This window comes from Euwallacea fornicatus, chromosome 27, assembly GCF_040115645.1.
Source record: "Euwallacea fornicatus isolate EFF26 chromosome 27, ASM4011564v1, whole genome shotgun sequence".
In the NCBI taxonomy this organism is placed as follows: Eukaryota; Metazoa; Arthropoda; class Insecta; order Coleoptera; family Curculionidae; genus Euwallacea; species Euwallacea fornicatus.
In genome coordinates, this window is record NC_089567.1 from 1804565 (window position 1) to 1863960 (window position 59396).

General features: G+C 36.7%; 3 protein-coding genes across 5 annotated transcripts; 2 read left to right on the plus strand and 1 right to left on the minus strand.

Annotated features, from left to right (window-relative positions):
• Positions 1–19704: 19704 nt before the first annotated feature.
• On the plus strand, positions 19705–20983 carry LOC136347188 (uncharacterized). Of its 2 annotated transcripts, XM_066296947.1 has the most exons (4): positions 19707–19974; positions 20075–20246; positions 20297–20635; positions 20690–20983. In XM_066296947.1, the coding sequence occupies exons 1-4, from the start codon at positions 19870–19872 to the stop codon at positions 20872–20874; spliced, it is 801 nt and encodes a 266-aa protein (XP_066153044.1). In that variant the 5' UTR covers positions 19707–19869; the 3' UTR covers positions 20875–20983. The 2 variants fall into 2 exon arrangements, with proteins under 2 accessions (XP_066153043.1, XP_066153044.1); XM_066296946.1 differs by having other exon boundaries at positions 19705–19974; positions 20297–20983.
• Positions 20984–22151: 1168 nt separating this feature from the next.
• Positions 22152–23409, minus strand: LOC136347185 (uncharacterized). 2 transcript variants are annotated; one of them, XM_066296944.1, is made up of 4 exons: positions 23156–23409; positions 22952–23057; positions 22490–22831; positions 22152–22419 (listed from the first exon to the last, which is right to left on the minus strand). In XM_066296944.1, the coding sequence occupies exons 1-4, from the start codon at positions 23258–23260 to the stop codon at positions 22250–22252; spliced, it is 723 nt and encodes a 240-aa protein (XP_066153041.1). In that variant the 5' UTR covers positions 23261–23409; the 3' UTR covers positions 22152–22249. The 2 variants fall into 2 exon arrangements, with proteins under 2 accessions (XP_066153041.1, XP_066153040.1); XM_066296943.1 differs by having other exon boundaries at positions 22883–23057; positions 23156–23406.
• Positions 23410–34152: 10743 nt separating this feature from the next.
• On the plus strand, positions 34153–58918 carry dsf (dissatisfaction). Its single transcript, XM_066296945.1, has 8 exons — positions 34153–34364; positions 36734–36814; positions 39712–39873; positions 51911–52260; positions 54287–54445; positions 55044–55283; positions 58428–58509; positions 58570–58918. Exons 1-8 carry the CDS (start codon positions 34355–34357, stop codon positions 58830–58832), a joined length of 1347 nt encoding a protein of 448 aa, XP_066153042.1. The 5' UTR covers positions 34153–34354; the 3' UTR covers positions 58833–58918.
• The last annotated feature ends 478 nt before the right edge of the window (positions 58919–59396 follow it).

Consider the following 59396-nt stretch of genomic DNA (forward strand, 5'->3'; position numbering starts at 1 on the left):
ATCTAATTTAATAAAAATTAATGTACTCTCACAAAATATAGAATATGTTATTTTTTTATGATGTATAAAAATAATAAAGGATTTTACTTCAAAAACTTAATAGCGTTCGAACACTTTCATGATTAACTGTATGTATATATGTATATAACAATAGGCTGTGAATCAGGCTTAACTCTTACGATGAAAATTATAAAAAAATCAAAGGGAACATGAAAGAGAATTTTCCTTGGCGTGACCGGGCACAGTAGCAAACCTGGAATCCAAAGGCTACTGACAAGTTTATTATTAATGCATGAGCGGAGCGGCAGATCTGGACCAGATTCATCAAGGTTAATAAATAAAAAACAAATAGGATAAATTTCAATGCAAAAACGATGAAAGGGTGCTAAAGAAGCACGCAAAATACTGCAGCCGGATCTTTTAGGTCGGCCTGTGAATATTTCTCTCTCATCAGTTGAAAATTGTAATAAAGCCAACAATTTTATACGATTACTCCGTAGCTATACGATAAATATCAAATACTGCATTAGGGATCCCCTAATGAAGAAGTCGTAAATTTTATCAGGTGAGTGAGCAATATCTAGAATTTTAATAGATTACACCGAAAAAGATACTTAGTGGATACTCTGGAGTAAAGAGGTTTAAACAACCAAAATACATCCGTAAAATTTTGCGTAGTATTTCTGGAGTAATCGTTTTGAACGCCTTTTTTAAAATATATTTTGAATAATTTTTCTTCATTTTCAAAATTTTGAATGCACACTTTGTGATTTTATTAGGAAAAAATTCAATGGAGTTATACTCGAAAGGCCATAAAACATCATTGTGAGTTCCAGTACATCTTCCTGGGGTCTACCCAGTAAAATATTCCTTTACGATCCTCATATTAAGCTCCGGAGCCCTATCGTTCTGAAACTACTGGTCATGAATTTCTCCTAATCGTGAATAATCGAACTCATTTTCGAAATTACGTTGCAGTATGTTGACATACCGTTCTGAAGTAAGAGAGTTGTAATAGAAAATGGGTCCTATGATTCTATTTCCCAATACTCCACACCACATGCTCAACCCAAAGCGATGTTGGTATATAATGTGTTCATTTAAAAACTTTACGTTCCAAATACCGTACAATGAGTACACGTGGAAGCCTTCCAGATTACGAAGGGGAACATTTTTGACTTCTTTTTGTAAACCTAATTGTCATCCCTTTCCATTCCGCTACTTCCACTTGAAAATATTAAATTAGAAATGGTACCTTGCGCCGAATTGCACCTCATATTAAAGGTACTGGAAAATATAAAATGTCAGTGCGTTAAAAAATTCTATTTGGTGGAACATTTTCAGAAAATTAAAGAAAAACTGATACCACTATTTCAAATACATGCAAGAAATTTTCGAATTTTTTTAGATTTTTTACCATTCCTTTTTTTTCAACAAGTAAATAAATTAAGTGTTTTTTTTAATCAGATGGAACACATTTCGTTCATCATTATCGGATAGAAACTCATTTTTCAAAGATCCTGCCACTTAGTATTTGTTAAACGGTGTGCGATAGCGTAACATTAATATCTGAATTAACATGGTATATTTTGTAGAAGAAAGAGAGGAAATCGATTCAATGTATGGTGTGAATAATCATTTTTCCCTCAACGCACTGCTAGGGTTTTTGATGAGAACTATCCTCAAAAAAAAATTTTTCTCAGGTCTACTTGAAGCAACTTCCAAAAAACTTTAAAAAGAAATAAAGTTAAAGTATTGAATGAAGTTGCCATAACTGCAGCATTGGGTCAATTTGTGACTAAACTGTCTACATCAAGTAGAAAAGTGTCTCGTCAATCTAAAATTTCAATTGGTTCGATTGCAGAAGTAACAGAAAAACACAAGTTTCACCTGGACAAAATGCAAATTCGTCAGACGATGGTTGAGGATGATCCAGATCGCTGAATCGAATTTTGTGAAAGCATGAGAGCACTCATTGTCATTACCCTAAGTTTTGTGACAAACATCTGTTTTTGTGACGAGTATATTATTTTCTCTAAATGGTTGTGTTAACAAGCAAAATTGTCGTTATTAGAGCGATGAGAATCGCAAAGTGTTTCGAGGACACTATACTCAGTGGCTTCAAAAAATTAATATATGGCTGGAATATTAGGAGATCATGTAATTGAACCATTATGCATTGGTGGTAACCTTGATGATGAAGTAAAATCAATATGTTAGAAGAGTCGATTGACCATCTTGTAACAGAGACCATAGCAACGCAAGTAAATCGCAGTGGCCATTATCTACTGAACGAAAATATTTAGCATTATCAACAAGACGGGACACCGACATATTATATCAGGTCGGTGCGACAATGGTTTAATGGCCAATTGGATGGATTGGCAGAAGAGAGACAATTGAGCGGCCTTCAGAGTCTCCTGATTTAAAGCCTCTAGACTTTTTTCTTGGGGGTCATCTTAAATTAGTTACTTATAAATTATATCCTGATAATGTTAATTAACTAAAAAATTGCAGCCTGACGAAATATCGAAAGCAGATTGTATTTGTGTTTAGCAGAAAATGGAAATTATTTTGAATACGTAGTGACTTAAATATGATATAATCCCAAGTCTAAAAATGTTATTCCGACACAGTTGCTACAAGGAAGTTGGTGTTTTTAGCCCTGTTGATAAATAATATTAAATAGATTTTTCAGTTATTTTTCTTTAATTTTTCGAAAACGCCTTGATCGATCGAGTTTCTTAAGTCACTGGTATTTTGTACCTTTAATTGTTTTTAATATGAGGTGCAACTCGGTGGGGGTGCCATTTAAAATTTTCAAGTTGTGGTGAGGGGGTGGCATGGGTTGACAACTAGGCTTGCGCAGATAGTGTCAAGAGTGTTCCCCTCGCAACTTGGAAGACCACTTTACTCAGTACTTTCATATGTATTTCAGTTGTTACTATATTGAGGGTGGTGAGTTTTGAAATGAACACATTGTAGAAATAAGCGCAAGAGAGATCTGACTTGGTCGATGGGAAGGGCTGAAATCTTTTAAAAATCCACATTTTCCCGCTTGAAAATATGAAAATATTTTTCCTCCTTCTCCCTATATACTTCATTATCGTACATTTTCAGTTAAGAAGTGTACTGGACACTACGACTCGAAGAAATCCCATTTGATTACGGTATTATGACACCCCAAATTCTTTTTTCTCACATTCGAAAAATGAGTTATTCAAGTAATGTTTTTTACAAAGTAAATAGGGCAATCTAAAACAGAAGTTATTTTGCAACAAGACAATTATATTTCCATGGGGATGATATCTTAGGAGATCGAGTTGAAATAATTATATAAAAATTTTAAAAGAAATTTGCTGCATGATCTGACCATTTCGATATCTGGCACGAGACTGAAATCATCCTGCATTAAATTTAACTACATTTCTTTTACCATAATGATATTTCTAATTGCATTAACAATACTCAAATAGTTGTCCTTGTGGTTCAATTGTCCGGTTGTTTCCTTTATTTCCACTGTTTCTGTTGTTTCAGATCTTCCCGCTGGCACTGTTGTTCTATTTTAATGAAGCGGCAAACCACACCGTACTCAAACCATCACCCTGAAGTATCTCTCTAATAAAAGTGGAATCCCTTGGTCGTTGAAGTTAAAGATGATATCCAAAATTGAAATCGCGTTCTTTAAAGAAAAAATCATGACCGTTTGTAGCTCTTGGAAAGACGCTGTAGTAAATTCGTCTTAGTTTTTTGTATCTTAAAAAAATTGAGTCGAAAAAAATTTTGAAATCTCTGTCTCTTTCGGTTCCTGAGATGTTGGAAGTCGAGTTTGACGTACCTTATTGAATCGAAAGTTCTCGAACTGGTTAAACTAAAATTTTCTTTTCAGTGGCGCTGTACCAAAAGCAATTCCAGCCCAGACTTTAGTTCTTTAATTTAGGACTAATTTGCGCGATTAATTCTCAATATCAGTAAAATTTGTTGCATTGTCAAATCTAGCAGGTTTGCATGTATTTAAGAGGCACTAGATCACCCGAAAGAAATACTTATTCCTGAATTGTCTATATTTACTAGGTTAAGAGGTGTAAACGTTACATACCGAATAACGATGCTAGAAAAACTGAACCTCTGGGATTGTTAAAGTTTTCATGATCTAAAATTATTTTCAGTAAACGCCGACTTCGAATTTCAAGTTGTGGGAATCAAAACGTGCCCGAAAGTCCTGAAGGGTAGCTTTTCAGTGTTTGCTCGGGGTGTTTTGATAAATCTAACGTACTTACCCCTTTTTGATTGCTCTGATGACCCTTTTTTATTTTCGAAATTGATGAGATGGGAAAATTCTCGCACAAAAACCCATAAATATTGATTCAACATAGATTTTATTAATTATTTTCTACCAAGGGATCTGTTGCTACTTGGGCTCCATCTATCACTCGAGGGTAAATCAAAGGAACATTAGAAATCCAAGGTGTGGAATATCTATTGGTATTTCGTGATGGAAAATTGCGATTCACCCCTCCGGCAAACATATGTCTGTATAGGCATGCGGAAAGATCTTGCGAGGCGCTTTCCCATTTTCATGTTTTACTTTTTGTGCTTTTTCAACCTGGCTGGCTCTGCAGTACACAAAGTAAAAATAACAGCGATAACAACGCACGAGATGGTTTTTCTATGCCCTAAGGCGCTCTTTTCGTATAATTGTTTGCACAAGATAATTCGAGCCAGACTCAAGCAGTGGCGGATGAAGACCTCTCTCAAGGTATGAATGTCACAATCATTATAAAAAAAAAGAGTGTTCGAGAAAATGTCCATTTAAGAAAGGACAAGTTGGTGAGTTTTGTCTATTCAGACACGGCAGTGAAAGATCTGATAAAAGAACAAAAACTGACGTGTCAATGTAAATTAAACAGCGTATCGAGATGGAGCGTTGAGATAGGGGTTGTGTCTCGTTAACCCCGTCTATGGTTTGAAGTCGTTTTATTTTTTCGTTTTATTGCCATGGTTTATTATTGCTTTTTCATTAGCGACGATCCACCTTTTATATCCGCCGTTTACCTAGGGCGCCGTCCCGAAATTAAAATCTCTACTGGAAATGTAGGAAAAGCGAGCCATACAGACACAAAAAGAGCGTTTTTCCTCTTTTTAGCGAGGACGCAACTGGTTAAATTCGTTTCATGGACGTGTATAAACAATACACTTGTTACTTCTCATCGTTTCACTTTCCTGAATTAATTAGGGAAGCAACCCAATGGAAATTAAATATTAATTTCTGAGCGGTAAGTGGCCTAATCTCTGTGTAAACGCACCCTCGCGAAGTGACGCTACGCAACCCTTTTGCCTCGCTCGCGGCTTTTCGGGATTAATAACTTATTGCAAACGGCTTTAAGTTATTATACGAAAGGGTTGCTGAAGGGCTGAATGATAATTTTAGGCCTCTTTGCTCTAGTTGTACTTCGAGGCTCAATCATTTGGCAGTCGAAGTGAAAGATAGCAAAAAAAAAAAGAAGACGTAGTATTAAAAATATATTAAGATTGAGCGGTGCTATTTTTGTCTTTACTGAGGAATTACAAATATCTGGTGCATTTCGAGTCCCTTGCGATATTACCGTACCGAAGATAATTGCTGATTACACCTTATTTTTGAAAGTTCTCAACATGGAGTTTCTTCGGGTGGTCACTTGGAAAATTAAATCAATAAGAGTGTGCCCTTGATCATAAAATGAGCGATATTAGTGAGGGTCCGGTGCGTAAATTTACTCGTCTATGAAAATAAATATTTTTCTGGAAGTGACAATTTCACATGAATTTCGTTTAGAAGGAAAATTGAGATATGAGCCGAAAATTTCTCCCTATTAATGTCGAAGCAACTTTTTCGACGTTGGAACGTTGGAAAACGATGAGAGAGGGCTAACTTTTTGAATAAATATTTAGATGAATATGGGCGCTTTTTCCACCATTAAAGAGGAGTCTCAGAGTTGTAGGAATAAAGACAAGTTTTATTTCAAATATAGTAGACTACTATCATATTCAAAATAAATGAACTACTTTCACTGCTTTAAATCTACATTCATTTTCGCTGCGTAGCGAAGAACTCTGCTCGATCCTCAATGAACAGTGACTCGATCCCGACTTAGAGGATTCGCCTTTGATTAAAGCTAGCAATTTGGCTCCTGTCTTACGGCCATGTAACTCATTTTACATGTAACTTTTGTCTTCCACGTGCCTCCAGACCATCAGTTTTAGCAAAAAAAATCCCACCGGTTCAAACCTCTAATCAAAGTATTGGAGAATTATACGTAAAGGAGCTACGAGGATTGACCCAGAAATTCCCGACTTAACACTTAAAGAAAAAGAAATTGGAAAATATTGCATTGCTTCTCAACCTAGTCTCCTTTGAAACTGATGTACTTTTCCCAGAGATGTTCTATGGATTCTATGTCCTCTTATAGTAAGGAGCTTCCAATGTTTCAAAACAGGCATCAACCTCGGATTCCACCTCATCATTATTGGCAAATCTCTTGCCACCAAGCCATTTTTTCTATTGTGGAAATAAAAAATACTGTAATGGGGGCCAAATCTGGTGAATTCAATGGGTGAGGAAAAAATTCTAAACCACTTTTAATTTTAGCCATCGCGATGACGAAAGGATGGACTGGTGCGTCGTCTTGATGGAACAAGACTTCTTTTTCATCGAATGCAGTCGCTTTTTCCAAATTTCTTTGCTTAAATGTTGCAACGAATTTGTATCATATTCTTCGTTTATTGTTTTTCTTTCAAGGAGATTGTCAAAAAAATTTTACCACGGGCACCTCAAAAAACTGACGTCACCATCTTTCCTGCAGATGGAACGGTTTTCGACTTCTTTGGAGCCAATTCTTCCATTTGAGTCTATTGGTTTGACTGTTCTTTCATCTCAGGCGTGAAATCATGGAGCCATGCTTCTTCCATGGTTATGAATCGACGTAAAAATTCTGCTCTATTTTTTCGAAACTTTGTCAAGTGCTCCCTTAAAATATCGACAAAGCGCTGTTTTTGTTCAGTTGTAAGTAAGCGGTCAGCATCTTGCGCACAGCTTTCTTATATCTAATTATTCGGTCAAAATACTATGTACAGTACTTTTTGAAAGGCCTACTTTCCAGTAAAGTCTTGTGGGTTCCCGCAGCAATTTCTACAGTGGTCACATCTGGAGTATCATTCGGTCAACCACCACGGAGTTTGTCTTGACGGCTTGTACGAGGGCGTTTAAACTCTATCGCTCAATATTTTACAGTTGTTAAGGATGGACCAGAGTCAACCAGAGTAGAATCTAAGTCCCCTTTGATGTTGGATAGACTAAGATATTTCAAATGAAAGTATTGGATTATGTAACGATAACCAATTTTTTCCATGTTCTCCATATCTCTAATATGGTTCATAAACAAACCCAAATTCACTTGGCACCCTGAAAGTTTAGAAATAAGTTTTTTAAGGTCGGGTCTTTCAAATATTGACACATTTTTAACAAAAAAATCGTCATCCATAGGTTAGGTCGGATATTTCAGGGACTATCCACGTACGCTCAATGTCGTATTCCCACGTATGATACCTAAACTTTCACTTTACGATTCTAAATTCGACCCCACGTGACTATAATTAATTAATTGTATTGATTGTCTGTGACCAGGCGATAGAAGTAAATTTTTCTTGAAAGGGAGTGTAGATTTTACGTTGCGTTGCTTCCCATTGTGACGATAGGCTTTTTCGTAATGATGTATTTGAGACACCAGAGAGGTCGTCAACAACGGTCTACCATAACGATAAATTTTGCAAATGCTGCAAAATGGAAAATTTTGCCCCCCCTGCTTCTTGCTGCACGTTAATGTTGCTGGTAATCTGAAGAAGAGACCGTGCAAATATACCACTGGATGAGTGCGGTAAAATCATGGAGATGTTCCTGAAGGAACTGATGTATGAGTGCATTCTCCTACAGTCATGTAGGCAGGAAGGATTATTCCGACAGCTTCATTCGTGATATGTAGACCTCCATCCTTCCATTAAAATTTGTCCCGCGGAGCTCTCAGAAGGTTGAGAATTAGGCTAGCGATGTATAAAATAAAATAATTGAAAATTTTAGATCTCGTAATTAAAGGAAAATACTCTCTTTCACGAAAAATCCCCAATAACATTGTTAATCGACCGTGCAAATTTGTCTCCAGCCAACAAAAATATAAGCCGCCCGTACTAACATAACAACGCAATGTAAATTTTCGACTATATCGACAATGTTTATCATAGATTATCGCGGGACGGGTCAATTTTTCAGCCCCAGGGACAGATCAGGAGATAATCCCGTGTACGTGTCACAGCCGATGACCTGGGCCCCATTGGGCGGCTGCTTTGTCACGTGGTCCCCTAGTCTAGTAAACAACTCGGGATCACGCGTGTGATTTTCCGGGTAGTTGAACCGGGAAAACATCATTTCCTGCTTTGTTGAGTTGTTGCATGTTTGCTTTTTGCTGCTACGGGCAATTCATTGTGTCTATAGGGTGGGTTAATATACAACGCTGGTAAAAAGTATTGCAACAAGTTTACAACTTTCATAAACCTGATATTTTTAAATATGCTTAAACGCGTATAATTTTATTTTAAAAAAGGCGTTTAATGCACTATTTTCGATGTTCAAATTTTCCACCTCTATCCAGCTACCTCTATTAATTTTTAAATTTCAAACAGGAAAGTACCTATTCCAACTTATTAAATGAAAGGTGATTCAATGTGGAATACAACGTATATTCAGAACTCAAATTGGATCTCCAGTTTCCTTAGGAAAATAGGACAAAATCCATGCCTTAAAGAGATTAAGAGTTTTAATCGCTGCCACCTACATAGAGAATCTATTTTCATTTAACTTTCAAAGAGAGTAAGAAAATGACAATAAGAAGTAGAAATTCCAAATTGTCTTCATTGTAAATAATTGTTTACATGATACAAAATATTTTGGTTTTTAGAGAATTCATTAGTAGTTGAATTCAGTTCTTTGGAATCTACCACAGCTAGAATATTAAAAAAATTAGTAGTTTATTTGAGAAGGAAAAAATTGAAATTTTATTCTTTTTGGGATGTGGAGGTCGCAATGGAACTTATGAAGTGTTAGGTGTGTTAATAATATGAGACACTCATAAGTATGATACTTATGAGTGTTTGATATTTAATGAGGAATATCCAGACTGACCTATTAATAAAAACGTGGTTTGTCAGATTAATAAAGAACTCTAACAAAGTGAAAGTGAAACCTATTCTAAATTGTGGAAGACGTCAAGTACCAATTTGGGGCGATAAAGCACTAAACATTCTTTACCGGTTGATGAAGACCCCATATAAGTTACCAGTAAGTTTCTCGTTGAATTTAATTTATATAAAAAAACAGTAAATAATTTTTTTAAACGAGAAAAATTTCATCCATTCATAATTTTCCTTATCCAAGAGTTGACGCTTGAAGATTTTGATCGCAGGACAAAATTTTGTGAACTATTACAAAAGAAAGATATTTAGGATAATAGATTCTTTGACAGAATGATACTTTCACATGAAGCAACATTTTGCTTAAATGGATCTATTAATCGACATAATTGTCGCTATTCATCTGCAGACAATTTTCATTCAATGTAAACTTCGCATACACAACATATGCAAAAACTCAATATATGGATCGGTATAAGCGGTCACCAATTGATCGGTCCATTTTTCATAGAGGGATACCTAAATAGCGGATCATTTTCGCACGTAATGGAAAAAGATATAGTTCAATTAATAGCCGTAATTTTTCCTGGACAAAATGGGGAACAAGTAGCCAATAATTCAACAAGATGGTGTACCAATGGCTGTGAAAGAGCGTCTTGATGAGATTTTCCCTAGGAGATGGATCGGTAGAAAAGATACAATAGAATGGCCGCCGCGATCTTCAGATTCTACGCCCCTCGATTTTTTTGTGGAATCCCATAAAAGATTCCGTTTACAAAAATAGACGACAAAATTTGGATGGTTTACGTCTTAGAATTCAAATAAAATTAAAATAAACAACAGAAGCAACACTGGATAATTATATAAAAGAGTTCGGGTTACGATTTAATTATGTCCAAATTATTGCTGGAACTTAATTTGAGCATTTATTCTAGGAACTTAAATTTTATTTAATGTAACACAAAGCTACATCATTTTGTATCTAATAATTTTATTATACAAAAAAAACTGTAGATGCAATTTTAATTTTGGCTCTACCGTGGTACCCCTTATCGAGTTAACTTTCAATTGAAATACTACAAAAGGTACCTTTCTGTTTGAATATGACAAGTAATAGGGGTTGGATAGTATTTTTTGTAAGCACCGTGTGTATTTGCTATATGGGACCTGTGAATTAAAACAGAATTCAGCGCATTCGATTTCTGAAGGAAGCTTTTCACAGTAACTTCAACTAGGTCAGGGGTAAGCTCGAGAATAATACGCTGCGTAACATAGAAAAGAGAACGCCCCGTAACAATAGTTTTATTAAATAATTTTTGTTATGCATATTTCTAACGCTAAAACAAATACTTCACTAAAAAATTGAACAATTTTAATTATTAAGAACCATAAAAAAATTAATAATTTGTCGGTCGGCTATGGTTTACACATTCCTGCATACGTCTAGGCATAGACCTAATAAGGTGATCAACGTCCTTTTGGTGCATGTTATGCCTAACTTGACAGCATAACATAACTCCGCTTGGATTTGTGGGGGATGGGGTCAATTATGCAACCTTCTACCTGCAATATCTTACACATCTTCAATCTGTGACATGTCTGGATGTCGAGATGGTAAAGGTAGCAAATTGATTCCATATTGTTGGAAAAAATCCATAGTCACTCTAGCCACATGTGGTCGTACATTTTCTTGCTAGAAAACTGGATTAACAAGAGTTTCCAGATAAGGCACAAGATGAGGTTTCAGAACTTTTTGAATATATCGTTGGGCTGTCATACTGCCTCCAATGAAAAGTAAAGGTGAAATGCTACTATATGCAATAACACCTCAAACTATTACCCCAAAAGTATGATGGTCCTGTGTGGCTGTATTATAAACTGAGGATTCCGTCCTTCACCCCGTCGTTTTCTTACCCTTGCCCGACCGTCATGCATATCGAAACAGACAGATACTAGACTAACTGGATACTGGATAAACACGATATTATCCCAGTCCCGATGCTAATGTATTCGTTCTCTGTACCAATGCAATGGATTTTGACGATTATTTAAGGTAAGGGGTAACATTAGATGGGGATAATAGGAAATTAGTCTCAACTCCTTAATCGGCGATAAATGGTTCAAATCTCAATGGGCTTCTCATACTCAGCAAACCGCTGATCCCCCAACGTCTTTATCGAGACACATCTATGTCTTAGGGCCATAATTACAAGACCGGGATCTTGGCGTTCTGTAGTTCTTGGGGATCGTCCAGTACTTACCCTTTTGGTCTACTTGGAACCTTGCCTGGCCACATTTGACTATAATGTTTACACTACCGTTCAATGTAGTGGCGATTTCCTTAAACGACCGACGAGTCTCTCATCGACCTACTATCCGTCCTCTTTCAAACTCGCTGAGTTAATGAATTTTTGTTGCATTCTGCATATAGGCAAATTTGATTAATTTAAGGGCCCTTTCTAAACACACTATACACCGATAAATGGTATTTTGCAGTCATATTGTTGATGTTTTATTGCTATTCTTGTAGCAAAGAAAACCTAAAATTCCTGATAACTTGTCAGCACATTGGCAAATATGGCTGAAAATTGAATCGTTTTTCGTGTTCCCGTATGCAACCATGCATAACAAAAATAATTAAAATTAAACCATTTTTACGGGCCCTGCTCTTTTCTATGTCACGCAGTACATAAAAGTAATTAATTTTTATAGGGTTATACAGGGTGTTTCCTAACTACGTGTAAAAAATGTAAAGGCGTAATCCTCGACTGATTTTGAGTCAAAAATGTCTAATAACATATGTCCGCAAATGCCTTGTTTCCAAGATACAGGGTGTTGACTGAAAGACGTTGAAAAAGGTTTTAAAGGTTTCTAAAGGTTTGGTGGTATGTACTAACTTGTTTATTGTTAGTTTTTCTTCTACTTTTGGGGTGATCTGAAGAGATTTGTCTATGCTGTCCCAATAAACACTCTGGATCACCTTCAGGAACGTATAATTACCGGATGTGAAACGATACGCAACACACCAGGAGTTTTCGAGAGAGTGCGACAATCATTAACAAGAAGGACGGAAGCGTGCATTATGAGTAATGGTGGTCATTTTCAGCAATTCTTATGATTAATCATTAAAGCATTCTCCCAAAAAATTGTCTTTTCTAAAATTCAAACACCCAAATTGAGTCATTTTGGAAATAAAATCTCTTTTTCTTGTCACATTTCAACACCCTGTATCTTGGAAACAAGGCATTTGCGGACATATGTTTATTAGACATTTTTGATTCAAAATCAGTCGAGGATTACGTCTTTAAATTTTTTACACGTAGTTAGGAAACACCCTGTATAGCTGTTAAGACTTGAGGGGCCAAAACTTGATACATTGGTAGTTGATGTAAACCCCAAAGCTACGCCCCTGCACATCTTGTATTTGCTTGCGTCCCAGATGACACGACCCGTCATAGTTAACACAAATGGTTTATTCGTCAAAATTCCTCGGTTTTGTGTTCTTCCAAAGAAACTATATTGCGAGGTAAACAAGTTATAAATGTGCATCGGACGTGGTTCTGGGCATAACGGGCCTTCCTCAAGGGAATGTCATCCCGAGCAATAGTACGCCTATGTCGGTTGGCCATCATCTCCCAGTACTTAAGGACTGGGAGAGGATGGGATTTATCATTCATTTCTTCTCGTTGTCATAGTCACTACTCTGACCACGGTTAAACACCTCGAATACCCCACAAAATCACAACTCGTACCAATACTCGGCCACGCAATCAATCAATCTCGCGTTTACCCCAATTAAGTTTAGTAATAACTATTTACGAATCAGTCAATAAATAGTGCAATAATTTGACGGGTTGTCCTAATTTCATGGTTCTCGGGAGATCCCACGTGTTTACCTTGCTGAGCAGGTATCTAGTCCGTCCTGGACTCTCGTAACTAGAAGTGCAACGTCGGTACTTTGAACCGACAAGTACTACAAGTAGTGCTCGCGTGTAAGCGCTCTCGTATAATAATTCGCGGGTGGTATCTCCAACCTCCAAGGAAGGAACCCCTGCATATCGCTCAACAATATCCAAAAGCAAAATGTATGGGGGAGGGGGAGGGGGAGGGGGAAGGGTGGGGGTGGGGGTCAGTTTTGAAACCAAAGTTTATCAACTTTCCCAGCAAAACAAATTAGGAGTGAAATCTTCATCGTCGGGAACTGAGATGAACCAGATTAATAGTGGGATAGTGTGAAGGATCGAAAAAACGCCACGTCGGGCAGTGGGATCCCTCATTTAGCCCTCCAATACCGTCTCATCATAAGAGAAAGCGATAAATTTAATAGCCGAAGAAGTTTAATAGAACTTTATCGGAATGATTGAAAAGCGTACTATTTGTTAGAAATTCTTTCGTATGAAATAACGAATCGCCGCAACGAAAAAGGGGCTTATCATATTCCCTTCTGACAAAGGCGGCTCCGCATTTAAATAATGACGTCTCGTCGTGTAAAGTGTCACTTTTCTGTCGCTTAATGGAACGCCCGCAGATCCAGGAGGAAAGGCTGCGACTAAGTGCCGCATTTGCCTCTGCCAACGACGCACTAAATGGAGGAGCGCGATTTTTGGGAAGAGAGTATTTATGCCATTCTCACGAGAGCTATTTTTATTTATTTACCAGGTCTGTAAATATGAAACCGGAATCTTTTAATAAAAAGTATAACTCAGCTGCGCAATAATTATAAAAAATATTTCATTCGAAATATTTCCCATCGTTACATATACATTTTTCCCATATCTCTGGCAATTTGTGGATGCCACGCCAAAAGAACTGTCGTTCTTTTGAGGCAAACCGTTCATCGAGCCATTTTTGAACTGTTTCGTAAGAGGTGAAGTGGTGTTCCGCAAGAGCGTGTCACATCGATGCAAATAAGTGATAATCGGATGGTGCTAAGTCGGGTGAATAAGCCGCATGCGATGGTACTTCCCAATGAAACGTCCCGATCGTTTCCTTCACCAGTTTTGCAGTGTGTGATGGTGCATTATCATGGAGCAATATCACCTTGTGTTGCCGTTCTTGATATTCTGGTCGTCTTTCACGCAAAGCTCGATTCAAGTCCATCATTTGTTGTCGGTAACGTTCAGTATTAACTGTTTCTCCAGGTTTTAGCAGCTCATCATAAATTACGCCTTTTTGATCCCAGAGCATTGTTTTCCGTCTTTAACGATTTGGTCTTGCTGACGATGCTGATGGTTCGCCTGGAGTTACCCATGATTTTTTACCTTTGGGATTCTCAAAGTAGATCCATTTTTCGTCACCAGTCACGATTCGATGAAGAAATAACTTTCTGTTATACCTGGTAAGCAACAATTGGCAAGTGGTTTTTCGATTTTCTTGCTGTCTTTCATCGAGTTCATGTGGAACCCATTTTCCTATCTTCTGAATTTTTCCCGTAGCTTTCAACCGAATGGAAATGGCTTCTCGTGTCACATTTAATTGGTTCGCTGATTGTTGTTGCGTTTGAGCATCGTCTTCATCTAACAAAGCTTGCAACTCGCCGTCTTCAAACTTTTTCGGTGGTTTTCCACGCTCTTCGTTACTGCGGTCAAAATTGCCACTTTTGAATTTTTTAAATCGCTCATAGCACTGTGATTTTTCAAGGGCATGTTCACCGTAAGCTTCAACAAGCATGCGATGTGAATCTGCAGCCGCTTTTTTTCAAGTGGTAACAGAAAATCAATGCCGTCCGCAAATCGTAATTTGTGGACACAAAATTCGACATACTCAAAGCTGTTGCAAACTGTACTGCAGTATTGAACCTGTATTGTTATGATTTGAAAATCATTCTCAGATGTATATAAGAGATGTAGTACCTATATTGACCACTAGGGATATTTGGAGGCAAATTCCGGTTTCATATTTACAGACCTGGTATATGTTACTTCGTGCACTTCCCGGTGGATGAGTCAAGGCGAATCGTGAGGACAACAAATTTCCTCTGTATAACTACAATGGACGGTAGCATTGGTCAAAGTGGACAAATGACTGAAGTTAGATATTGTCCAAATGTCACACTTAAGTAGGGTTCAAAAGCAGGTTATTTATGTTAACCGACACCCCACCTGGCGAGAACATTTGAAACTAATCTAAAGTTTACAAGTTACTTACATCTCCAATTTTCATTAGAATTCGCTTCTCTACTTGTTATCTAAAAAGTTGGAGTATTTTTCTTCATATTTCTTTAAATTTAGTTGGCTATAAATTAATTTTCATCTGTGGGTTATGAGTAATTGGTGGAGTTCAATTTTAGAGAAGATCGGGGCAAAAGACAGAAATCAGTTGCCGTTTCGGTTACGCAGCTCCCTTTAAAAAACAAGGACCTAAAACCGACCCTTACTGTCCAGGTCTGAAAGACGTTGCTGTTTTTCCCATTTATTTCGTATATTTATTTTGCCACACACTTCAAAACCAAATTCTGATAGTTTCCTTAATTTGTCAATACTTAACTGTGTAAGCATTTATGTTCGAATTCATGCAACCAATGGAATTGCCGCGAACCAGACTTGCTTGAAAGTTTCCATTTACTAATTTTGTCACTTGATATTTATTACACCTATTACCTCATGAAGGCTGAAAACTCGAAAAATTAAACGGACTCTGACCGATATTTTCCGGAAACTATTTTATCTCTGCTAACGCCAATTCTCCAACCACAACCGAAGCCATGAAGGTTTCGCAAATACCACTCGTCGGGGTGTTTTCTGCTAAAAATTGGATAAAATCGTCCACAGTTCGTATGCAATTTAACCAAGACAACCGGAAAATTCTTCAAATTTTACTTAAATTGAATTTAATTCGTTATTTTCGTAATTGAAAATTATGAAAATCAAAAAATTGGAGATGCCCGCTAAATTGCTTTCGAGATTCTCCACCACGAATCCTATAAAAACACGAATTGATTTCTTTCCGGTGGTATTAAGTTACTGTGAGGGGTGAAGAAATTCCAATGCGATGGGTCCTGGGACAATTCTTTCAGTAAGTCAAAGGTAGGTTGGTATTTGCTCTTATTTCGGGTTTATTGAAATTTCAACTTTAATTTTTATATGTAGACCAATGTTTGAGCGGTGGTGCCTCAGCACTAAGATGGTCGAGAAGATGCGATTTTCCATTTGTCTGGAACTCTCAAAAGGGTTGAGCAAAATAACTTCAAGAGTGTTTTGCTGTTCTGTGGACTGTTGAGAAATCAGGTTGTTATTACAAACTTTCTACGTTTTATTATTTAATTTCTAGTGGTGTGTTTACGCTCTCCCTTTTTGTTGGGAAAATTGAGATCCGATGTATTTTTTTAACATTATATTTGTTTTTCAGGCAGATTTATTATGACATTTTTCACAAAATCCCAATTAATTATTTTATTATTACCATTAGGAAGATATGGGCTAATTAAGGTGTACAAATTACTGTGTTGTAATGTATGCGAATTTTACATGTAAAATATCCGGGATTATACCGACACTTAAGTGAAAACTACACCTTTCGCACCTTTAACAAGAAGTGTTGGTAGTTAGTCTAAATGTAGGTCCATGTGTACCTAACAAGTATAACATCGATGGGAGTGTTCATTGTGCTAGAAAGAGCAATTTAACGATGTCTCCCGGATTACTCCGGACCATACACCAAGCAATATAGGTATAAGAGGTTCGCATCTCACTTCAGGTGACAAATGAACACTCCTAACTTTTCAATGGAAAGCAGGCTTTTCTCGGATGAGTTATTTTCCCTGGAAATGCTGACTAATGTACCTTAATTTAGTCGTTATTGTGTCTTTCTCTTCCGCTAATGATTGTATTATTTTATCGTCCTGACAAGACGGATGAGTAATGAGTTGTGGTGTAATTGCTCGAGCTAAAATTATTAATAACATGTAGGGCTGTACTGTAATTATTTATCACCTATCGCGCAAGGTAAAAATAGAATTTTGAAGTAAAACGAAATGCAAAAATAAATATTTCATTTCGACTGGCAATTATTCGGTGCATCACTCAAACCATCGGACACAAGTGCTTGTAAGCCGTGGGGCTTTAACAGCGTTAAGGCCTTTAGGCAATTTTGCGACACATTCATCGGCCACGTTCTGTTTGATCTACATAGAAACATACATGGAGCCGTGCATTCAAATAGGGGATTTCAATGTAGATTCACCGACTAAAAAATGAATAAAAAATTTTAAAAGATCTCTATATCAAATCGCTATTTAGCAGGAAACTAACATGCTGGAACTTTAGTCATTCACACCTCTCCACGTTTACGGTTCAGTTGTATAATCGGAATTTCTGAAGTTGGTTCCCTCCACAAAATTTTGCTAATCGAGTTTTAAAACGGAAATTGCATTTTTTTATTACGCAACATAATCGGGGTTTGACGTGATGTACTGGGTGTACAAACAAAAAAGGACGTTGGTTATACAGGGTGTTTCTTAACTACGTGTAAAAAATGTAAAGGCGTAATCCTCGACTGATTTTGAGTCAAAAATGTCTAACAAACATATGTCCGCAAATGCCTTGTTTCCAAGATACAGGGTGTTGACTGAAAGACGTTGAAAGAGGTTTTTAAAGGTTTAGTGGTTGGGAGCTTGGTGGTTTAGAAACCTTTCCATGTAAATGCGCCTCGCTGCCAAACACTTACCATCAGCGAGGCCGTAAACAAAAACCATATTGGCCATTTCTTGATTAGTGTAATTAGGCATTTGAAAAATTTTCAAAACTGAGGTATAATCTGATTTTTGGGACACAGAACTAAATTCTTTCACTTTAGAGAGTAAAACACCAAAATAACACTGACTATCGTGTTTATAGTAGTGGAAGTAGCAAAAAAACTAACAATAAACAAGTTAGTAAATACCACCAAACCTTTAGAAACCTTTAAAACCTTTTTCAACGTCTTTCAGTCAACACTCTGTATCTTGGAAACAAGGCATTTGCGGACATATGTTTATTAGACATTTTTAACTCAAAATCAGTCGAGGATTACGCCTTTAAATTTTTTACACGTAGTTAGGAAACACCCTGTATATAGTAAACTACTTATTGCGGGACCTTGAAAAAAAAATTATGACTAAATCAGCAATGAAAGATTGCTGGAAAATATTTTCAAGTTCGTAACTATACTGCAGGGGATGCTTTTACATGATCAACTAATAAAATGGGATTTTTAGTAAAATTGATCCGGAAAAAGCATATTTTAAGTACAAAGTATTGATATTTGAGTTGCAATTTTAATAGGAAGAATTTTAAAAAATTTTGGAACTAGAGGGTGGCAAAAGCTTTTAATTTCAGTTCCAAAAATCCAGTTTTCACGACACTAGCTAAACACAAAACTATACTGTAATACCTTGTTCGAAAGGTCTTTTTGTAAACTATGACGCGGCGATTGTGTCACTTCATGTTAATCCGACATACATTTTTTTGAGGCCTTTGCGTAAAAGGGGTCACCTGCAAAAATGCATAAATGACTGTTCAATCGCATGCTCAATTAGATTGCATATTTTGCTAAATCGTTTTTTACCAGACGTGTTTAATGAGTAATGAATTTTTTCTGCTACTAAATTTTACTGAATTATATGAAACCAGAATAAATGCGTCTTGAATCGTCACTTCATTCGATATTTGCTCCCAGGACAACTTCCAGAAGATGGCAACGGGGATGATGACGCTGTAGCTGAAGAGCTGGCTAAGTATATAACACCCCATGTACGATATATTACTAACCTGTTATTAATATTTGTATGTTACTTGAGATGATGACGTTGCATTTAGTGAAAATGGTTTTTTTTTTTTTAAATAAACATAAGTTTTACAACACAACATAATACCAATTCTTAACCGTTTTTGATTTATTTTGATTTTTATGACCTTTTCGACACTTGTAGTGCTTTAGTACAACTCAGCTATTATTTGACATATATTCACAAGGTGAATTTTAAATTGCTGAAAAAAAAATCAACACATTTTTATGAACAATTACAGGATTAAGAAAATTATTTGGAAAAAATTTTGGAAAAAGTTATTGAAATTTAGAATTTTTAAATGCAAAAAAGTCATTTTTTTCAAATAGCGTCCAACAACTATTTTTGCACCGTTCACATGATCGGAAAAAAATGAATAAATATGCTTCACATCGCAAGTATAAAAAATTTATACTTTTCGAGTAAATCGAGAAGTACTCTAGACTCATGTTTATTTTCAACAAAAATCAATTTTCGTTACAAAGAACTGCCAAGGCCCGTTTAAAAAAATTGATTAAGGGTGAGTTTCCGGTATAACCGGGTCATATCAAGTTGAAAATATTTTTTCAATGTAAGGGTTTTTCCGTAAAATAAAAAAACAAACTTCAAAACTATATTAAACTTGTAGTTTTCCATATACCGATTGTGCCAACTGCCGAAGGCAAACCCTGTATATGAACGATACAACAATGCTTTTCAACACCGAGTAGGCAGGTCTTTGGTTGTTAAACAACATTTTATTTACATTAGAGACACAAATCTTTCATGACACTAGTTTTGCTATCAAAATTTAAATTATTACTGCACGTAAATTCCTTGCTCAGCTCATGAAGTCCTCCCAGACTCTTCGGTTGTAAAATTGAACTGGTCTCTGGGGATTCTTTAACATGAAGCGAAAAGCCGAAGAACCTCCATTGTTGCCCAATGTGATGGAGGCCATTGCAAGTATGAAAAAGCGTACTGGATCCACTCAAAAGCACATTATCGGGCACGTAAGTTTGACCAAAATCCAGGTTTAGGCTAGGGATTCACCAGATATAGCAATCGTTAAGAAACATGTTGGAACGAACCTCTCTTATCACAATCCAATAGATATCGCAACAGCTGAGCAGCACAAATACCTACAGGAATATGGATTTGGAAGTGCGTAGAGCGTTGGAGTACGGTCTGCGGATGAGGTTGATCAAACAGATACCTGGCAAATACTTTTTGGTCCTCAATAAGAGTAACGACGCGGTTTGTAGGAAATTCAGCGGTCCCAATGGTAAACTTCATCTATTTTCATTAAATACGGCTATTGGAAATCTATTTCAGACTGCAGCACTTCTAGCAAACGAGAAAGACCCAGGAAAAGGAGGAGCCACAGTAAAAGACGTAAAAGCAAAATAATATCTCACCATTCTAGTCGAAAACGTCTATCTAATGAAAATGGTATAATTGACGATGCTGAGCCTAACAGAGGCATGACGGTAACTCCAGAGCCTCTGAATAAGAGTAAGAGGAGAAGAGGCAAGAAAACGGCTGAATGCGATACGAAAGGAAGGAGTGGTATCGCTGCTGACGACTCCAATAGTCGCACATCTGAGGTTGATTACAAGAACTCAAAAACCGCATTCTTTCCGGACAACAAATGCTTAGACCAGGAAAAACCTGGTAACGACCTGACTTATAAATCCGCAACATCAAATTCAGGACATTATTCTGCAGAATGTGAATCCAAAAAAGATGATAATAACAGGGAAAGGGACAACCAAGAAAGCGATCAGAACCAGGATGATGTTGGATACTGTGGAGATCCTCGTTGTCTTTGTAGTATTAAACAGGAAGACGGGTGTTCAAGAAGCGTGTCCAAGGAGAACGGTACATCCTGCAACGATTCATCCCTAAATTGACCAATCTAAGGGCACCCCTTACCTTGACAAAATTTTCATTTATAATATATTATAATGTATTGTGTATCTTTTTGTAATGTACCGAGATGAATATACATTTGATGCTTGGCGATGATCCTGTGTAGAATTGAATTTACAATTTCCAAAATCTTGAAAGCTTCACACCAAATGGGTATCACAGTAGAGTTTCCGCATCAGGGCATAGAATGAATATGCTGATTCCAGCATTTAAAATTTTTTGTTAATTGACTTACAATTACTGCTTTTAAGTGCTGCACAAAGACATGGCTCTTAGTCCGGCCTATTTTGTAGAAGGCTTCTTCAAAATCATAATTCTCTAGAATTTCAAATTTAATTAGGTTATATACACAGAGTGTTTGGTAATTCAGAGCATTTCTTTAGAAGGATTACAGGAGATGAGATAAGGAACAAATTTGGCTCTTCTCTGGATGTTGACATAGTTGAGAATTCAATAGTATTTGAATTATTTTGATTAATTTTTTTTTTAATATTGGCTCTTAATGATTCGGAGTGATTAAAGAAAAATCTTCTTCGGATTTTTCTACACTCGTCACTCTGTTACTTAGTCAACACTATAATCTTACATATGAAATGAAAGGTGTCTGGGAAAATTTGGATTATGTGAAGATTTTAAGCAAATAATTTTTGAAAATCAGCTACCTCGACTTTTCTCAAGTTTTTTTCCAAAAATCTTCAAGGTAACCTACAGGGAAATTACTTTAAAAACTTACTCCTTCCAATAAATGTTTAATGAGATATTACAGGTTCAATAAATCAAAGGGGGTACCAATACAGGGTGTTCCAGTTTATAATAGCAGAACTTTAACAGTTGATAGAAGACTTTTTCTTAAGATGAAAATGTAATATAAATATATATTGAAAACGGTTCAGTTTTTGAGATACAGGATAAAAAACTTGATTTTTTTTTTTAACAATTTATCCCTTATGAGAAGATGCTCACCATCATCGAGGAACGCAGTAAAAGGACTCTTCGTGTGAGGGCCTAAAAGTCTTCTTTTTAACCTCATACACCTCAGTATGATTTTATACATTACACCTTCTACCTACTCACTTAACACAACTTTCAGGTCCTGCGATCAGCATAGGTCACTACAGAATGGGTAGAATGATCGCAGCATATCACTCTTTCTGGGCCTTAATTCAAAGACTCTGCAGTTATACCGGTTTAATTTGAAATTTTCAGGAAATTGAATGGGGATTATGGGGAATTATAAGGAATTATATTATACGCAGGATCATTATCAAGCAAAAAGTATATTCACATTGGTACGTTATACAATTCATTATAATTTCAAAAAAACAATGGGTGACCTCAAAGTTGTCCTTAAATTGGTCAATTTAAGTATGAATCGTTGTAATATGTCATATTTTCACTGGACATGCATCTTGGACATCCGTCTTCTAGTTTTACATTGCAAAAGCAATGAGAATTTCCGTGTTCTCCATCATCGTCCTGATCGTGAGCCCTCTCTTGATCGTTTCTTTTCCAGTTGTTGCCGTCTTCTTTGGATTCGTATTCCATAGAAGAAAGTTCCATGAGGTTGCTGTTATATATTGTATATTTGTTAGTTACCAGCAATCGCCTGGTCTGAGTATTTCATCTTTGGAGAAAATGCAGTTTTCAATCCCTTGTAATCAACATCAGATGTGCCGCTGTCAACGTCATTAATCGTTATCCAACCCTCCCTTCTCCCATAGGGCCTGGTTCGTCTCTTGCCTCTCCTCTTCCTATTTTTATCCAGAGGCTCCGGTATGTCCGTTATGCTTTTATTAGACTCTGTATTCTCAGCTACACCAATTTCAGTGGATGGGCGACAATACCGAGACCTTATTTTGCTTCTACGTCTTTTGCTGCGACTTCTTCTTCTTCTTCTTCTTCTTCCACGTCTCCTTCGCCTTTTAGAACCGTTGTTGTCTGAAAGAGATTTTCACTAAACGCATTCGACTGAAAATCGCAGAGTTTTACCTGAATTGGGATCGGTGAATTTTCTACAAATCGCGAAATCATGCTTTTTGAGACCCAAAGAATATTTGCCTCCTATGTGTTTGATCAACCCCGACTGTAGACCATACTCCAACGCTCTACGCACTTTTAGAACCATATTTTTGGATGTATTGGTGCTGGGCAGTTGTTGTAATATCTGTTGGGATTTGATATGAGAGGCTCGTTTGAGCAGTCCTTAACGATTGCGAAATTTGTTGAATTCTTAGCTTAATCTTTGATTTCGATGAAACTTACACGCTCAACAATCTTCTTCTGAGTGGATCCAGTACGCTCTTTCATATCTGCGATGACCTCCATCACATTCAGTAGTAATTGGGGTTCGTTGCGTGTTCGCTTCATGTTGGAGCATCCCAGGGGTAATCTCCGTTCTACAATCCAAGAATCTGGGAAGATTTCATTCGTCGAATGCGAAATTTTCGTCCAGCTAAATTAGAAATTTTGATGTCACACCTACTGGTATGAATGATTTGAGTAACTAACGTCAATAAAAGTTTGTTTGCCAACCAGAGATCTGCCTACTCAATGTTAAGTAGCATTGTCCCATTGTTCATATACAGGTATACAGGGTGGCGAATTCACAACCTACACAGAGCATATATCTATAATCGATTAGTGGCCTTTATACGAGAAGGATTGCCCGTGCGAATTCACAAATGCCTGTTCAATCGCACGCTACATTAAATATGCACGTTCTGCTAAATCGTATTTCTTTTTAAGACAGGATTGAGCGTTTTATAAAATTACAATAAATTTATCTAAACTGAACATAATTTGAACATGAAACGCAAAGAAGACATTAAGGCCTGTGGCAAGGACTACGCCATGGCCTTTTTCATTGTGACAAATGAGTCCTTCGATCGTTCTGTTTTTGATACCACCTAAGCTATAATAAGTTCTAATTATATATTACCTCAAACACTTCCTTGATAATGTTCTCAAGTGTTCTTCTACCTCATCTATTATTTGAATTTTTTTACTCCTATACCAGTAAAACGTAAATCTAATAATCTATTATGGAAAATCATAAATGACCGATAAGTACGCGTAATAATGCTTTACACCGTGAGTTATGATATCTTGGATAATGAAGGAAAAAGAGTGGTTAAAAAAGCACAGCACAGGTTGTTAATAGAAGCAGGAGTACTATTTTATTTTGTATTGCATGGACAAAATCTATGCAAAGACTAACTAATGATCCCTTTCCTATGTGGTGCCGTATCTCCCATTTCCCCTTTTTTGTTTACTTCATCTAGTCATATGCATTCTTAATGAGTCCAGACGTTTACTTCATAAAATGAAACCTAATATTATTATTTATTCTTTTTTGGATATGGACCAGCGAGATATATGTATAAATCCAATACAATACGACATTAGCTAACTGAAACTACGGGTATAACGTTATTTAGGACTGGAAAACATAATTTATAGTTGTATGACACTCATTTCGTTATCAGCCCATGGGCTCCTCGCCAAAAGTCTCTAAGAATCAGTTTGTATCAGAGATTTTAGCGAAAAAGGATGTATATTGAAGATCTCATTCCACTGGCTTCAAGCCAACTAGTCTGTCCTTAAGGCCACCGATACGTAGCCAAACTTGCCAAATCCGTATTTGCAGATAACCGTGAAATGAAGCTGTTTTCTAAAGAAGTAAGAATACACATAGATTGCATTTTTTGCTTAAAGTTCATAATTTTCTAAAATTCCTTCATCTTCTGGAAAAAAGTAAGTATTTGAATGAGCTAACAATGTATCCTCCGACTACTACCACCAACTCACAATTTTCCACGACACGTATCGAATGAAGGCTTAAAAAATGATCAATATTTTTCAACTGTGCGTTAAAGAACCTAAACATGCTAATTTTCGAACAGTCAGAAAGTGGCGAATTCCACAATATGCCACTGATGAAAACGAACGTTCGGCGAAAGGTTAAATGAAGAAGCGTTTAATGGCTTCAATATTAGGCATTTGATGCAATGAGATGGTTTTAAATTCTCTTTTTAGTTGTTTTTTTACTTTTCTTATTGGTCGTGGTAAAAACATTGCGCTACTTCTAGTTAGACACAAAACCCTCTTTTTGATATCCCACCGTTAAAATTTAAGAAAATCGATATGGCCATGTAGCATATTCCTAGTGGTAGAAAGAGCTATTCTGGTATGACCAGCGCAATTTCAATAGTTTAGTTATACTATTGTATTAAAAAAATGTATGTCACCACAACTTCAGTAGTGTAGATATTCTAGTTTCGTGTTAGTTTGTTCATAGTATACTTATCCCTAGATTTACACGGCACTTATTTTACACAATTTCGCTTATACACGTAAATTAACGGATTTCAAAAAACTGGTAAAAGTATATGTTTAACTGCATATAATCATACATATACAGTGTGGTATATTTGACTTAAAACGGGCAAATATCTGCGCACCTTTCAATTTTAGGGAAAAATGTATCATAGAGATCAAAATTGGTCGACATGGAAGGGGAAATCATATACCGACACTCCTACTAACATATAACGTCATCAAGGTCACTTCACGGTCAACTTAGTTTTTTCAAATGGAAATCTATAATTTCTATTAATGGACATTAAACACTACTTAAGAGTAAGCATCTTTTGTGGGAAACATTTTTTTCCATACATCAAATTAACTTAAAAACGCAATAACAATATTATTTTAATAAATGTTCAAAATGGTGGCTCAATACACATCTCAATACGCATTAAAAATTAATTATAAGTCCTAATTAAATTAAAGTATCACTGTCTGTGCTTTGACGTGCATTTCTAATCGGTTACTTCATATCTTCGAGGGTAGTAGGGACATTTACGTGCACCTTTTCCTTTAAAGCTTCCCAGAGAAAAAAGTTAAAGTGTTAAGTCTGGTGATTTAGCTGGCCACGACACTGCATTTCCTTTCCCGATCCACCAATCAGTATATTTTTAATTCAAAACATCTCGGACAGTTTGTGAAAAATGTGCTGGATATCCGTCATGTTGCATCCACATAGACAATCTCTCACTAAGTGTGAGATTTTCCAACAATAGTGACAAAGCTTGCAAGGAAACTCTTGGTATTTTTTTACTGTTAAGGTACCATCAATAAAATATGGTCCCAAAAAATGGTTTTAATTTTTATTTATTAAAGGTAATGCCCCATTTGCCTATTTGCCCTCTGATTTGATATTTAAAATTCAATTAACGTAATGGGAGTTACTACATCAATTTGGCGTATGGAAAAAAAGACTACAAAAGTTCCTTATTTTTAAGTAGTGCTTAATATCCATTAATAAAATGTATAGGTTTCCATTTGGAAAAGCAAAGTTGACTTTGAAATGACCTTGATTTCGTCGTATAAGTTGGTAAAGATTTCGGCATCTTCTTTCCCCTTTGATGTCGTGCAACTTTTGTTTGAAACTCTTTTTTTCTAAAATTGATAGTTGCCCAGATATTTGTCTGCCTTAAGTTAAATGGCCCACCCGATATATTTGCAGACCTTTTCGAATTTCATTCCGTCGATAACACTGTTGACAACAACAGGGGATTCCCCGCGTTGTAAAATATATACATTTAGAGGGGTCGTCGTAGCATCTACATCTTTATTTCACAACAGTGAAACTATCTGATTCATATGAACTACTGCAAAGTAATTTTAGCAGTAAAGCTTATGCAGACTCTTAGAGGAATAATTTTCATAAATTTAATCAATGATAAAAAACGTCATTTTGAACAAAACACTTCATTACAACAGAGGTCCTAAAAACAACTATTTCCCAGGGAAGGACAAGAACATTGAGAACTGGCAACGTCGCATTGTGTTTATTTCATTTCCATATCTCCCTAGGGAATTGCATGAACTAGCACGTTAACCGCCACGAAGCCCAAACCATGGGTCTCCCTTTTTCTGTCAAATCGGCTCCAAAACCCATACGCTGGGTTTCATGTTACACCGGCAGTTTAGACGCCGGGAATCAGTGGATGATGGGTTTCAGAAAGCACTGCTGCTTATGGGGCGAAATTAGAAGGGGCCCCGTGGACCAAAATGTCAATGGAGCCTTCGAATTTTGTATTCGCTTTTGCGGATACACATAGGTATAAAAATGTTTGCAATGGTAAATGCTTTGAAATGCTTATGCAACAACTGCTTTGTTATTACATAAATATAAGTATAACAAATTTCCAACGAGTTATTTGAAATAAAATAATGAATTTTCAATTTAAAATCTTTGTGTGTTTCGAAAAAATATGATAAACAGGTAAAACGTTCAAACTATTGAAACATACAGGGGATCAAAAAATTTTTGGCACATCCCGGATTTTTCAAATATAACAAAAATTCTAACATATTTTTCAAAAAACTACTTTAAATATTTTCAATTATTTATTTCGCAATGAAAATGAATAAGGTTTTCTCATTGTAGGACTGCATCAGTTGAAAAATATACAGTATGGCACATTGAAAACGAAACGGAGGCATTTTCGAGTATTTGAAAATTTATTTTTGAAAAATGCTCGGACACCTAAACTTTATATTCGAGAGGGACACATTATGCACGTTTATTCGCTCCCTTCACGTAAGATCCCTAGCCGGGGTGAGTTAAACTCCCAAAATCTTAAACGGAAAGTAGGGTCAGGCAGTACCTTGTTTGAAAGGTCTTTCGATTCTCGTCATCAAGATCCCCAATTTGACTAACTTTGATTTAGCAATTTTCGAAAAATTTGATCAAAAAATCATCCGATATGTATTAATAATGCGAAATTGACAACTCAGATAAAAATAACATAAAGCGGGTAATTTTGACTCGCTTATATTCTGATAAAAAGATAATGCATCTTTTTCATGTTTTGACTATTTTTACAAAAAAAGAAGAAAATAAACCTGTTTGGCACACACATACAAAATAAATGAGTCTTAGACTACATGCACAATTCCGTTTACTTTTTCCAAATTAAAAATTGTCCATTCGATTGTAAGGAGAGTAGAAATCATTCATTTATTTTTGAAAATCATCGGTGTGCCAACCGGACCACCCAACTGGTCAACCAGAATCGTGAAGATAATCAAGTGCAACGGGAGTTCGTTTTGAAATTAGTTGATAAATTTCCTCAGACCGGCTCTGTGACTAATAGGAAAAGAAGTGATGCAAACGCTCCCAGAAATAAAGAAATCGATAGTTCATTTGGATGCTACATTAACGACTCAACTGGATACTCTAACTGGAGTCAATTGACACACTAGTCAAAGAATATCGAAAATCCATCATTTTCATCCGTATAAGATTCACTTATCGCAAGAATGGAACGAGGATGACTGTGGCCCCCGTCAGCAATTTTGCGAACTTATAAGTGAACGGGCAATTGGGAATAATAATTATCTAGTTAATATCTGTTTTCTGATGAATGTTCGTTTTTTTTATAAACGATACGATCAATCGACATAACGGTCGATATTGGTCTGATGAAAATCTCAGAATTTTTCACGAGGGGTACACCCAGTATTCACAAAAATCAAATGTTGGCATCTTTTTTCTTACCTGGAAATCCCGCTAGTGCCGTGTACTTAGAATTATTACGAAATGCAATTGATCCGGCAGTAACAGAATTATGTGAAAATAATGAAAATTACGTTGAGAACCAGTTGATATTTCAGCAGGATGGTGCCCCCCTCCATTACGCATTACGTATTCGAGAGTATTTAAATGAACGATTTCCAGGTCCTCGAATTGGAAGGAGAGGCGCTATTGAGTGGCCTCCGTGATCATCAGATTTATCGGCTTTGGATTTTTTTCTGTGGGCTCGCTTAAAAAGCAAAATCTGTGCAACTTAGCCGAACTCTTTGGAAGAAATTCGCCAAAGAATAATAAATGAATTTCGTTAAATAAATCCTCTAATGCTCCGAAATGTGCGACAACAATTTGAGCAAAATTTCTATTACAGTTTATTAAAAATTGGTGGTCGCCACTTACACTTACTTAATTAATCAATATGTAAGTAAATATTGGATGTGCGCTTTTAAAGATTGTCTTACATTATTTATGAATTACAACTGAATAATCTATCACTAACTAAATAATTCGGTACTCGAAATTCATTTCTTTTGGGGATGAGTTTGACGGTCTCAAGTCATTGAAATTGTCAAAATTCTTAAGAAAAACCAGTCAAAAAGGCCTGCTTTATGTTATTTTTACCTCAGTTGCTGCAAATTTTACATTATTAGTTCATATCAGATGATATATGTTTTGATCAAATTTCTCGAAAACTGCTGAATCAAAGTTAGTCAAATTGGGGATTATTATAACTAGAATCGAAAGACCTTTCAAACAAGGTACTACTCCACAAAGCAAATTATGCAATCACAACAATCGTCGAAAAGGGCCTTCTCCAATGGTAATGCAGGCCTCCAACCTACGTGTCAGCGCCTGCCGTATCCGTTTGAAAATGCCCGGAGTGTTGCGGATCGTATTGCAGGATACAATAATGCGATTCCTCAATTCTCCAACATTATTAGCTGGTGTACTGTAAACTAAACTTTTTAAGTAACTCCACAAAAAAAAATCGAAAACATTTAAATCTGGGGGTCGAGGAGGCCAAACATGTGATCCAATTGTTGTGATTTTAAATGATAATTTTCCCTGTGGCGTCAAAATTAGGGCCAAAAAATTTCACGCAAGCCTCTAATTTCCGCCTTTCTACATACTAATATGAAAAAAAAATCGAAGTAGCGCTTAAAACGTAACTAATATTAATAATAATAAGTTTACAAAATCTGAATTCTTTATCTCAAACGATTCGTAAGATATCGTCAAAAAACTAAAAAAAAAAAAAACAGGGTGCCAAAAACGGTTTTATGGCACCCTGTACCTCAAAACCGGTACGTTTTCAGCCCCATGTTAATAAGGACTTTTTTCTTGTAACCAGCTAAAGTATCAGACCCTTTATTTTCCGACAAATGTTTTGAAACACCTAGTATGTGCCGATAATATAACTAACAGATTATTTTTAAGCTAAGTTTTGTTTCTGGGCTGTATAGTGGGCGGTTAACGTGGTGGGCATGCATTTTTGTAAAGGTTTTTGGGTCCGATATCTGTTAATAGCCTTTCACTCCTTTATCGCTTCATCCCCCAAATTAACCTGGATGACCTTTTAAACGATCGGGTTTCTAAATTGCCGTACGGCGTTGCCACTTTATTTTATTTTTCCCGGTTACCTTGTATTATTACTTATTAGGTTTTAAATTGCTTTTAAACATTATTTTCGAATAATTTTGACTTTTTTGTTACACGTCAAATAATCAACTTCGGTCAAGTTCGTTTTTAAACTTTTTATTAAAATTTCAAGCTTATCATAGTTTTTCGATTATTAACTTTAACATTTTTTTTCTTATTTTTTTTTAAACTATAAGACTTTCGACCCCTGTTGAAACGAACTTTTTTATTCGAACTCATATTCTTAATCATTGGTTAAATTTACGAAAGTTATTTCCTCCATACCCTGTATATATTATTTTGCGGTTATTATTTGAACGGTATCTTTTCAGCATTTATGGTTTTCCCGGCGTTTTTATGATTAGCGTAAATTTTTCGAGGTTTTTAAGTGCCAAAAGATTTGAAAAAAAAATAAATGAAAAGAAAAGTTATTTCTTTAGACACAAAAATTAAAATATTAAATTGTCTCTGTAATAGAGAAAGAGTAACGGATGTTGCTAAATTTTACTCCATGAATAATGCCGCAATAAAGGCCATAAGAAAAAATGAAGACTCCATTAGGAAAAGTGTAGTAGGTGGAACTTGCAGCAGCATGAGCAACTTAATATGAAAGAAATGCTACCATGGAAAATATGGAAAAATCATCAGTGATATTGGTAGAAAACCAAATTCAAAAAGGGATCCCAATTGATACCAGTGCTATTGAAAATAAGGCTTTAAAGATTTATGAAACATTTCAGAATCAATCACCGTCCACTTTGTCAGATGAAAAGGAGGTATCTCTCACCGCCAGCCATGGTTGGTTCGAGATATTTAAACAAAGACATTCTATGCATAATCTGAGAATGAAAGGTGAAAGTGCATCTGCTGACTCAGATCCAGCTCAACAATATCTCGCAAAATCGACTAAACTCAATGTCGCTAACTCTTATACTCCTGATCAAGTCTTCAATGCTGGCGAGTTCGGGTTATTCTGCAAAAAAATATCTGAAAGAACTCATTTATATGGCAATAAAATAGCGAAAAGTCGTGTAACTGTTCTTTTCTATTGCAGTGCTTCAGGTTAGTTCAGGTTCGTTGTTATATTGGGTTCTTAAGATAAGTCGAGGGTGAAGAGGGGAAATTTTTACTAGGTGGGCGCTTCAGGGACGAATCCCACATAACCCGACCGACAGGTTACCAGTTCGGGTACCGATGAAGGTATTCCTCCGCTACAAAAAAAAAATGAAAATAATGTTATTTCAGATTAGTTCAACCGATTATATGATGAAACCATTGGTTATTAAGAAATCAAAAACGTCATGCTCATGCACCTATCTTCCGTATAAATTAAGGGGTAGGATATAGTGTTCAGACATGCGTATGCTGTCCTATGTATATAAAGGGTGATTTCAATGGAGATTTCACACTACATTATAAATTATTTTTGAAACATCAATGTATTTGCCAACGGCAACGTGAAATTTCTTAACTAAACAAAAATAGTCATTGAGCAATATATCATGGAACAACATGTTAAAATTATTAAAGCTTATTATGTGCCTGACCAATCAAGGAAAAGTGCATTTGGTGATTTACATAAGTTTTTTGGCGCGCAAAATCGACCTCCTGGAAGGACAAGTTGAAACGTGTTTCAAAAATTCGAGGAAACTGCATCAGTTGGACGTTGCAATCGTGTGATTTAACTCTCGCTGATTTTGTCCTTTGGCGACACCTTAAGAGTACTGTACATCTAAACTGTCCACCATTGCAGAGCTGAAACAGGAGGTTCGACGCGCAATAGTCAACACTGAACCTGACTTACACGGCAAAGTAGTCGAAAATTTTCGCAAATGGTCTAAGTCATGCCAGTCGAGCCGTGGCGGTCATTTACATGCCATCATCTTCCATGCACAATTGTAATGAACCATCCTCAAAGGGCCATTAACCATTTTTTATATTTTTCAACTTCTGCGTGTTCCCTTTAATCACTACGTGGAAACCCAAATTGAATCACTCCTTGCTATGTAACAAAAAAAAACACATCAGTCGGTAAAAGTGTAAATTGTTTAACAAAATAAGCTATAAATTGTGGAGAGGAATGTGTGATAAAAGAAACACTACAAAAACATGAATAAATAAATTGTTTTGCGTTGTCCTTTTAAAAAATCGCTGGATTTTATTCTCTGCTATTTCGGTCCGTTTGTTGTTAATATTTGGTTCAAACAGTTGTAAATTAAGGTTCTGAAATTCCCAGAATTCCTAGGCGACTGAATTATCATCAACCGAGTGATTCTGAAAGGGGTCCTCTAATTGGGCTACATGAAGCCGAAATTGATTTTTGCGAAATGGATAGACGAGTACAAAGAAATGTCGCAAACACAATTCGCTGCTGAAAAAACTGGTCCGAAAATGGCAAACAACGTCGCAGAAGAGGCTCTGGGCAACCTAGAGTGACGACAGAGCGAAAAGAAAGGAGATTGAGACTGCGTGCCCTTGAGGCTCGACACAGTACATCCAGATTTTTAAATCGCGCTGAATTTTATATTGCTCGAGATTAATACTTCCTCTAACCAACTCTTAGATTACAATGGTGTAATACGCCGACAAATTGCGATAAAGAACGGAATTGTCTCGCATTTTCTGACGTACGTAGATTTTATCTGTGGGGCCGTGATGGTCGTGAACGGCTTAAGAGTGAAAGAAGAGAAAGAGGGGAAAGGTGGCTTTTAGAGTTAGCCCTGGAACATTACCTGAAGCTCAATTGTCAAGGGTGAAATCAGTCTAAGTAGTAGAACTCTCCTAGTATTTCTTCAAGGCCATCACTTGAATGTCCACAAGTACACCAATCATATTCTGAAACCGTTTCTTCTACAGTACGTTCGAGGATTCACCAATGTCATGTTACGACAAGATGACGCTGGCCCTTATGTTGCCGCGATTACATTACAGTTCCTGCCAGAGACCACATCAATAACCTCCCACGGATCGCACTTTCGCCCGTTCTTGCACCCATCGAACATAGCTGGGATTTGATGGGTCGAAGGTGAGAATGCGTTCTAACAATCCAATGAACTTGTAGTAGCTGCGTTACGGGCTACAAGTCGCTTGGGATGAAATACCTCAGAACGCCGCAGATCACCTCGTTAGAAGCATACCCGGGCGAACCGCAGGACGTATTCGTTCAAATGGAAGGACAGCCCGTTGCTCGATTTGGATTATATAGGACACGATTTGCCCAATGAAAATGTTATCAATCGTTACTCTTAACGCCATGAATAATTGCGGAAAATTTGGCTAAAAAATATCCTCTTCCACAGGGTGATGTGGTTTTTCTGTCACACTGTATGTTCATTTATAGTCCAGTCCTTAAAAAATGCTCCGCCATATGTCACCTAACGAGCGCTAAATCGACAACACGGCTCTGCCAAGTGACCCGTGGTTGTAAAGTGTGGGAACGAGCCACGTGGGCGGAACGTTCCATGGAGGGTTGCGAATGAAGGGGCGGGATCAACCCCCCTATCCGGCCAATAGCGTTGCGCCGTCCTATCGACTCCCGTCACAGTCACCCGACTTTCGACGTCCCGACGTCTGATGGTGGCTACGATGCCGGGGGGAAAAGAGGGGCACGAAGAGCGAACGGTGGTGAGGAGGTTAAGGTGGCAAGACCGGATAAGTTAATTGAATCTTTAATTGATTTTGGGGATTTCGCAGGTTGATGGAAGGATCGGAAATGCTCCTGCTGAAGACGAATACATATACTTAATCCCGAGTGAATCGATTATCTTTTGTTTAAATGTTGCCATATTTTCGACTGACAAGAGAATAGAGGTCTGAATTGGGGGGTCGGTAATTTGATGAATTTTTCTTATCGATGAGGGATGTAGGGCAGAGGTCGGGGACAAGATTAAACAAAAAGACAGAGGTGGGGAATGACATATCGGTGCTAGGGGGTGGTGACAAAATGGCCTGCCGAACATCGCCAGCAGGCCACTCCGTTTTACTTTTACTGCTTCCGCAGCCACCGGATCAGTTGACGCGAAAACCTCAACGTTAGCGGATGCGCATCGTCGAAGTTCATATTATAATTGTCAGAATTTCCGTTTGACAATTTTCAGTTTTCACTGAATTAATCATTGATTTGAACGTTGAATATCATCTTAGTTTTGTGAGTTGTGAGTGGCGACGTCTTCAAAATTGAGTCCTCCATCTGGGACAAAGTCAGGCCGCCTGCAGGCCGAAGGATGGGCACGGGTAATTTATTAATAATTATATACCTGCATTCTGGATAGCTTAATGCTTCTGAAAAGCCTGAATTGTCTTCTGTGTGGTACAACAACTGCAGGGAATATTATTTATTAATTTTAGAGCAATGTGCATGAATGCGATTTAGTGCACAAATTTTCTAGAATTATCAAGAATTTTCCACGCACGAGTCGTAAGTGGGGGTAGAACTTCATAAGTCAAACGCTACGTATTTGTGACACCTTCGTAGAATTTTTTACTTGTAAACCTTGACAGAAATTTTATAGCGATAAGATTCGATGACAGAAATATTCTGTCGGTGTCTATTGCTGCGTAGGTTAGTGCATCGAGTTCGATTAAAATGGCATAAAGTATATTACAACTGTTAAAAAAACGCGATTTTCAACCAACTTTGACACCTTCTACCCCGGAATCGAGCCAATTTCGCAGATAGAAAGGTTGACCTAATTGCCTGTTGTCTCCTCCGCAATCCGTTGTGCCCTGTTGTCCAAATTATTCTAGGTTAATCTGGATTTGTTCGATTTTTACACTATATTTGTTGCCTTTAACAATCAGCTTACAGATCAATATTTGCTATCCACAGATTTTATTTTAATATCGCATCCAGATTGTTTGAAAGGTGTTAGAGTAGGTGGTGAGGTTTACGTTCTCTGGATAATCGAACTAAACATATATTTTTCAATGTCGGAGTTGTTTTGGTGTAATCTACGTTTGAACATGCGGGATCTTCAGTGCAATAGTACCCAACGTAGCCTGAACCATTTAAAAGCGGAACAGCACCATAAAAGTTGCAATAATTGTTGTCGGAAGTCGATTAATTTTTTTTAGTCTATCGAGCTTAAAACGCTCTAAATAAATAGATTAAAATTCAATTTACCATCACTAATTTTAATTTTTTATATTCTTTTCTCGCTGAGGCAAACGGTGTAATTCAACGACGGCAGGGAAATTAGCCCCCGAATTAGTTCTTTCTATTCGCTTCCTTCTCACTATTTCTCTGTCCTGCGTTTTATCATAATGACTGAAATGGGAGCAAATTTTGCTTTCCATCATTCTGCCGCAGAAAGAGATTTTATGGTCGCTTCGATCAAATATGGCGATATTTTTTATATATTTATTCAACATCTTAACTGGCTCGCATTTCAAAACCAATTTTTTGCCTGATTTCTTCAATTATCTAATTTATTTTGCAGCAACTCGTGCTCAATTTTATTCCCCATCCATCTGTAATAATGAATAATAACCAGTGGAACGATCGCAAACACATTTTGCTTAAAAATGCCTGTTTGGTAATTTTATTACTTACACCATGTTCTTTTTTCCTGCTTCTTTGAAAACACCAAAAATTCCACGTCATATGAGAAATTCTTTTATTTATAAGTTCGGGTAAATTTTTACTTTGCCTACGAGTCGTGTTTCAGAAATGATGGAAAATGACATGTAAATCGAAGAACAAATGACTGTCGGTAACTGCAAAATTGCATTTTTTTGGTTTAATGTTCAAAATCTACCATTATTTTTAAAAATTTTGAAAAATCATTAAGGAAAACTTTTTCAGTTCCTCATTTTCTACCTATATGCTAATTTTCAACCTTCACAGACGACTTTCATTTATTTATTTTCTTAATTCCTTCACTTCCGAAATATTGAAATCGGTCAGCAATCTTGTAAGAATAATTACATTATATTGATGGAATTATATGAATTCATTAGTTAAAGTTATAATAAATTCATTTCTTTTTAAATAATGCAAAATATATTAAAAACGTTAAGGCCCCTTGCTGCAAAGTTAATGTAGTTTATAAAGAAAATGTCCAAATTACCTTATTTCGGTATTTTTATGAAGTCAATTGACATAGAACTAGATATAGACAAATATCAGTGGAAAATTATTGTTGTTCACTGACTTCGATATTTCAAAAATGAAGAAATACAAAAGAAAATTTAAATGAAAGTCGTCCGTGAAAATTGAAAATTGGCATACAGGTAGAAAATAAGGAACTGAGAAACTTTTTCCGTAAGGATTTTTAGAAATTTTGAGAAATAATGGCAGATTTTGAATATTAAAAAAATTGCAAATTTACAGTTACTAACAGTCGTTTTTTCTTCGATTTATATGTCATTTCTCATCTTTTCTAAAGCACAACTTGAAGGCAAAGTCAAAATTTACCCAAAATCATAAGTAAAAGACGTTTCCATGTGATGCGGACTTTATGGTTCACAGTGCATATAGATAAATCTGCGTTCCATAAAACAATCTTTAAGCTTTAATAAAACGTTTACCAGAATCTTAGGATCACTCCAGACTTTATGCTGCTTAGCAAATTCTTCCAGAGCTAAACTAACTTAATTTCTAGGTGATCGCCTATTGGACATACCTTGTAAAGTGTGCGGAGATCGCAGTTCTGGAAAGCATTACGGGATTTATAGCTGTGATGGTAAGTTTGGATGTATTTATTATTCGATGTGATGCTACTAATTTGATATAGAAATTATGTTTAAAAATATTGGTTGTCCAAATCCAGAGTGTGAAAGTTTAGGTTCTTCAAAGTTTTTTTTCTAGTTTGTATGCTAATTCTCGTAAATAAAAAATAACAGACTAAACTACTCTAATTCACGGATAAAAATCGATTTTAACTCTTTAACTCCATACTAAGGCAAGCAAGATACTTGCGAGGGCTGCAAGTATAATCCAACTTTCTTTAAAAAACGTCTGTTTTTAAGTTAAGGACCTGATTACTGCCTGTGCTTTATTAGCTCTTTCTTACCAAACACTCTTCCAGTAGCTATCCAGAATTTGAAATCGCTCGAAGTAATTATTTATTTAACACTCACAAAATAATTTTTTTAAAGTCTAAAACATCTCGGATGCTCTCAGTTACAGACTTTAGAACGTCATATCAGAGTCGAATATGTTGCAGCTTTGAATGTCTCTTTATCTTGATTCATTCCTATTTTTGTCCTTTCATCTTCAATTCAACTCTTTGTTAAAAAAAATATGTGACTTTAATTACTTGTATGTCTTGCGGAGTAACAAAACAGGCTTAAGTAGCATGGTATCTTTGTTGCACAAACTTAATTTATCACAATTTTATTCTATAAAATTTTCCTATAAGAAATTCTGCATATGCAAAGTATCCAGAAATAACGTTGAAATGTGAAGGGAGCAGATTCTAGAGATTTAAAAAAATGATTATAAATATACCCCAAAAATAACTTCCTAAAAGGGATGGAACCCCTTAAAGAGGAACTTTGAAGATGATTTTTTCCAGTAAAGTATTTTCAAAAAGGTTTTGCTAAAATTATGAAATTCGATATACTGTAATAAATTGGAATGGGAAAACTTTTTTTATGTTAGTAATTCTAGATTTGAATTAGGGGCATCACATTCAGGGGCCTCCTATGTAAATGATTCCCTAATTTTTTTGTTTGTGACATTTCTTAATCTTTGAAATAAAATTATGGAATCTCAAATACTTTTAAGCAAAAAAGGTTCTCTTATGTCGTGTTGTTAGGATAAATTGTTTTCCAAAAAAATGGATTTTTATAAACCGACGTACGATTATAAGTAGACATGGAAATGTAACTCAATAAGCATAGTAGACATCCTTCCAATATAATAATTTTTGATTAGTCAACAGTAATAGACTAATATTGTTTAGGATTTATCGCTTATTCACGTCAAATGTTGAAAATGATCTCGGTTCATATCAATGGATCCTCTAATCCTTCTCTTTATTGATTTTGATGTCCATGTAATCGTCTATCGGTATATAAAAACTAATTTTCTGGAAAACAGTTTATCCTAACAAGATGAAATAAGAGCCTTTTTCACTTAAAAATATTGGAAATTCTGTAATTTGATTTCACAAATTAAGAAATGTCACAAACCAAAAAAAAAGGATAAAATTTACCCACGAAACCTCGTGCATGTGACATCCCTGACTAAAAGCTGCAATAATTAACTTAAAACAGTTTCCCATTCTAACTGATTGCAGTATACCAAAATTCATCATTTGGCCGCAAACCGTTTCGAAAATATTGCAAAAAAACCATCTTCAGAGTTCCCCGTTTAAGATGTCCTAGGCCCTTTAAAAAGCAATTTCTTAGGGATGTTTATGAGAATTTTTTTTGTTTTCATTTCTAGAATCATATCCCAAAATATTTCAAAATTACGATGAATAAAGGCTACTTTACAAGTTCCCAAAAAATCGACTACACGTTTTGTAAAAACGTTATCTACTCATATTTGCATTAATTAAGATATTCCATGATAATATAGAAATCTGGGGACTTTGTACATGCATTGCATCATAAACTCTCTGAATGAGATCCTCATTAACCACCAAGATCAATCGCTATACGAAACAACTCTGTTTTTACATAATCAATACACAATAAATTTTACATAATAAAAAATAAAAAAAAGACACGAGGTTTAACCCTGTCTTTGTACAGTTACCAAGTATAAGTCGTGTTTCTTAGAGGTTTCATCCTAATTGTTATTGTTATCTTCCTTCGTGTTATTAACAAAGATAACAAACCTAAATCTAAAAAATTCATCCTATTTCGGTCTCAGTGTGGACTCCTCGAAAATCCACTATATACGCATTCTCCTTGTTGCAGTAATAATTACTATAAAGTAATTTTCGTCTACTTGTATCTTTTGCACATTGGGGTTCTTTCCCGTCAGTAGGGCCGAAAGTATTCTCCGAAATGGCGTATTCGTCAGGAATTGCTCACCAAAACGACTTAATTTGGAAAATAATGCAGGATGGTGAATTTTTATGATTTTCACGTCCATCTCCATTTCCTTTATTCTCTATTTAATACTATTTAATACTATTATTAGCTAGATACACCTATGGTTGTATTCTTGATTTTTCCCCGATTGTCTCTGTCTTGTAAACTCCTTTTCTCTCTCTGATTTTTTCTGAACTACTTCGTTGAGATTGTTTCTTGCGATTGGAGAACATTAAAAGAAATTAAAAGTTCTTTCTAGACGTGTTAAATATCTCACATCAAACTCAACTAGGAGTGCGATTTTGCGGATATTGGGGATTAGACATCGAAAGCACGGGAGTGCTTTAACAATCCAACCACACTGAGACAAACCATGGCAGTGCACCAACAGGCTATAATGTGACAAGGGGTTTTCTCGAATTGATTTTACTCTTCTTTAATTGTTAAGTAAGCTAATCTGAACTAACCTGAATTAACCTGAACTAAATATTGCACCTGCTTTACGGTGAATACAGGGGTTAGCATAAAAAATTACAATCGGAAGTTTTTCAATTAAGTAATTTTCAGAGGTATGTTCTTGTTGCAATTTCAGGATGTTCGGGTTTCTTCAAGCGAAGCATCCACAGGAACCGAGTATACACCTGTAAAGCTACAGGAGAACTAAAGGGTCGATGTCCTGTAGATAAAACTCACAGGAATCAATGCAGGGCATGCAGACTCTCCAAATGTTTCCAAGCCAGCATGAACAAAGATGGTAAGTTTTCAAGAGAAAACTCTTCATCAAACGTGCTCTGTTGGTGGAAAATTGGAAATCTATTTCCCCATTTTCGGGTCAAATTATCACGATAAATCGGCACCCCGTGGGCTCAAAAATTGTGGACAACACCGGAGTGTCCGATAGCGCCCAGGGAGGCAATTGGATTTGCTCCAGGCCTACAAAAGATTCGATTTCAGTTTAAACGGTACACGGTGAAAATGGGCAAAATAACGACCGATTCGCGAAAAACGTATTGTTAATTTGCGGCGCCCTTAGGGGGTACAAAGGGTAAATAGAAAGGGCCACTCGATTTGATGGTGTTTTGTACTTTGTGACGAATTGTTATTGGATTGCCAGTATGGTTTCTTTGTTCTTGAAATTGAGAATTAAATTTTCGTCTCTTCCATAATATATTTATCGGATCAATACAAGTGTAATTCTTCTAGCAAATGTATAGATTGAAATTCTATTATCCTTTATAAGTACGTGAAAATATACAAATTTTACCACTTTCCGTTCTGTTCCTGAACGTCTCTCTTTACTGATTTTGAAATTGCATGGTTTGCTGACTGGACCATTATGCATTGGATATATTCAACGTATATGTGCTTTCCTGCATTAATGGACTGAGGCGCATAGACACATGTGACAATCGGCGAGTCCTGAATATCGAAATATCAGTGAAGTATTTATGTAAACCCTGTTGATTTAGCATATTTTACCGACTTTGGATGCCACGAAAAACAAATATTTTTCCAGAGCACCCATCTAGACTAGTTGGTCCTTTCCACATTAACTTAGTATTTCGGAATCGCTGAATGTCGCATGTGTGTGTGCTTTTTTAGCGTTCATGTGCTGATTTCGAAGTTTTTACTACGTTTTTTGTTATTTTAAACACATAAATTGAAAACTAACAGTATGAAAAATTACGACATCGGTACCTACTTTCTTTCGTTACAGTACTGTAGTATCTTTATTACTTTTCGAAAAAAAATTGTTATATGTAGGTTGTCATTATGAGTTGAGGGTCACCACTAAATGATCTTTAAGCATTTATACTAACAATCGTTTTGCTTTTCTACTGGTAACCCGAAAAACAATACATGGTGTTCGCTTTAAAATGGCGTACATGTTACTGAGGATAGAAAATAGCATCGGGAGCGCAAAGGTCAACGTGGAAATCTCATTCGTTCAAAAAGCTTTCGGTCATTAACCAAGTGTTTCGCAGGTACCAGTCAAATATGGAAATTTAAAGTGGACGTTAAATTTTGTCAGTAATTTCTAAAGATGTCTCGTTTTCAAAAGAAAAACGATGTAATATTGCAAGGGAAATTCATTATTATTTTCTAACGGCCGACAGTCGATTTAAGCCAGAACTGGCGCAATGCAACAAATCTATTGTAATTCTTTGAGGAAGTTTCTAAAAAATCTTATAGCTCGTTGGACACGGTCGAAAGTTAAAAAATACAACAATGATCTCGTAGAAATATTTAAAACCCATCAGAACACGTGATAATCTAATAAAATATGCCATCAAAAATCGTCAAGTGCGCTTCAAGTGTTTACAAAACTGCATGTATATTTTACAGCGATGAGGGCCAAGAGTTATCGAATATTTCCGTATTATTTGTCGAAAATGAAAGAAGTTTTCCTAACGTATTAGTAGATATATATTAAATTCAAATTCTTTATGCTATACCAGAACTTAGAAAATAGAACACACCTTTTGGCCATTTTTTTTTTTTTTTGATCAAGCAAATTATGATAAATATCTATGATTCCTGACATTGCGTCCGCGTGCTATGTAGAACCACAGCAGCCAATTTTGTTCTTGTTCCCATATTTTGACTAAGTTATGAAATGAATGTGCATGCGCTTTATTTATGTAACTAGTTAGACAATGGAACCCTTTTAGTCACCGGCTCCAATTGCGAAAACTGAAACTGTACGTATAAAAATTTGGAAAAAAAAATGCCTTTGAAGGTAACTACGCCCTTCGTACTTTTTACATCCTCTCAAACTGACCTCGGCTAACCGGCCACAGCCAGGATTTCGATTTCGTTACAGTCGTTTTTTGATATGTGACGGCTTTCAAACTTGTCGAAAGCCGGAAAACATCGGTGCCATCTACAAAAGAATTGAGTTTTTGAAAAATATATAGTCATTATCACAATTTTGATTCTGAAGATCAGATTAGGAAAGTCACATCGAGAGTTGCAATTTCTTCAATTTTAATTTAAGATTACCTTTGAAATTTTAAATAATTATTAAATAATTTATTCCACTTACTATCGTTTCGTTATGTTATTTATTGTTAAAACTACGCTCTCGAATTTTGGTTAGATAATATCTCAACATAGCAGCCATTGACACTGAGTCACATACAAGATAGTTTTTATTAACGTGATCATTGGAAAATTATCTCATCATGGTTCTGATCTAACAAGGATCTCTGCTAAAGATTTTCGAAAAAGTATCATGTCTTTTGAAGTTATTTAAAGTATTTCTGCAAATTCTAATATCATCTCGGAAATCCCTCGTTTAACCGAAATACCAATCTCGACAACCTAAAACCTCATCACTCAACCGACTAATACACAAAAAGACCCGAACCATCCCCGCTGTTTTGCAATAATTACTGGAGAAAAGCTACCCCGGAAAAATTAGTTACTTGACAAACGTGCGAACTACACCGGATGTTCCGTTTGCGGCGGGCGTTCGAGGGTGAGAATTCACGATATCGCTCCGGGAGCTTCGCGGATTTAACATCCTACCGCAATGGCGTATCAAATTATTTTTCGAGCTTCATCAACCATTCTGCATTCTATGATTCTAAAGTCGTCTTTGCCAAAAATTTAGTATCCCTTCAAATACACACGACCACCTAATGTCTCTTATACTTTTCATTGGCGTCGAACAAAATTTAAAAGATATCCGGAAGCCAAGACATGTACGCCTCTGAAGCCCCCGCATGAATATATCTCTGCTCAGCTAATGGGGATTGGCGGCTCCGCAAATAGAGCGACATTGAGCCGATTGAGCTCGATCCACGACGTGATGAGTCTTCTCTTGGATCACCGCTTTTTGTTTTTATACCGGGGATGGATTTCATTTTTGCCAAGTGTAAGAGAGGGATTACCTCTTGCGGAATAAACAAGGCCTTGAAAATGTAAGAAATTTCTTTGGAATGCTTCGGTATGTAAGGTATGTAAGGTATGGCAATAGTACAAATGAGATTGGGTGCTCGAGAGCAAAAAAAGGCAATTCTCCTAAACTTACCTTTTACAATAGCTGTTTGATTGTATTCTATGTCATGTCAAAATATTCTAATATTTCACGGTTCTGTAAATATACAAAATAAACTGAATTTAACTTTCGTGGATCGTCTACATCAACGCATTTTTCATATATTAAATTCAAATTTTGTCTCACCTCAAACAGAGTGTTGTTATAATTTTCGATTGTAGTTACAGATTCTTGAACACTGTGCCATAATTTTTCTCTGCTGTTAAATACTGATTTGTATAACAATGCGTCCAAAAAACCCATATCTGACGAGTTTAAGTCTGAATTTCGTGGTGGCTACAGGTATCCGTTACCTCTACTAGTCCACCAATGTGGAAAATGCATATTCAGGAACTTCTTCGTATCTCATACAGGAGTGCAATCTAACATAAGACAAAAACGTCCTCTAAAACTAGAAGTAAGTAGTTTCTCTAGAAATTCAAATACTAATTCCCATTCAGTTTTTGCGGTAAATTCAACTGATCTCAAAACAACATTCACCAATATTCCCCACTTCATTAAATGAGAATGTTCTGTGTTCTCTCTTTGTAAATGTTATCTCGTCGGTGAATAACATTTTATTAAAAAATAAACGGTAACAATGTTGCTTTTGCATTGACAAATAACAGAAACTAATTCTGGGCTCAAAATCCCTTGGTAATAAATTCTGGACAGGTGTAAGTTAATATGAAAATAGCATCTCTTTCCCTGCTGTGTAAATGAACGCATGAAATCCAAGCAAAGGTCATTGAAGGTTTTGCTCAAGACAAGGGAAATGATACGGATCACGAACAAGAATCGTGAGTGACTTATAAATATTCCGATGATGGTTATAACCATACAAGGGCGAATAGTCACTTTCGCGAACTACATACTTTAATGGATGATCTATCGCATTTTAATATCGTTGCTGCATTTCTAACATATGATCAGATCAGGTAGCATTTCCTAGCGCCGATGTGAGAAGATTGAGGGGAGCTGCTGTCCGCTCAACCACATTTCATCTTCACCGCTTCTTCGGAGAATCATCAGCACATGCTGAAGAAATGCGCACTTATTGGTAAAAGTCGAAGCTCATCTTAATTGGGATTCCGCTACTGCCGATCTCCAACGATATAAGTGACTATTTATCAACTGTGGCCCACTTCCTTACTAGCGATTTCCTAGTAAGTTTATCTCAACACGATGTTCGGAATTCTCTTATGTTCGGTTTATCTCGTTATCAGCGATTTAATATCAATTTGGGAATAAGTGGTCCAGGAGTGAATGAAAGAGGCCGGTTAATAATTCCCGATTTTGAATGATGATTCCTGAATTAATCCTCTGAAACTGCTGATGAACGAATACACTTCACAACTCTGATGGCCTTTAGTTTGAGTTATTCAACTTCATGAAGAGGCAGATTATGTGATACGTGTATTGTTAGAGTGCTTATCGAACGGAACTAAAACGCGAAAGTGTCAAAAATATGCCCATTGCTCATAAGGAATGATGAACTGTACCATTAAATTTACAAAGGATCCTTCAATTCCTGGATCTTTTAATAGACTCTGACGGAGCCAGAGTATAATTACCCCGATTAGTATGTGAGGTTCCATTAAAAAAAAAAAAAAAAAATTAAAAATTATATCGCGCTCTTTTCTTATCCCCTACCACGCTGTACTCATTTGTCTCAGTGCGTCTAGGACACCCTGTACACCTTTTAAAAAGAGTTTCAAACAATACAAGCAACTTCGAGGAGGGTACATGTCCGGGAGTTGAGAGGGCGTAATGTTTCGCCAACTGGCGACAACTTTCTGCATCGTCGACCCGCAAAACACGACACCATCATATCTTCAACCCTTTAAGCGAGCTTAAGCCTCCCCGAGGTTTCCGAGGAAACTTTCTTCTTAGAAGTTGAGGGTTCGATTATGGGCGACCTGATTTTGAAATTAAATAGATAAAAGTTTTAAACTTTCGTCGCTTAATTCGGAAGTTTGATGTTGGACTTTTCGCGTATTTGAGGTTTGATTTACCCGATCTCCACTTTACAATGTTTTATACGGCCACTTAACGCAAGTGTTCGGACTTAGCAGAATCCCATAATAAAATTCCACCACCCTCATACATATCAATAGATTGCAAAGGGCCGGAGGCTGCGTGAACCCCTGAGCGTGACAGAATGACATGACACAACCGTATTATGTCGGATTACCTGGGTTTAGTCGAGTCCTACACAACATGTGACGGTTCACATGGACATTCGGGACCGCTCTGCTCGGTCATATGTACCTATTTTCCTGCATGACATGACGAATTGATCTCATTTCGTCTCCCCTTTCTAGCTTAACGCCGTATACAAAATAATATGAATTTAAAACAATCATATTGTAGTTGGGTTGGTTTATAACGGGTGATCCTTAAAAAAAAACCTCGTAACACGCGGTGAATCGTAAACGTATGGCGTTGATTAAACCACTTGCTATTTGCTGTCAAACGTCTGAATGCGTGCTGATAATATATTAATTTATCTAAGACATGCCTCTGATATTTCATCACCTACTTGAGATTTTTTTAATAATAACCCTTTATCATAGGTTATTAGTGTATACTGGGTGTTTGGCAGGTAGTGCAGGATACTGAATAGGGTATTAGAGGAAGTCACTCAGAATTGATTTATCCAAACACACTTATGTACCAAGTGTTACAGTTTTCCTGATAATTAAATTTTTAGTATTTTTTAATCCGGCAGTGGTTTTTTGCCATTATTGAAGTGCAGAACAGTAATAAGCCGTTTTATCACAAAAATTTGATAATTTTTACATATACATTAAACTTTTTTATTACGTATGAATGGATTGTTCGAATTATTTAAGCCATAAAATCCAAAATGACTTTGTTACTCACCTAGAACGTTATAAACGTGATTTTCCTAGTTTGTAGTACAGCAAAGAGTCAAATTCAAACGTAGATTTTATTTGACCGATTAGCTGTATGTTTATTCAAATTACTTAAAAATTTCTTAGGTAGTAGCTTTTCAGCTCCTATAGAAAGCTTCTTAAGAAAGATTTTAAAAATTAGAGCAATTAATCTTAAAACTCTTAAGTATCCACCAAGCGCCTTCGCCAAAACTTAAGCTAGTTATTTACTATCTTAAGATAGATTTCCAGATATTCGAGGTTTTTGGGTTTTTATCATTTTTAATACGGTCTGCCTATTCCCATCAATTGAAACCTAATACTATACAATAGTATCTTACTTCCCAACGTATAGAAAAGAAGTATTCGAGGATTTCTTAGCTGATTTTGAAAAAAAAAAAACAAATAACGGCAAATAAATCTTTAATAATTTATTTATTATGTTCAAAATGAGAATTACTATTCTGAATACATCTACGTGCTCTATTCCTCATTGCTGTTGTCGTGATACCGAGTCGCATTTCCCGTTTAAGTTGTTGGACAGCTTGATTAATTCTGGCGATTAAATGGTCTCTATTTTGAATTTCCTGTTCATATACCAGATATTTCATGGGAATATACAGACCGGATTAAAAATTGTAAAAACTCAAAAACCTCGAATATCTGGAAATCTGTCTTAAGATAATAAATAACTAACTTAAGTTTTGGCGAAGGCGCTTGGTGGATACTTAAGAATTTTAAGATTAATTGCTCTAATTTTTAAAATATTTCTTAAAAAACTTTCCAGAAGAACTGAAAGACTGTCTAAGGAAATTTTTAAGAAATTTGAATAAACATACATAAGCATTCATATAGAATCTACATATCGTTCATGACGTTTATGAAGCTCTAGGTAAGTAACAAAGCCATTTTAGATTTTATGGCTTAACTAATTTAAACAATTCGTTTATGCATAATAAAAAATTTAGTACATTTTTGTGAAAAAAGAGCTTATTATTCTGCATTTAAATAACTATAGAACAGCATGGTTAAATTAAAAAGATATTAATAACTTAATTATCAAAAAACCTGTAACACTTGGCATGTAGCTATATTAGATTAAATCAATTCAGAATGACCTCCTGTGATGTCCTATTCGGCATTCTGCACTACCTACCGAACACCATGTATATCACAGCATTTCCCACACATATGAGTGCGAAAAGGGTTCTTTTAACACTTATATGAGTGTGAAGTTTATTAGAGGTATGAACCTCAAGAATCAATCGAGATGCTTCTGAGCCTGATAAATTACAGTAAAAATCGACCATTGTTCTCACTGTAAGTTGAAGTTTTGTTATTTATACTTCTTATGTAATATTTTCAGCGTCAAACATATAACGATGGTCGCAAGAGTACACGACCTAACACTTAGAAGAAAAAATGGAAAATGTTACGTTATTCTTTAACATACTCTCCTTTGAGAATGGCAAAACTTTTCCAGGCGATGTTCTATGGCTTCTATACCCTGTTTATAGTAAGAAGCTCCGAATGTTCCAAAACAGACATCAATCTCGGACTCCACTTCTTCGTTATTGGCAAATCTCTTGCCACCGAGCCATTTTTTTAAGTTTGCAAATAGAAAATAATCTGAGGGGGCTAAATCTGGCAAATAGGGTGGGCGAGGAAAACGTTCGAAACCAAGTTGATTGATTTTTGCCATTGCGAGAATGGAATTGTACACATGTGCGCTGTCTTGGTGAAACTAGACTCTTCTTCGCCAAATCCCGTAGCTATTTCCAAATTCCTTCGATTAAACACAACAATAAATTTGTATAATATTCTCGGTTTATTGTTTTTCCTTTAAGGAGATGATCAATAAAAATTATCCCACGTGCGTCCCAAAAAACTGACGCCATCGGCTTTCCTGCAGTTGGAACGGTTTTCACCTGTTTTGGAGCAGATTCTCCCGTTTAAGTCCATTGTTTTGAGTGCTCGTTCTTCTCAGGTGTGAAATAATGGAAAAACTAGGCTGTTTTACGGCAAAACTCTGCAAAACATTTCCTTGAAACGTCTTCACGCCGATATTTTTGTTCAATTGTGAGTAATTGCGGCATCTATCTTGCGCACAACTCTCTCATGTCCAATTGTTCGGTCAAATTGCGATGTACAGTACTTTTTGAAAAGCCGGACATGTCTGCTAGCTCACGCAATTTCAACCGACTGTCTTCTCGCACGGTTTTGCGGATTTTTACCATAATTTCTGGAATGGTCAGATCTCGAGTGTCATTGGGTCGACCACTACAGAATTCGTCTTTACAGTTCATGTGACCGTGTTTCAACTGAGCCAGTGAATGTTTTACAGTTATCAACGAAGGACCAGATATCCCCAAAGTAGAATTTGACTCCCCTTTGATGTTGGACGGACTAAGACTTTTCAAATGAAGGCGTCGAATCACGTATCGATGATCAACTTTTTTCATCTTCACAAAATTTCTAGACGCGCTCGCTCAAAACCGCCCCAAAACAAACCCAAACCGACGGAGCACCCTCAAACTTTAGACATAACTCTTTTAAGGTTAGATCTTTGTAATGTACCCAAATTTTTGATAAAAAATCGCCATTCATACGTCAGTTACGGATACTTCTGGGACCATCCTCGTACGTCCAAAGAATTCTACTTGGCTGAACAATTCGAGACCTACGTGGGAGGTTCTTTTCCCACAATTCAACACGAAACATTTCAGAGCTTACTTACTTATTGCTCGGAAGGTTTTTGTGCAAAAGAAATGGAGCCTCAAATAAGTTGGCAAGAAAAGCGCCAGTAAAAAGCTTATTGAATCACATCACGAAAATCTGCTTCAGTTGAGGTAAATAAGAGCGCTAAATTGCCGTAAGGCTGGGAACGGAGGGCAAAAAATACAGATGTTCCTTTTGCGATGAGGAACCGGCGACGCCGAGCTACATTATTAATGACTCAAAGGTCGACGTTTAATGGATTTATCGAATTTGAAGATATTAAGGCTTTTTGAAGGATGTCGCAAGAGCCAAGACGAATTCGTAATATGGCCACGCCTCGAAGAATGCTCGCAATCAGAGCCGCTCGAAATCACTAATCTGAGCTTAAAAGAATTGTCGCCGAACAGGCTTAAAAAGCATTGTGTAAATAGATGAATTTCCTTTAATGCTTGAGAAGAGTGAATGTAAAATAAAAAGGCAGTGGATTATTTAGTGGATTAAAGGGATTTGGGTATTTTCAAAACGGAAAAAGTAAAATCAACTCATAGAAGAATTTCCTGCGGTTCTCTGGTGCGGTCCTAATCCGTAAATTATCATATTAAGGGAGCTGTCGGAAGCGGTATAGTTATGTCTGCTCTCTAAATTGATAAAAAGAGAGTAATATGCACGTTTTTAGCTATGAAAATTTATTTTTATTGATGTTAAGCTTGTAGCAAGTAAGCAAAAGCACAGGAAGACAATTATCAATCGATTATGGTCGCGGGTTTATAGGGGGGTGCCGATTTACAATGTAGAACTATAATGCTACATCACAAAAACAAAGCACGAAGCAAACGGCTTCGTCCTAATGGTTTGGATTCGAATTTCCAGCACCATATGGATTTTTCTTTTTGGAAAACATGTTGTGAGGCTTCGCCCCCTCCCCCCCCGAAGTATTCCACTCGTCGCATAAATCCATGCATCTTTAAATTAATTACGTAAATGAGTATTATTTAACATCCTTAGATAGTAGCGTGTTCTTCAAAATAAATTACACTAAAAAAGTTGTCAAATTTTATCCTTCTTCCGTCGTATAGTTATTGTAAACTCTGCCATGCTCCAGTCAATTTACAACTTTCTTGGAAGTGATTTTACTTAGCAGTTTTCAGAGATATCTCCGGATAGGTTCGCCGTTCTTTACTTAATTTTTTTTTTTTTTTTTTTGTATGGAAGAAGCTGCAGTGCAGTGATAACTATCACAACTGATTCTACGGGTTGTGTCTCAATATACGGCACATTGTTAAGGGGAGATTCCTTAGGTAAAAGTGAGAAAAATTTTCCAATGAACACGTGCCTATCAATCGCTTAGTTTCCGAAATACAGGGTGTTAAAAAATAACCGAGGTTTTTCCGGAAGAGTTAAAAAACGCCCTGTATATACGGAAACATTCCTGCTTGGACGATTTCGATCTTAAAAATTGCCGTCTCCTGAAAAAACCTCCTGTTCCTCACCCGCCCCCTCCCCTACATAGTGAGTCACCACACACTAACCTCTCCGCCGAGTGACTACTTTTCAAATGTTCCATTTGCATAAAAGCCTATAAAGTAATAAAATAAAGAAAATGAACTAATAATTGAGTCTGTTAATTCCCAATCGTTTCCGAATGCACTGCCCAAATCCCCTCTGAAACATTTTAGTCATGCGATGCGATTAAACGGTCTCAAGACCTTCCTACTTTTTCTGATCCCGCATCGTTCAAGTTAAACATGTTCCCGCTTTTTGAATTTTAAAAGGGCTTTTTAGCATGGCCCCAAGAAGTTTTTATGGCGTCGAACAAAGCACGCCGGGATTACCGGTAAAATAGGAGCTTTTTCATAATTTATTGAACTACGACTGACCACGATCCTCGCTGCTTACCACTCGAAGACAAGTCTATTCGCACGTATTAAATTTGAAATTTGACTAAGAGGGGATTAATAGACGGGCTCCGCAACGGTTGGCTGAGTTTGAATTGAAGCAGAGAAGTTAGAATGTCCAGGGGATTAAGGTTTTGTCTCTAAAATAAGCTATCGATGCCGACAAAATCAATATAGGGAGCATTATCTTATTTCCTAATAATAGGGCAGGTCTGCGAAATCAAGTGCTGATTTCGTGCTGCTGAGACTTAAGCACAATTTTTTCAATGACTGACCAACAATGGAATTTTTTAATGACGCAATGGCGGTGGGATACCACTCTCACTTAGCGTCTGAACTGAGAAACCCCAACCTACTTCACCTCCTCTCGCTACTCCCACTTTCCTATTTGTTGCAATTTTTATATGTTGCTCTAACACATTAAAAATTTCAGCCTTCCACGAGAGATAAATGAGTGATGTCAGAAATTTAGCAACTGTCAAATTTCCTTGCGCATGTGCTAAATTTCTAAACTCACTTCCGTCTCAACTTTGACCATTGTCACTGTCCTGAAATTACATATGTGGCCTTTTAGGACAAAAAATTGGTAGGAAATGTGACTGATACATAAGGAAAATAGGTCAATATGTGAACTACACGTAATACATTATATGGGAAACTATTTAAACAAATTTATCAATTAAAATCACATAAAGACGAACCGGAAAAGCTTATTATTAATTAATATTAGATGCAATGTCAGAATCAAGGACCACTTCCTTTACACTTACTCACTTGGTTCAGGTTAACTGAACGTTATACTCGCTCGAATCAATTGAAAACAGCAATTAATGTGTGTTTGAGGTGCATATATGGAGCACGAGAATGGTGATAATAGAAATAAAAATAGAAAACATCCCCTGCTTCCATCGAGGGTATGTGATATAAAATTAATAGCTCCTGTTTATCCATATACAAGGCATCCTTAGGTAATCCAGACCGTGTGAAATCGTCAGCTGGTCCTCCCACCGGCCCCCTCGACCACCCCTTCGGCCTCACCGGTTAATGATGACGTGTTGTGGCTCGGCAACCTCCGGACTATTTCACTTCTGGCGGTGGCGTAACGTTTCGGGATGAAAAGGCCCTGATAAATCTTCAACCCGAGGCAATTCCGCTGCCTTTAGGGCCGGGAAACATGAAAAATTATTGCTTTTCTCCTTTGCCGCTTCACCTTAATACCTCGTGATAAAATGCTTTCAGCTGTGCAGCATGAGCGTGGCCCTCGGAAACCGAAACTGCAACAGCTTCCTGGGATTAACAATTCAGGACATCAGCAATCGTCTACACTCCAATTGCCCCTGCCTGAAGGTTCGGTCAGTAAGATTACTCCGACTTCGGGGACTCCCTTCCACTTCGCACCAGGGAGTCTGTTCGTCCCTCCACATCATCATTTGAAGGTGCTGACACTGCCCCCGCCACCACCCGTCGGCAGTCCACCGAGTGGACACTTGGACAATGGCGGCAATTTGCCACCGCCGTTGTTTCATCATCCTCATTTGCCGCCGCCTCCTGGTTTATTGCATGTGTTAATGTCCGCGGAGAAGTGCCAGGTAAGATGCGTTGAATTATATTTTAAAATAAAAGACTACGACCAGTGTTTCACTGTGTAAAAACTGGCATCTTAGTTCATGTGATAATGACACACTACCACCACATGAAGAAGATTTGGGTTACTCCGAGGAAAACCCATTTGAAAGCTGCTTAGGTTAGTTGAAATTTGTCAGAAATTATATCCGTTCAATTCCTTAAAGCAAACGAAACGTGAAACTGCTCTTTTGACTCAAATCAAAATTCTGTTCCGTTAAGAATATCAAAGATTTTGTTTCCTCGACGAATTCCCATTTAACCAAATAAACTATTTAAAACGAAAAAGAAGCTCTTCATATAGGCGTACAAAGGAGTGATTCATGTCGGGTTAAAGAGTTTAAAATTAATATTAGAGTAAGTCAATATGTGGGTCCTGTCTTGGAGGTGATAATAAATTTCAAATCACCCCGTATTTCCATGACAACTGAGCCAGTGAAGATTTAATTATCTTTTTTATTAATTACTAATTCCCAGAATAACTGAGAGGACAATAAATATCCACTGTAACACCTCAGTATTAGGACTGGTGGACTGGAAAAAAGATCAAAGCTGGTCCAGATTGGTCGTAAATCGCATGCACTGAATCACAGTTACGGAAATTATTCGATAGCAGTTCCAGGAGAAAAAGCGATAAAAAGATTTCCGGTCTGTATTGAATTGGCCTAGATAAAAGGGAGAATCAAATGGAAACGTTAAAAACTATAATAAACTTAATTTATCGAGACAATGTCAAAGACGAATACGTCATTTTTCAATGTAGTCCCCGTTACGTCCAGTACACCTTCTCCGTCGGTTGGGCAGTGCTCGAATACTTGAAGAAAAAAATCTTTTGATAGTGTGCACAACAACTCGTACACCACCTGAATCACTTTATCATTAGGTTGATGATTCTTCCCACCTAAAACCTCTTTAAGGTGGTTAAATACCTGATAGTCGCTGGGGGCGAGGTCAGGCGATTACGGAGGATGTGGTAAACGTTCAAACTTCAAACTTTAGATGACTGCGGGCAGGATATCGCACTATTGCACATTATCATGTTGCAAAAGGACATCATTACTCAGAGATTCTCGCCTTTTGATTCTTATAGCAGACTTGAGGCAATTCTTCAGAAGTTATAAGTAGGTAATACTAGTAACTGCATCCCCATAAGGCATGTAGTCTTCTAAAATTGCCCGTTTATCATCCCAAAACAGGGGCAACGTAATTTTTCCCACCGAGAGTTGGGTGCGAAATTTTTTCTCCTTTGGCGAAGAAGCGTTACGCTCTTCTCTGCTTGCTCGTTCGGTTTCAAGTTGTTGATAGTGCACTCAGAACTCATCTTCAGTGACCATCCTTGTCAGAAACGCATCTCCTGCTGTTTCGTACCAACGCAAGGATTCCTCATAAGCATCGATACGTTATTCTTTCAATTCTAGGGTCAATTGCTTCGACACTCGTCTCGCTGACACCTTATGGAACCGGAGAATGTTATGAACAATGTGGTGTGCCGAACCATCGTTCACGTTTAAAATTTCAGCGATTTCGTTAAGAATAACACGACGATTTTCTTTGACTAACAATCCAACTGCTGAAATAGTGTCAAGAGTCACAACGCGATTTGCTTGAGCAGATCAGCTACAGAAGTCAACCCGTTTTCGAATTTGTTGCTCCGCTCATACATTTGCAGGAACGATATACATGAATTTCTATACCGTAACTTCATTCCACGGTGAATATCAATAGATTTAACCCCTTCAATTCGCAAAAGACGAATAACAGTACGCAGTTCCTCCCTAATGAGTGCTCTAGTGAAATCGCAATTATGAAACTGTCGGTTCGTGAACAACTTCACTTGTCACTGCCTCATGAGTTTTGCTAGACCTTTTACACCCCAAAAAATAATATTTTTATGAATTTATATCATGTAACGTGTTTTTTTGGCCTCTGTTACGGTTTTCAGTTGAATTTGCCGCGATGATATCTAGCTGATGGAAATATTATTTATTTCAGGAACTTGTGTGGGGCACTAAACTATCTCAACTGGAATCTTCAGCCTCTGAAGCCAGCAGCGGCCTAAGCATGTCCAGTCCGGGTCTACCATTGGCGCAACTCAGTCCGACTTCCCTGCCCCCACCTCTTCCTTTGACTCCAACATGGGAAATGTTACAGGTAACATTCCAAAACATGTTCTCATTCAGGGAAAAATCGCCTCACTGATTTATATCATTTGAAAATGTGTGAAATAAAATCCATCAGAACATCACCATCGCACAAGCCACGGGTTAGAACACTTTTGCCCTTATAGAGAAGTTACCGATAACATTTTCGGAACTATAACTAGCGATATTTCATTGGAATTGTTTCCTGGAACGCGGAGCTTTGATTGATTGGTTGATAGAGTAAGAAAATCCCTCAGGATGGATCGTATAATTTTAAACCTTCCAGATTTGATTAACGGAAAGTTTCATAAGATCCAAATGTTGCTTTCATTTTTACACACGCTTTAAATGCTCAGCAGCCACGAAATTCCTGGATATTCCTTTAAAATATAGCCAGAAACACCGACCCTTTTGAAAGATGGGAGGTCCTTTTAACAGCGCTGACTTTCATTCGTGCTGACTTTTCGACTGCGAATTCGCAGTTGGTCCTAAAATATCGCCTGGAAACGCCTACTTTTGGACTCTCTTGCTGCGAACTGAGTTCGATTTCATTACTCCAGATATCATTTTCCTATCATACATCCTTTCATGCATTTTTTTCCTTTAAGGAAACCACAGCTCGTTTACTTTTCATGGCAGTACGTTGGGTGCGTTGCCTGGCCCCATTCCAAACATTGAGCAAGAACGATCAACTGCTGCTACTCCAGGAATCCTGGAAAGAACTGTTTTTATTGCATTTGGCCCAGTGGTCAGTGCCGTGGGATCTTTCTGCCGTTTTGGGCTGTAGCCAGGCTAGGGAAAGGCTTCCGAATGATGTACATACAGCCACGGAGATTAAAACGATACAAGTAAGTGCGTCCTGGTAACGGATTATCCAAGGTGTCGCAACAGCGAAGAAACGGTCGATTAGCTCTTTTAGCGTCAGAATTGGAACCGAAAGACAAATAACGGAGTTGTTGAAGAATCCAGAAATGTAGCTTAAACTTTGAGCTTATAGAGAAATATACCGGGTGTCTGAAAAAAGTAACGTTGCACAAAAACCTAATTATGATTTTGAAATGAGATATCTTTAACAATTTTTGAAATAATGGAATACACATTTTTAGTTTTTCATAGTTATAAGAGGACTAAACCTGCTATTTACACAGGGTGTTTCCTAAATGTTAGGCAGAAGCTTAGGGGGCTATTCTCTGAGTAATTTTAAGAATTGTTTGTCCTTTGATGATTTCAGGAAAAATGTTTTCTTCCCTAGATACGAGGCCATAAATGTTTATCGAACAAATTTTTTCTTTTTTACTAAAATGGTTAAAATGAACGAAGCAAGATAGTGTGAATCTCGAAAACACTAGTAAACACGTTGAACGTCATTTAATTTGAATAAGTTCCCAAATTTCTCACGTTTAATCTTTTTTTTATGACGAATACCTATATGAATGCTAACATGACTGACATGCATTTCATGTATGGACTTGCCGATGGAAATTCCTAACGGGCCAGGCAATTTTACATCGAACGATTTCCGGATCTTAATGATCCCAATCGAAAAATGGTCGAAGGAATTCATCTACGTCTTCGTGTACATTAGGAGGTGGAGATGCAGAAAGACCAATGACAGTGAGGGCGGCAAAATTGGAAGAAAATGTGCTAAACATAATAGAAGAAAATCCAGGTACTTTCACTAAAAAAATTGGAAGGGTTTTGGACGTTAGTAATAAGACTGTGAGGAAAATTTTGAAGGAAAATTCGTTGCACCCGCACCACATACAACGTGTTCAGGCTCTTTTTTCCTACAGATTTTCCCGTGAGGATTACATTTTGTCAATGACTTTTGCACACATTGGGACAAATTCTGCAACTACTATCGTTGATTCTTTTTACCGATGAAGCAAATTTCTCGAGAAATGCATTAAAAAATGTTCATAACAATCATGCAGAGGCCGAAGAAAATCCATACGAAGTAGTAGAAGTTAATTTCCAACACCAATTATCGTTAAACGTTTAAACTGGAATTATGGATGATTGGCCAATTGGACCAATATTTCTACCAGAGAGGCTTAAAGACCAAGTTTACGATAATTTTTTGGAACAGTCGCTTCCTGAATTCCTTGAAGATGTACAATTGGCAACCAGAAACGCAATGTGATTTTTGCACGATGGAGCACCAGTTCATTTTAGTAACACTGCTCGGAACTTTTTATGGAAACAAACGGAGATAGCTAAATTGGTCGTGGTGGACCTCACTTATGACCAGCTGGATCCCTAGACTTAAACCCTCCGGACTATTTCCTGTGGGGTCGTTTAAAATCATTAGTTTACACTAATGCAGTGAGAAACCTGGAACATTTAAGAAATCGCATGGTTGATGGGTGTAATTCAATAAAAAACAGTCCTTGAACAATTGTTGTAGCTTTTAATAAATTTCATGAAAAATATTTATCGCTTTAAATTTAGGGAACGAAGTATTTTTCCTAAAATCGTCAAACGACAAAACATTTTTAAAATTACTCATAAAATAGCCCCTTAAATCTTTGCCGGACATTTAAGAAACACATTGTATGCATATACTACAATAACTATTTATTCGGTAGTTAATGGCGCTTCGCTCTTTCCTATTTCAAGTTTCACAATATCTATTAAATACGAGAACAGTCTCAGAAGTACCTGACGTAACACTTAAAGAAAAAAAAATGAAAAATTGACATACTTTTCTCAGCGATGTTCTGTAACTTCTATAACTTATAGTAAGAACGTTCGAATGATTCAAAATCGGCATCGACCTCGGGCTCTACTTCTTCATGACCAAGTCATGTTTCATCGAGCCATTTCTTCAAGTTTGAAAATAGAAAATAATCTAAGAGGGCTAAATCTGGCGAATGGGAGGAATAAAGAAAAAAATCGAAATTAAGTTGTTTGATTTTGGTCATCACGATGGCGAAAGTATGATTTAACCAAGACTTTCTTCTTTGCTAAATGTAGTTGTTTTTTCCAAATTTATTTGGCCAAACGCTCCAATAAATTTGTGTAATATTCTCAGTTTATTGTTTTTCCTTCAGAGAAATAGACAATAAAAATTATCCAAGGCCAACAGAAAAAACTGACGCCATCACCTTCCTTGCAGATGGAACGGTTATCGCCTTCCTTGGAGACGATTCTCCCCTTTGAGTCCATTCTTTTGAGTACTCTTTCGTCTCACGTGTGAAATAATATATCCATGCTTCAACCATTATTACGAATCGGTGTAAAAATTTTGCTCTATTTCTGCGAAACTTCGTCAAATACTCTCTTAAAACATCTTCACGTCGTTGTTATTGTTCAATTGTAAGTAATAACGCTACCTATCTTGCGCATAACTTTCTTATATCCAATTATTCAGTTAAAATGCAATGCGCATCGCTTTTTGAAATAACGAAAAAGTCTTCTCATAGCGTTTTATGGATTTTTATTACAATTTCTAGAGTAGTTAGATCTGGAGTGTCATCAGGTCAACCTCTGCGGAGTTCGACTTGACAGCTGGTACGACCACATCGAAACACTGCGATCCAATATTTTACAGTTATTAACGAAAGATCAGATTCTTCCGGCGTAGAATCTAACTCCGCTTTAAAGTTGGATAGACTAAGACCTTTTAAAGGAAAGTAGTGAGCCACGTATCGATTACCAGTTTTTCCATGTTAACAAAATCTCTAAAAGCGTTTACTAAAAACAGCTCCAAAACAAACACAAATCAACGGAGCACCCTCAAACGTTAGACATAATTCTTTTAAGGTTAGATCTTTGTAATATACGCAAATTTTCAATAAAAAATCGCCATCTGTTTGTCAGATGGGGTACTTCTGGAACTATTCTCGGAACATAAGGCAAGTTGCATTCACACGTCTCTTTCACCTCTACAGTTAATAACGATGTGCTTGGTTAGAGTAAATTAAGATGAAATTTGTCTTGTTTGACATGGTCGTACCAAACTGTATTAAACAATTCAATCTCAATTTCAGGAAATCATGTGCCGATTCAGGCAAATCTCCCCAGATGGCAGTGAATGTGGGTGCATGAAAGCGATAATTTTGTTCACTCCTGGTAAGCAACCGCGCCCTGACTGCTTAATGTTTATTTTATGGATAATTCCTTACCTACTAGAAACTGCAGGACTTTGTGACGTTCAGCCTGTAGAAATGCTTCAGGACCAGGCGCAATGTATACTAGGAGATTATGTCAGAATGCGCTATCCCAGGCAACCTACCAGATTTGGTAGGCTGCTCCTGTTGGTGCCTAGTCTAAGAGCTATCAGGTCTTTGACTGTGGAATTGCTGTTTTTCAAGGAAACTATAGGGGAAATTCCCATTACTCAGCTATTGGGGGACATGTACTATATGGAGAAGTGTGCCACTGGGGGGCAGTAGCATTAATAATTTTTTATGCTTAGTTTTCGCTAGTTTTCGAATATATCATTAAAATTAAAAAGATAATTAATTCCAGTGAATGTTGACAAATTCTAGTCTTTTTTCTGTGATATACCTTCATTACTTAAACTTATCTGTTTTATGTGTATATGTATTATTTGTAGTAAAAGTTAGATAATGTTTTATCTACATTGTGTGTATATAAAACATCCAAACTATATTGTGGTTCACTTAACAAATTTTAAAATCTATCGAATATCCGCCTCTGCAGGTCATTCCAAGTAAGACTGTACTCCCTTTTTTCTTGAGTCACCCCGTAGTTATTTCAAAAATTGGAAGCTGCGATTTTGTATGCTATTATGAATAGAAGTAAACAAGCGTTCCCACAGAGAATTCGATATAAAGTAAGAAAACGAGAATAAGAAGTCATATAGTCTGTATATAGTAAATTTATTACATCGTTTTTTTCGTGATGGTTTCAAAATTTTCTGATCTTAATTCTAAAGGTTTTCATGCAATTGAGTTATTTCTGTTCCTTTGGAATAAAGTACATATACAAACAAA

Bases quoted from the DNA above. Each gene is read 5' to 3' on its own strand.
- LOC136347188 (XM_066296946.1), top strand. From the start codon at position 19,870: ATGAAGCGAAAAGCCGAAGAACCTCCATTGTTGCCCAATGTGATGGAG. The intron at 19,975-20,074 runs GTAAGTTTGACC...ACAATCCAATAG, and splicing joins AAAAGCACATTATCGGGCAC to ATATCGCAACAGCTGAGCAG. The intron at 20,247-20,296 runs GTAAACTTCATC...AATCTATTTCAG, and splicing joins GAAATTCAGCGGTCCCAATG to ACTGCAGCACTTCTAGCAAA.
- LOC136347185 (XM_066296943.1), bottom strand. From the start codon at position 23,260: ATGAAGCGAACACGCAACGAACCCCAATTACTACTGAATGTGATGGAG. The intron at 23,058-23,155 runs GTAAGTTTCATC...AAATCCCAACAG, and splicing joins AGAAGAAGATTGTTGAGCGT to ATATTACAACAACTGCCCAG. The intron at 22,832-22,882 runs GTAAAACTCTGC...AATCTCTTTCAG, and splicing joins ATTCACCGATCCCAATTCAG to ACAACAACGGTTCTAAAAGG.
- dsf (XM_066296945.1), top strand. The intron at 36,815-39,711 runs GTAAGTTTGGAT...TTGCAATTTCAG, and splicing joins CGGGATTTATAGCTGTGATG to GATGTTCGGGTTTCTTCAAG. The intron at 58,510-58,569 runs GTAAGCAACCGC...CTTACCTACTAG, and splicing joins GATAATTTTGTTCACTCCTG to AAACTGCAGGACTTTGTGAC.